Source organism: Betta splendens, chromosome 6 (genome assembly GCF_900634795.4).
Source record: "Betta splendens chromosome 6, fBetSpl5.4, whole genome shotgun sequence".
NCBI lineage: Eukaryota > Metazoa > Chordata > Actinopteri > Anabantiformes > Osphronemidae > Betta > Betta splendens.
Window position 1 is genome coordinate 43,672 of NC_040886.2, and position 60,948 is coordinate 104,619.

Genomic DNA, 60,948 nt, shown 5'->3' on the forward strand with positions numbered 1-60,948 from the left:
TCTCATGGACACGCTGCTGATCCAGATCCAGCAGCCTCCCAGGGAGTCTCAGCATCTGGCTTAGGAGAAGAGGATGTTTCAAAGCCAAACACGAGGTGTACAACTTTTAAGTTTGTTGTTTGTGACTGATGTTACAAGGAGCGATGCTGAGACAATCAAACCGTGATGTTAACAAGCTACTCCTGAAGCCTCCCATTGTTTCTTTGTAGTTATCAGGATCAGAGTGGGGAGCACAGTGAAGAGTATGAAACAGAAGAGCAGCTTCAAGCTCGCATCCTGACCTCTGCATTGGAGTTTGTGCCCCTGCATGGCTGGACCATGGAAGCAATTGCTGCTGGGGCTGAGGTGAGATGTAGAAGCTATGGAATAAACACTGCCAAAACTGGGGACTCCTAAAACCTTTAGTTCAATAGTTGTGGAAAATTTCTACTTATAATTTAGTGGAGGAATCGGAACAACACTCTGCAGTTAATGGAGAGCAGATTGATCTTTCTTGCTGTAAATGCAGAGAAATGTACCGGACATATTTTCCTTTAAATTAACTGTGCTGAGAGCAATAAAAAATTTAAATTTAAAATTTAACAGTCTGATAGAATTTGATAAAGCCTTGGTTACAGGCTCATCGACACTGTGTGGGACTTTGGGACTATTTCAAACTGGAAGTGTGATGTGGAGATTAGACAGAGCGCACCAGAATGTCCTTGATGGCTCATATGCTGTAATTTGACACATTCGCCTTTTGTCTCTGCTTGTTCCCCGTTCCCCTGACGCTGAAAGGAAGATCAGCGCAGTCTGCAAATGTTTGCTCAAAGACTGGTGGATCAACGAAGATTTGCTGTTTCAAGGCCTGTTTTTTTGCTGTTTGGCACACACCCAATTGTAATCTTGCATTGCCACATCAGTTTACTCTACCTGTGGCGAGACTGGAAGGCAAAGAGATGCATTGCATATCTACTGTACACCGACATGGATAAATCCACATGTGGAGGATACAAGTCCCTGTCCTGCTGATGGCTCACCCCTCGCTCCCATTATTCTTGTGGATTGTTTCTACTGGCTTGGGGCAGCTTTAAGCTGATGCTGACAACATTACCTCTGCCTTGTCACTTCCTCACTTACCTAAAAATGAGAAGCTATAAATAATGAATTTAAAGTGCTATTAAAATAAATGATGTCATTATGTTGAACGCAGAATTGTTTGGGGTTCTTATGGCACAGCGCCCCCTGTGCCAATACACTGGCCATGCAGGTTGAACAGAGGTCTCATCATAGATCATGTTTTTGTCGTTTGGGACCAGAAACTGGGTCTGTCCACTGCCTCCACTGGTATGTTCGACAACGGAGCTGGAGACTTGGTTCTACATTTCATCGCTCACTGCAACTCACGGCTGACAGAGATTCTGGCTGAGCAACACAAGCAGGTCCAGCTGGGCCAGGCTGAGTACGTATGCACATAAACGCACACATGCAACACTGTAAAGAAGAATTAACATCTGGCGTTTAAGAAGAGATCAATTTTATGTATTATTATTTGACTTGAATTGTTTAGACCACAGAAGACTGCTGACTTTCTAAGAGTTGCTATAGAGACCAGACTGAGGATGTACATCCCCTACATAGACACATGGCCCAAGGTACTGTGTTCACGACAATCAGAGTCACAGCAGGGGTCACAACTAAAATGAAGCCAGTTTGATCCTTGTCTTTGCATCTGTGTCCTCAGGCAATGAGTCTCCTCCTCCTTCCTCACAATATCCCAGACAGTCTGAAACACCTTTCCACCCTGGTAGACGACATTTGGTACTACGCTGGGGACCGGTCCACAGATGTGAGTGGATCCCATTACCTTTGCTCCCTTATTCCTTCTGCTCATACCTTTCTATTTCGCTTTAATCATGAACCCCACAATTTATGGTCATCCACTTCTCAACTTCCTACTAAACTGCACATGTCTCTGTCCTCATTAATATCATGATATATAAAATGATGTGTTGTTTGTCAAATTGTAAATACACTAATAAATAATAATAATAGTAATATAAGAACAGATTTTTATTATTATTATTATCTACTGGAGGAAGAATACATTTTTGAACAAATATCAATTAGTATTACAGTAAAACAGTTAGTACAACAGTAATCAATAATTCAATAAAGTGACCCCCTGCTGTGAACGAGCTTTATTTCGCTCAGATTCAGTAACATGTCACCACTGAGTACCTTGTTATTGTTTAGATTTGTTTTCTTTGCATGTTGTTTAATAAAATAAAGCACAGCAAGTGCACGTGAAATAAACTCTGGAGTAAAAATCAAATGGGCTTTGTGTTGCAGATGAACTGGTACACGAAACGTGCAGCTCTGATGGGCATTTATAACACCACAGAGCTGGTGATTCTTCAGGACTCATCTCCAGACTTCCAAGACACTTGGAACTTCCTTGACAATCGCATACAGGATGTAGTCAACATGGCCTCCACTGCTAAACAGGTAGAGCTCAGTACTTATATTAAAGAGCTGTGATTTTCAATGGACTGTCCAACTTTGCATTTCATTTGTTTTTGGGGACATGTAAAGTGTAAACAATGTAAAGTTTTAAGACATGTAATTTATGTGTTTTGCTGTGTAGGTGCAGTCAACAAGCGAAGCAGTGGTGCAGGGACTCATGGGAGCTGCTATAACAGTAAGTCTTTGCCTCTGTGACCCTAATTAGGCTTTACATTGCCTCACTCTAGTATATATTATGTTCACTCACACACACTTCACAGCAATAAGTATTTTTAATCTAACCATGCATGAAGATAGCAGTGTGGGGGATCTGCATTACAACATTTTAAATTGTTTTCCAGTTGAAGAACCTGACAGGAATGAACCAGAGACGATGATCACAGTCCCTGACTATACATCTAATTTATGTCACAAGCTGAAGACAACTACGCCAGACTGCAGTTCTTAGTGAAGCCACATCTTACTGACTACAATTTCACTGTCCTGCTCATAATTCTTCTCTTTGTATGAAGGACACACAAACTGAATTTTGTTGTTGAATCTATGAAGATTTAAATAAAGCAGAAATACAGCTTTTGTGTACGTCTTTTATATGCTATAATAGTTGGCTGTGCTAGTGACTGTGTTTTCGTTTTTGAAGGACTAAACCCCCATGAACTACTAGAAATCTGAAAAAAGAAGGTTCACTACTATACTGATAAGCCATCAATTCAATTTAATTTTTGTCTATTTAGCGCCAAATCACAGCAAACTTATCTCAAGGAAATTTACAAGGTAAGGCTTAAGATCATACACAAATAAACCCAAGAAATCCCACACACAGCAATCCTTTAATTGTATTTATCAGCAACAGTGGAGAGGAAAAACTCCCTGAGGAATAAATCTCCAGCAGAACCATGCTAAACATGGCCATCTACCTCAACCAGTTGGGGTAAGGGGCTAGAGAGAGAGGAGCGCAACAACAGAGCACAGGCAAGATGGTTGGACCAGGGACTGGACACAGGCAGAGGCAGATATATACATCCAACTTTGTCCCCGTCTCAGATGTTATGTTATTCCTATAATAATTATTATTCCCTAATAATGTCATGTCCTCATTTATTTTTTACCATATTATGTATCAAATTATGAAAAACTTGTGTGTGTGTATATAAAAAAAAGGCCCAAAAAATCCACTGCAACAACTTCAAGAGGCCTTCTAGCTAGGAAGGGTTTCATAGAGGCACGGATCTTTGGCTGTGACATGTTGGTAAGTACACACCTTTGACACTGTTTGACCTACTGCTCCACCTCTTCATACATACTAACCCAGAAACATCTCTGTCTCAACAGGTTCCGTGTACGCTCTATACCCTGATGCCCCATTAAGTCACACACACTCTTGAGTACAGCTTCTTTAAGACATGCTGATAACAGAAGTTGTTGACATTTGCCTACATGCATATCATCACAGACACAATAGAGTAACGCATCAATCTTCCCTACTGAACCTCAAAGTGAAATGGAGCTAGCTGGGCAACCCAGTTGTTCTGTTGCCCCTAGTTTTGCTGAACTCAGGTGAGCATTCCTGCTCACCTGAGGTTAAGCATTCCTTAACCTCCTGCTGGCATATGAAATAACAAAGTTTCTTGCCTCCCTGACACTGATAAAGAACTGCAACGAGCCCCAAACTGCTGGTATTCGTTTCAACAATAAATGGAAGAGTGAAATCGGCATAAACAGGAGCACTGGTAAGTCTCTCCTTCAGCTGGTTAAATGCCTCCTGACAGGATGGTGTCCACAGACTAGCAAACAGATTTTTAGGCTGTGCAAGACTGTTTTCTTTAGCGCAGTCATAGACCACCTGTGAGCTGTGAAAATCCCTGCATAAACCTTCTGTAGTACCTGCAGAATCCTAGGAATGATCTCAGATCTTTAGCGGAAGTTGGTACTGGCCACTGCTTCACTGCTGCTACTTTGTCCGGGTCTGTGCCTATGCCCTCTGCTGAGATCTGATGACCAAGGAAACGCACACTGGGTTGGAGAAAATGACATTTCTCCACATTGACCTTTAAACTTGTTTCTCTGAGTCTCTGCAACACTGTCTGCACTCGCACCAGATGGTCTTCAAAGGTTGGTGAGTAAACCAATATGTCATCCAGATACACAAACACTATCTGAAAGACTAAGTCACTTATGGTCGCATGCATTAATCTCTGGAAGGTGGCTGGCCCATTAAAAAACCCCGAAGGGCAGCCTTGTGTACTCAAAGAGGCCAAATGGGGTTGTGAAAGCTATCTTGTGTGTGTCTCTTTCATGAACGGCCACTTGATGGTACACTTGCAAGATCAATGGTTGAGAAAAACTTTGCACCATGCAAAGCGTCAAAGCACTCATCGAAGCGTGGCAGAGGAAAAGGATCATGTCCACACACAATCTCAAACTGTTGTCAGATTTCCTCACTAGTACAATGGGTGATGCATAGGCACTTGTACTCTCCTTAATCACCCCCTTTCTGAGAAGTTATGTTATGTTGTCCCTCGCCTCTCGGTACTGTGTTGGTGGTATCCGTCTGTAAGCCTGCGCGACAGGGACATCATCCTTGAAGGCAAAAACATCTGCATACTGAGCTAACAGTGCAGGCAACCTTGCCTGTTCATCGTGAGACCCGCCTCCACACACTAAACTACGCTGAGAACACCAAGTCTTGTTCTTGGTGCTAACCAAAGATCTTCCTGCTCGAGGTTTATTACTTGGACTGGATATACAGGTTTACTAACCTCCACCAGAGTGGGAACCACCACAAGACCACTGTGCAGTGGGCTCCAGTAGCATCATGGTTTGGTCACACTGTGGCCACAGAAGCAGCTGGGACAAGAATTCTATCTTTACCCACTATCCTGGCTGTATAAGTATTCCTGTCAATGTCACTGGTTTGTACTCCCTGAAATACTTCTCTCCACACTGTGCTTAGATCTCCTCCCAGGGCTGAGTCAAAACTAGCAATAGCCAACTCTCTACACGTCTTAATAACAGTCATCTCAAGGAGCACAGCCGGTATCTTTAGTGACTTGGGTTGTTCTGTTCTTCCTTGCTGTTCTGCGCCCATTTTTCCTTGTTTAGATCCTTCTAGCTCCTGGTCCCCTGAGCCTGGCTGTATTTGGCCTAAATCCCTAACCACTAAAAACCCACACTCAGGTATAGTTAACCCCATTGCCTGCACCTCCAACTCAATGTAACCTACAGTGAGTGAGAAGTTACATCCAGGTTTCCGGTGGGGTTCTGTATCATATAATCTTAAGATAGATTTCATGCTTTCGGATCTTTAATTGTACACTTGCGTCTAGAGCGAATAGGAGATTCAGGGATTTAACCAGAATGATGATGCATATTGTTGCTTGTGTTGTCTTTCATCTGTAGATGAAGGATAAAAACTAATTGTAGCAGTGACTAAAGTAATTGTGAGCAAATTAAACACCAAGTCAACTTCAGGATATTTAAACTCAGTGTTGTGAAATTTTCTCATACAAAAATAGTGTGTAAAGTTACAAGGAAACATCATATGATAAAGGCAATAATCAGAGTAACATAAAATGAAGTCTAACACAACAGTGTCACAATCGACGTCTCGATCTGTTTTGTCCTGTTAAACAGTAGCGTTAGATTGTTTCCAACCTGTGTGTTGACGCATTGACAGTATGTTGGAGTCCTTCAGGTTGTGATCAGCTGATCACAGAGACACTTGGGATTCGTTATCACCACCAGGTTTCCTCCCAATGTCGTCTGAGTCACTGTCACTCCCGTGATGTGAAGAGTCTACACGTCGTCGAGCGTCGGCAACTCAAGGCTGCTCGTGTGTGTGTTTTCTCAGAAACGTGTGTGTAGATGTATGGTCTGACAGTGTAATTTACCGACGCAGCTTCAGGCGGCGCTTGGCTCACACCTTTAGCTGAACGGTCAACGCAGCCTCGCCTCAGTGCGTGTGTGAACACAGCGAGGGTTGTCCTTCTCAAGTCTCCTCATTTCTGGTGGGTTTTTCGTGTGGTGTATATGGATGATCATCTGTCGGATGGAGTGGATCCAAGTCGCTCTCTTTGCGACCTTCACAGCTGTGTGGGTCGTCAGAAGGACCTGGAAGGGGCCTTGCCACCGTTTGGAGTTCCAGTGCTTCCTCCTGAACTCCTTCACGATCACCCAGTCCCCTGGTTGAATGGTGTGTAATGATCCTGTCGCTTGTTTGGTCAGGGCTGCTTTCATCTGCTGGGAGATTTGAGAAAGAACAGAGTTCTTACAGTACTGTAACATTGGGTCTTCGCATATTTCAGTAGGTGGTAAAATGCTAGTCTCACTCTCAGGGTGGAGTCCCATCATAGGAGGTCTACCAAACAAGATTTTGTACAGGCTAAGATTTGTTCTCGCCTTTCTTCTCATTCTCATGTACGAGAGTCCATTTAAGACCAGTTTCTGAGCAGCACTTAGCCAGTTTGTTTTTTAAAGTGCCATTCTCTCTCTCTCTATCGCCCCTCCACTCTGGGGGTGGAAAGAGCAGTGTCTTCTGATGTCGATGTCCAGAAATTTCCCTACTTCCTCTAGGGCTTGGTTTGCAAAATGTGAGCCATTGTCACTGCTGATTTTAGCTGGAATGCCCCACCTGGGAATTATCTCTGTCAAGAGCGATTTAGTAACTACATGGCTGTTAGCATGTTTAGCTGGGAAGGCCTACACCCATTTTGACCACTTATCAACAATCACTAAACAATACTTTTTACCTTCTGCTGGCATTAGTTTAATAAAATCCAACATTAAATGCTTGAACGCCTGTTCCGGAGGTAAGTGAGCTGCCAGTGGCTTGGCAACTGTCTTACATGGGTTGTGCTGAGCACATGTCATACATGATTCACAGTATTTTTGCTCATAAACTGAAAATCCCTTTGTGTACCAATGTTTTTTGAGAGCTTCAAACATCCCCCCTTTCAACACATGGTCTAGACCGTGCATCAGCTTCGCACTTCTTACCTTCGCAGGGAAGAAGTGTTGCGGGCCCATACCAAACACCATTGCTACTGGTGGCGCCATTCATCAGCCAGAGCCTGTGTTCCTGTGACGTGAGATGAGGGAGGAGAGGAAGGGAGGGAAGGGGAAGCCAAGAAGCTGCCTTTGCGGCCACGTCTGTGCTCGCGTTCCCAGCTGCAATGGGGTCAGACCCCCCCGTGTGTGCAGGGCACTTACAAACAGCAATAGCTGTAGGTAACAGAATAGCGTCCAGCAAATCAGCAACCTTATCATGATGTAAAATAGGTTTGCCATCAGACTTCAAAAACTTTCTTTGCTTCCACAGAGCACCAAAGTCATGTGTGATGCCAAAAGCATGTCTGGAGTCTGTGTAGATGGTAACAGACTTTCCTTCTGCTAGTTTAGAGGCTTGAGTCAATGTGATCAACTCTGCAGCCTGAGCAGAGTAGTGGCCTGGTAAAGCACCAGACTTCAAGACAGTGTAAGTGCAGACTGCATACCCAACCTGAGATTTCCCAGTACCAGGGTCCCTGGAGGCGGAGCCATCAACAAAAAGGACAAGATCAGAGTTAGGTATCGGCAGAGCTCTGAGTGGAGCTTCCAAGACGGCACAGTTAGGAATGAAATTCCTACAATAAGAACACCTGCCTAATAAGGACATCAGCTGTTAATGCATGCAAGGTTTAGGCAAGTTTTGAATCGCTTCAACTCTTGAAATGGATTTCCCTTCGGCGGTAATGACATGACCTAGGAAGGTAACTGTCAGGTTTTCGTTCTTGGTTTTATTTTGAAAGGACTCTTCTGTTTTTGATCCCAGTTTCCGGTTTTATTTTGTAAGCACTTCCGTTTCTCATCACACCACAGCAGTTCCCGCTTCACTCCCGGTCCTCATTACACTCACCTGTTTTGTATCAGTGATCTACTCCGTGTATTTAACCACCACCTGTCACATCAGTTCTCCGCCAGATCGTTGTTTACTGATTCATTGTTCTCACGTTCCAGCATTCGTCTAGTTCAGCTTACCCTGTAATCGACCCTGTTACGTTTGTGACCTTTGCTTCTCGTCTGATCCTGACCACTCTCGTAAGTCACTCTGTTACTGAACTCTGCTCGTTTCTGGACCTGTCTACGCCCGCCGATTCTGTTCCTGTGATCTGAGCCCTTTCTGGTTTTGACTCCCGCCTGTCCTCGGACCCGATTTTGCCTAAGCCCTGTGGTGTTGCTACTCTGTGAATGACCTGGACCGTTTTGTGACCTGGATTCTGTCATTAAAGACTTTCTTAACTATATCCACTGTCTACCGAGTCATCGCTGTGCATGTGGGTCCGATCCTTGCCGAAATCTGACAGAACGATCTGGCCAGACTTGGACCCAGCCAGCGCCCAGCCTTCACCCCGGTCAGCCGCTGCTGTCTCTTCTTTTTTCCCTCTCTGTTTGGCTCCGTGTACACGTCGCTCACCGGAGCAATGGATTTCGTTTGCCCAAGTCTACCGGAGGACATCCGTGGTGATCTCCAGGGCTTAGCCAGGAAATATGCGGAAGCGCCCAGCCCCCAGATTCGGCTCTCCATGGTAGAACTGGCCATCGAGATACTGGAGGACGAATACTGGTGGCGTGAGTACCCCGGAGTGCAAGCGTTTTTTGATGGACTCCGACTAACGCGGAGGGACTTGACACGCGCTCTGCGCGTATCGCCTGGCCGCGCCTCTGTCGCCGCTCCGGCGGCTCCCGTTCCTGACGCCGCTCCGGCGGTTCCCGTTCCTGACGCCGCGTCGGCGGTTCCCGTTCCTGTCGCCGCGCCTGCGGCTACAACCCAAGTTCCAGACGCCGCCGGCTCGGCTCACCACACGGACCCCGCTACAGAGACCCAGCCCCTGCCGCTCTCAGCGCCTCAGACGGCGGTCAGCCGCAGGCGCCCCAGACGACGTCGGCGAGGGCACGGGTCTGAGGTTCAGGGCCCAGAGATCTCGGTCGCAGTGCCCGAGCAGCTCTCCCCTCCCGCGGGGGTTCCCCTCGGTTCTCCCACTGACTGTGTTGTGTCGATTGCAGGCATCCCCGCTAGCGTCGCCCGACGGGTCCACCTCCTCTGCTCTCCTCCAGTTGCGTTTCTCTTTGCCCATCTCTTGAACACCGCCGATTCGGCAGCAGACCAGGGCACGAGAGAACAATTGTTCGAGGAAGCAGCCGCTCTCGTCCTGAGGGAACCTGTCCTGCGTGAGGTCCTGCAACTCCCGGGCCTGCAGCCAGCAGCCGCTTCATGTCCCACCTCTCAGTCAGGTCAGTCAAGCCATGCTCAGTTTCCAGCCCCAGCTCAGCCATGCTCAGTTCAGTCTCCAGTCCAGCCGAGCCCAGTTCAGTCTCCAGTCCAGCCGAGCCCAGTTCAGTCTCCAGTCCAGCCGAGCCCAGTTCAGTCTCCAGTCCAGTCGAGCCCAGTTCAGTCTCCAGTCCAGTCGAGCCCAGTTCAGTCTCCAGTCCAGTCGAGCCCAGTTCAATCGAGTCACGTTCCTGTCCCAGTCCAGTCCAGTCACGGTCCGGTCCCAGTCCAGTCCAGTCACGCGCAGGTCTGGTCCCAGTTCAGTCACGCGCAGGTCCGGTCCCAGTTCAGTCCAGAGGGCACCACCTGCCGTACAGGTGCTATGCACACCCGATCAGGCCCGACGTCTGCTCCGTCGAGCTCGGCAGCGGCAAGTAGCCATGCCAGCTCCAGAGGAGACGCCGTTTCAGTCCCTGCCGGCTCCTGTGACGGGCCTGAGAGCAGCGCCGCCGGCTCCTGTGAGGAGCCTGAGAGCAGCGCCGCCGGCTCTAGTGAAGCTGCCGTTCCTGTCGGCCAAGTAGCTGCCGTTCCTGTCGGCCAAGTAGCTGCCGTTCCTGTCGGCCAAGTAGCTGCCGTTCCTGTCGGCCAAGTAGATGCCGTTCCTGTCCCTGTCGGCCAAGTAGATGCCGTTCCTGTCCCTGTCGGCCAAGTAGATGCCGTTCCTGTCCCTGTCGGCCAAGTAGATGCCGTTCCTGTCCCTGTCGGCCAAGTAGATGCCGTTCCTGTCCCTGTCGGCCAAGTAGATGCCGCTCCTGTCCCTGTCGGCCAAGTAGATGCCGTTCCTGTCCCTGTCGGCCAAGTAGATGCCGTTCCTGTCCCTGTCGGCCAAGTAGATGCCGTTCCTGTCCCTGTCAGTCTTGGGGTGGCAGTCCCGGCGCACCTCCAGGAGGAGGTCGCGCCAGCTGCAGTCCCCGCGCACCTCCAGGAGGAGGTCGCGCCAGCTGCAGTCCCCGCGCACCTCCAGGGGAGGTCGCGCCAGCTGCAGTCCCCGCGCACCTCCAGGAGGAGGTCGCGCCAGCTGCAGTCCCCGCGCACCTCCAGGAGGAGGTCGCGCCAGCTGCAGTTCCCGCGCACCTCCAGGAGGAGGTCGCGCCAGCTGCAGTTCCGGATCCGGCCGCGCACCTCCAGGAGGAGGTCGCGCCAGCCGCAGTCCCCGCGCACCTCGAGGAGGGGGTCGCGCCCGTCGCAGTCCCGGCGGACCTCCAGGAGGGGGTCGCGCCCGTCGCAGCCCCGGCGGACCTCGAGGAGGGGGTCGCGCCCGTCGCAGTCCCGGCGGACCTCCAGGAGGGGGTCGCGCCCGTCGCAGTCCCGGCGGACCTCCAGGAGGGGGTCGCGCCCGTCGCAGTCCCGGCGGATCTCCAGGAGGGGGAGTAGATGCCGTTCCTGTCCCTGTCGGCCAAGTAGATGCCGTTCCTGTCCCTGTCGGCCAAGTAGATGCCGTTCCTGTCCCTGTCGGCCAAGTAGATGCCGCTCCTGTCCCTGTCGGCCAAGTAGATGCCGTTCCTGTCCCTGTCGGCCAAGTAGATGCCGTTCCTGTCCCTGTCGGCCAAGTAGATGCCGTTCCTGTCCCTGTCAGTCTTGGGGTGGCAGTCCCCGCGCACCTCCAGGAGGGGGTCGCGCCCGTCGCAGTCCCGGCGGACCTCCAGGAGGGGGTCGCGCCCGTCGCAGTCCCGGCGGACCTCGAGGAGGGGGTCGCGCCCGTCGCAGTCCCGGCGGACCTCGAGGAGGGGGTCGCGCCCGTCGCAGCCCCGGCGGACCTCCAGGAGGGGGTCGCGCCCGTCGCAGTCCCGGCGGACCTCCAGGAGGGGGTCGCGCCCGTCGCAGTCCCGGCGGACCTCCAGGAGGGGGTCGCGCCCGTCGCAGTCCCGGCGGATCTCCAGGAGGGGGAGTAGATGCCGTTCCTGTCCCTGTCGGCCAAGTAGATGCCGTTCCTGTCCCTGTCGGCCAAGTAGATGCCGTTCCTGTCCCTGTCGGCCAAGTAGATGCCGCTCCTGTCCCTGTCGGCCAAGTAGATGCCGTTCCTGTCCCTGTCGGCCAAGTAGATGCCGTTCCTGTCCCTGTCGGCCAAGTAGATGCCGTTCCTGTCCCTGTCGGCCAAGTAGATGCCGTTCCTGTCCCTGTCGGCCAAGTAGATGCCGTTCCTGTCCCTGTCAGTCTTGGGGTGGCAGTCCCGGCGCACCTCCAGGAGGAGGTCGCGCCAGCTGCAGTCCCCGCGCACCTCCAGGAGGAGGTCGCGCCAGCTGCAGTCCCCGCGCACCTCCAGGAGGAGGTCGCGCCAGCTGCAGTCCCCGCGCACCTCCAGGAGGAGGTCGCGCCAGCCGCAGTCCCCGCGCACCTCCAGGAGGAGGTCGCGCCAGCCGCAGTCCCCGCGCACCTCCAGGAGGAGGTCGCGCCAGCCGCAGTCCCCGCGCACCTCCAGGAGGGGGTCGCGCCAGCCGCAGTCCCGGCGGACCTCCAGGAGGGGGTCGCGCCCGCCGCAGTCCCGGCGGACCTCCAGGAGGGGGTCGCGCCCGCCGCAGTCCCGGCGGACCTCCAGGAGGGGGTCGCGCCCGCCGCAGTCCCGGCGGACCTCCAGGAGGGGGTCGCGCCCGTCGCAGTCCCGGCGGACCTCAAGGAGGGGGTCGCGCCCGTCGCAGTCCCGGCGGACCTCCAGGAGGGGGTCGCGCCCGTCGCAGTCCCGGCGGATCTCCAGGAGGGGGTCGCGCCCGTCTCGGCTCCGGCCGCACCTGCATCGGTTCCTGGCGGCCCGGCTCCGGCCGCACCTGCATCGGTTCCTGGCGGCCCGGCTCCGGCCGCACCTGCATCGGTTCCTGGCGGCCCGGCTCCGGCCGCACCTGCATCGGTTCCTGGCGGACCGGCTCCGGCCGCACCTGCATCGGTTCCTCGTCGCGGTGGTCCAAGGAGGACGCCGCTGGTTCCTGCCTCGTCCTGGTCTCGGCTGCCGGACTGGTGGCCTCGCCCTCGGCTTCTCCGGCTGCCTGGATGGCGCTGCCTCCTGCGGCGCCGTCCGCCTCGACCCCGCCACCGCCGCGGCCGTTCGCCTGGGGTGAGTCCCCTCTGGCCACAACGATGGCGGAGCCTCTGCCGCCGTCGCCCACCACGATCCTGGGACTCTCCTGCTTCCACCCTCGTTAGAGACCCCTGGACTCTGTTCTCCCGGTCATGGACTTTCGGTTTCGGTTCTGTGGACTCTTGTCTCGACCCTCCTCCGGTCCTCCCTCCACCCACCCTGCTTGTCTGCCTGGAAGGGGAGGGATTCGGTCCCTCCTCCTGTGTCCACCCTCCGCCCGCCCTACTTCGGGGGGGGGGCTTCCGTGGGCGCCGTGGAAGACGCCCTAGAGGGAGGGGTACTGTCAGGTTTTCGTTCTTGGTTTTATTTTGAAAGGACTCTTCTGTTTTTGATCCCAGTTTCCGGTTTTATTTTGTAAGCACTTCCGTTTCTCATCACACCACAGCAGTTCCCGCTTCACTCCCGGTCCTCATTACACTCACCTGTTTTGTATCAGTGATCTACTCCGTGTATTTAACCACCACCTGTCACATCAGTTCTCCGCCAGATCGTTGTTTACTGATTCATTGTTCTCACGTTCCAGCATTCGTCTAGTTCAGCTTACCCTGTTATCGACCCTGTTACGTTTGTGACCTTTGCTTCTCATCTGATTCTGACCACTCTCGTAAGTCACTCTGTTACTGAACTCTGCTCGTTTCTGGACCTGTCTACGCCCGCCGATTCTGTTCCTGTGATCTGAGCCCTTTCTGGTTTTGACTCCCGCCTGTCCTCGGACCCGATTTTGCCTAAGCCCTGTGGTGTTGCTACTCTGTGAATGACCTGGACCGTTTTGTGACCTGGATTCTGTCATTAAAGACTTTCTTAACTATATCCACTGTCTACCGAGTCATCGCTGTGCATGTGGGTCCGATCCTTGCCGAAATCTGACAGTAACCTTTGTTTGTACAAACTGTAATTTGGACAGGCTCGCTTTATGGCCTGCGGCATGCAAGTGTTTCATCAGCTTGATCGTGTCTGCCGTGCAAGTTTCCTGATCCTCACTGCAGATCATCAAGTCATCAACGTACTGCAGTAGGGCGGTGATGGGGACAAAACAAGATCATCCAAGCTGTCGTTTAGTGCCATATTGTAGATCGTGGGATTTTCTGAATATCCCTGACACAATCTTTTAAATGTGTACGATTTTCCATTGAATTCAAAGGCAAACCAGAATTGTCTGTTTTCATGAACTGGCTGTGTTTTAGTTTTTGTGTATGGGAGTGTTTTAGGTTGTTTTGTTCTTATTAAACATTTTGCAAAAGTTAGGAATGAAGTTTATACAATAAAAACAATTACCTAGAAATGACTTAAGCTGTTTATACATGCATGGTTTAGGCAGGTTTCAAATTGCTTCAACTCTTTTGAGTGAGATGGATTTACCATCAGCTGTAATTACAATAACCCAGAAAAAGAACCTAAGTCTGAACAAACTGTAATTAAGACAGGCTCTTTGTGGCCTGTAGCATTCAATGTTTCAGCAGCTTAGTGGTGTCTGCAGTAACGCCATCTATGGCTTCCTTTAAGAGGGTGTTGTTGTTTACATGGTCTGTGGTCAGATTTAGGTGTGATGACCACTGGTTCACATCCTCTGATCAAACCTTCATCAGATCTGTGTGTGAGCCACAGGGAAGCAGGGGTTTCCTGTAAGGCTGAGAGTGTTGGGTCAGAGCGTCCTCTGAAAAATAAAAATAAAAGCATGTAGTGTGTCATTAGAATGTGGAGGTACCAAGTTCACTGTTTGGTGCACATAACGGGAAGAATAAAAAAAGTTTTCTAAAAACATGTAAAGTAGGTGAATACGTCACATTAGTTCGGAAGTCGTTCACCAGTCTCCACCCCGTTGACATCTGTTCACAAAAGGATCTACGACCTGTCATCTGTCTCCATCATGTTTTCACAGAGGGACGTGTGGAACTGTAGAATAAAAATGAAAAATCTTTTTGTTCGTTAGTAAAAGAAATCGCAAGCGCAGACCTGTGTTCAAGTCGTCCACTTGTCTTTCAGATCCAATCCCAACCAGATTACTCAAAGAAGTTCTACCCTTAATCAGCTCATCCATATTAAATCAAATCAACCAATCTTTACATTTAGGCTATGTACCACAGGCTTTTAAGGTGGCTGTGGTCAAACCTCTATTGAAAAAACTAACCCTGGACCTTGGAGAACTAGCCAACTATAGGCCCATTTAAAATTTACCCTTTATTTCCAAGATTCTTGAAAAGTCAGTCAGTCAAGATTTAGAAAACATCATAGCACAGAAACAGCTCTGGTTAGAGTCACTAATGATCTTCTATTAGCTTCGGACAACGGTCTAGTTTCTGTCCTTGTCCTGTTAGATCTTAGTGCTGCATTTGATACAATTGATCATAACATTCTATTACAGACACTAGAACATATAATCGGAATTAAAGGAACAGCATTGGGATGGTTTAAATCCTATTTGTTGAACAGATTCCAGTTTGTTCATGTTATTGAAAAATTATCCACATGCACAAGGATTAGCTATGGAGTACCACAGGGTTCTGTGCTTGGTCCAATTCTGTTTAGCCTATACATGTCTCCTCTAGGTGAGATTATTAGAAAGCATTCTATTAATTTTCATTGTTACGCAGATTATACTCAGCTATATATGTCCTTGAAACCAAATGAAACAGATCAACTAGTCAAAATTCAGGGTTGTTTAAAAGACATCAAATCCTGGATGTCCCAAAACTTCCTTCAACTAAATTCAGATAAAACTGAAATTCTTATTGTTGGGCCTAAAAATCTGAGAGAGACACTACTGAGTCAGATAGCCACCCTGGATGGCATAACATTAGCTTCAGATTCTACTGTGAGGAACCTTGGTGTCATCTTTGACAAGGATCTCTCTTTTACATCATACATTAAACAAATCTCCAGAACCGCCTACTTCCATCTTAGAAATATATCTAAAATCAGAAGCATCCTCTCTCAGAGCGATGCAGAGAAACTGATCCATGCATTTGTTACCTCTAGGCTGGACTACTGTAACTGCTTACTCATAGGATGTCCTAACAGCTCCTTTTTATTCAAAATGCTGCAGCCAGAATTCTGACAGGAAGAGAGATCACATTTCTCCTACATTAGCTTCTCTGCATTGGCTGCCTGTAAAATGTAGGATAGAATTTAAAATTCTCCTACTCACCTACAAAGTACTCAATGATAAAGCTCCTTATCTTAAAGACCTCATAGTTCCTTATGCTCCCAGCCGAACGCTTCGTTCTCAGAGCGCTGGGCTACTTGTGGTTCCTAGAGTGTTTAAATGTAGAACGGGAGGCAGAGCTTTTAGCTACCAAGCTCCTCTCCTCTGGAACCAGCTCCCTCTTCAGGTTCGAGAAGCTGACACACTCTCCACCTTTAAGATTAGGCTTAAAACCTTCCTTTTTGATAAATCTCTCTCTCTCGAGCTGCGATCCAACCATCCTGCCTGTGTCCAGGCCCTGGTCCAACCGTCCTGTCTGTGCTCTGTTGCTGCTGTGCCTCTGCCTCTCTCTCTCTCTCCCTCACCCGCCAGATGGCCGCCCACATCCAGCCTGGTTCTGCTGGAGGTTTCTTCCTCGTTAGAGAGGGAGTTTTTCCTCTCCACTGTTGCTGTCAAAATAAATGCTTGGTGTATGTGGGATTTGTTGGGTTTAGTTGTGTGAGGTCTTAAACCTTACTTTGTAAAGTGCCTTGAAATAACTTTTGATTTGGCGCTATATAAATAAAATTGAATCCAAAAAGAGGGAAGTTGAGGTCAGTTGGTTAGTGTGTGTGTAAAGTATTACGATTTTATTACTGAATTTGTTGCAAATTAAAATAGTTTAAACCCATCAGACTGCAAAGTCATGCAGCAATTGTCATTTAGTTTATCATTTTAAAATTACTCTGTGGGATGTGGGATCATTTGAGCGAAGATTTGGCTCAATTGAACATGTATCAGCTGTAAGCATGTTCCTTCATTGCGTGCATGGAAATGTGTGTGTGTGTGTGTTTGTGGTACCGTCTTCTATGTCATTTGAAAAGGAACCGTCACCTTCCTCCTTCCCCAACCATCAGTCTGTTGTGAGCGCCAGTGGGTGGAGCCTGATGTAGATGGGACAGTTGTTCCTCGATGACAGACCTTTCCTGGATCCTCGCATGCAGCTCTATTGGGCCGATCACGTCTGAAGCCTCTCCTGTTGTTTCAACCAGTGTCTCTGTCAGAGCACGTCTTCTCCTTGTTTTCCTTTGCTGATTGTCATAAGCAGGTGTCTGTCAGACACACACGCTTGTAGTAGCTGGTTCATCTGATGAGCCCAGAACGTGATGGCTGCAGACGTTGTGGGGTCAGTGAGGCCTCCATGCTGTGGTCTGTGTCCTCCAGCTGCTGTGGTATCAGAGCTTCCACCCTGTTCTGGTTGTTGATCAGGCGCTTCTTCTCCTTTAGTTCTTCCGCTGACGGTGGGAAAGGAGTCCAGATCTGGATTTGCCCTCATCGCGCTCAGTTCTGCATTAGAATAGAGAGCAGAAACAATGGGAGCATTTGCTCTTGACATGTAATATGTGGGTGTGGTGATCCAGACAGGTGAGCAGACCTGCCAATTCTCAATGTCTGTAGAGGTTTGGAGGCTGAGCGACCCTAATCCTCAGGACTCTCTTCCTGGTCACACCGTCCAGGCGACCTGCAGCGGATCCTGTTTCTGTCACCCAAAATGTGGTGGAAATTTCCCATAAAGAGGCAGATGAGAGAGTTGTCTTTTGTGTGATTTATTATAAAAATTAGGAAAATAAAAATAATGGGGAAAGCAAATCAAAAACATAGATGTTGATCGTGCACAACAACAAACCAAAAACCAGCTGGGGAGATCAGTGCACACACCACGAAGGTGGAGTGGTTGTCTCTGCCTTTTAACCCCTTTCTCTGGCTCTGGTGGAATGTCTCTCTGCACCAATAGAATTGTTTGTGCCAACTTATCTTACCGTGTTATCAGAAAGGAAGGAACACCAAGCTTCAAAGACAAGATGCATTCGGTTATACGGCAATATCACGGATGATATTGAGGCAAGCACTGGAGTACGGTACAAAGGGATCAGGCAGTCTCAGGTCCAGGCAGGATTTATCAACATGCAGGCTCAGATAACAGTACAGTTCAGGGTAGTGATGGGTCTGGCAAGGAAGTCCTTCAAAATAAAACTAGAGACCAGAACCAAAACACGACAGACAGGAAGGACTTCAAAATAAAAACCGGAGCAGGACCAGAAACTGTGACATTCAGTAAGAGACAGACTGAGGAAAACATTGACAGCACAGGGAGTGCACTACAGCAGTAGGGCAATAGGGCACTAGTGTTGTGTTTGAGGGAATTACAATGCTTGGATAGAATTTAGGTAGGGTTTTTTGTTTGTTTTTTTGTTTGTTTGTTTATTTATTTTCCCTGATTGATCAACTCTGGTCCACGCTCCAGCATAGTAGGTGGCGGTAATGCACCTTTAAGTTGTGCATAGTCGCTATCGACCTCAAAGCGCAGAGAGATCCTGAATTTCTCCCATAGACTCTAATGATAATTTTCGGCAGACGTATGGGGAAAAAACAAGAAGAGACATATTTTGAAATTGCGACTGTGGCTACAAGCTTAGACGCTGATGAAAAGAGGGAAGTTGACAAAAAGTTAAACGATGATTCCTATAGACGACCATTATAAAAAAACGATGAAAAAAGTTGAATAGCATTAAAAGTTTAATAGGTGAAAACATAGTAAAACACAGTAATAGCCCACATCTCCTAAAGATGACACACGTTTAGAAAGTTGAATGACGATTCTACGATGAAGTGTTAAAAAGTAGATAGCAATCGAAAAAAGGGCGGAATAAGAAGAGTGCTGTTCCTGCTCTCCCCCTAAATATGAAGTGGGGGCAATTTCCAGACAATTCAACTTAGACTCTTGGGAAAGCCTGCTGGCAGCCTCCAAGAGTAACGAAAACAGTTATGTCAAATTTTGTAATTAACAGTTTTTATTTTTTACGCTTGGTGATGTGGTGCTGTGATTTTTGAAGCATGAATTAGTTTATATAGCCGGATAGACAAGAGTTAAAGTTTTCAAACTGCTTAAGATGTGGCTAGGTGATAAAATTGGACATACCATAATTCAGGCGTAGGGAGGTGAAAAGCGAGGACCATTGGTGGGCCCTGCATGCTATGTGTACAACCAAAATAAAGATTCTGTATTTTTATAATTGGTGTAAAATTATGGTATAAATTAAGTGAGGGCATAAAAATAGAAATAGAATTGAGTTGTTTAAACATAAATATAAATGCATGTGTCAAGTAAGATATAGGCAAGAACAAACTTGACTAATCAAACAGAACATTTTGGGTGTGGGGTATGAATGTTCATATTCTGTAATAATTCTTTATTATAATACTTTTTGATATATTAAAATAATACCCCATGCGTAGATATTGGCTGCAAATTAATGTTTGAAATATGATGTCATTGGGTAGGACTAGATAAATCTAATTCTTCCTACTCCATTCAAGTAAGAAAGTTGAGTAGCATTTTCTTGTATATGTATGAAATTATGTGTTGATATATCAACTGCTTTTACAAAAAAAATGTTGCTCTGTTTTGTAAGTGGATAATACTTTTTTATTATTCTTTCATGTTTAATAACTATATTTTTATCTCAACTTAAAATAAAAAGAGATTTAAACACACTCTAAATACACTGTCGTCTAATTTATCTTATAACCTTTAAAAGTTAAGTAAAAACGAGAAAAAGTGTGACAGAAAAGACAAGTTTAAATCGGAGGCCGGAAACGGAAGTCAAAACTTCAGCTTTGAGACCCGCCTTCGTTTCTTTTAAACCAATCGTTATAGGGCGTCCTACTCCCCGGCCATTGAGCAACTAGTAATACTTCGGTGCAGGCCTTCAGTCAGAATCAGGTAGTACAGTGCGTGCTCTATAGTGCGACGGTACATTAGGTCTTATTAAAACTAAACAATGCCATATGCTAATCAGCCGACGGTGAAAATCACGGAACTGACAGATGAAAATGTAAAGTTCGTCATAGAGAACACAGATTTGGCGTAAGTATTTATTTGTTCTTCTATTCAAATAGTGGCGGCCATTTTTCTTAGTACTTCAGTGAAATAAAAATATCTGCAATGAGTGAATGAATGGGTCGTCTTGTAACTATGAAAATGCCCGGTAACGTTTTAATGCTATGCAAAATTCCTTTTAAGATGCTGCTCTGTGCACAGAGCGAGTTTTGACTCTCAATAATTGTCGGTTGACGAAGGCAAGAAACTACATCAATGTTTCATAGTACCACTAGTTTGACGCTATACGAGTAAGAAACATTAATTTTCTTTCGAGCCAAAGTACGTTTTTCTTGCTAAAGCATCTCATTTTCCTTTTTACAGGGTCGCTAATTCCATCCGCCGTGTGTTTATGTCAGAGGTTCCAACAATTGGTAAAATAACTTTGATTCTTTGGACTTGACTACTACTCTGTTTGGTATTGAGATAAAAATACAGTTGTTGGTAAATACGCACAACTATTAAACTATGTGAATTAATTTCGCTCTACACTAGAAACTGACCATTGTTCAGTCCTAAATGAGACTCTATGCTAGCCTTGTCCAAAGACTGCGGTCAAGTGAGCCGTCATTCGTTCATCTGTTGTTCAGCCAGCAGCGCTTTTGAGCGCCTCGTCTTCTCCTACTTCAAAGACATCACAAACCGCCTGCTGGACCCCCTGCAGTTCGCTTACAGAGCCAAGAGATCTGTAGACGATGCTGTAAACATGGCCCTCAACTTCATCCTTTAGCATCTGGACTCTCCTATGCCAGCATCCTGTTTGTAGACATCAGCTCTGCCCTCAACACAATAGTTCCATCCTTGCACACTGACAAACTCTCCCTGCTGAATGTGCCTGACTCCATCTGCAGGTGGATCATAGACTTCCTCACCCACAGTATGTGAGGCTGGAGAAGCTTGTCTCTGATTCCCGGACCATTAGCATGGGATTCGCCCAAGGCTGTGTCCTTTCTCCCCTGTTCTTCTCCTTGTACACAAACGGCTGCAAATCTAGACATAAGTCTGTCAAACTTCTGTTTGCTGATGACACCACCCTCATTAACCTACAGGAGGGACATAGCCAGTCTGGTGTCATTGTGCAATGCTTACAACATGGAGTTCAATGCTCTGCAGACAGATGAGAGATGAGAGTGGACTTCAGAAAGGACCCAGCCCCCCTCCCCGCTGTCATCTTCTGGGGAGTCCTTCCAATTCCTGGGCATCAACATCAGCCAGGACCTCAAGTGGGAGCAGAACATCAGCTCCATCCCCACGAAGGCTCAGCAGAGGATGTACTTCCTGAGGCAGCTGAAGAAGTCCCACCTCCCTGCACAGATGTTAGTGAACATCTACACTGCCATTATTGAATCCATTCTCACAATCTCCATCACAGTCTGGTTAGCTGCGGCCAGAGACAAGGCCAAGCTGCAGCGTGTCATACACTCTGCGTGAAGGTGATTGGTTGCCACCTCCCGTCTCTCCAGGAGCTGCACATCTCCAGGATTGTAGCCAACCCCTCTCACCCAGAACATGAACACTTTCAGCCCCTACCCTCTGGCAAGAGGCTCCGATTCATCAGGACTAGGACCTAGGAAGAACAGCTTCTTCCCCACTGCAGTCAGCCTGTTGAACTGTGCCCCAGCACAGCATAAGTAAAAGCATAAGTGAGACCAGCTTGGAAGCATTACCGTCATTCTGCCGTGTATTAAAGATTAACATTTCACAAAACCTCTTAACTAACTAATTGAATGTTGCATTACTTTACTCTGCTGCAGCCATTGACTGGATCCAGATTGATGCAAATTCCTCAGTACTGCACGATGAATTCATTGCCCATAGAGTTGGTATGTATCAGAGCATGTGTAAGTAGCCTCTCCATATATTGTGGTGGTAGCAACTGGTTTTAACAAGGTTGCCAATGTGCCCTTTACCCTGATTCTTGTGTTGTCAGGTCTCATTCCTCTCACAAGTGATGACATTGTGGACAAAATGCAGTATTCCAGGGTAAGTGTAATCATCTGAGTGACCTGAGGGGATAGTAAAATAGTATTTGTTGGTTTGGTGCTCAGGCCTTAGCATTTTTATACGTATTTAACTGGCTTCTACTTCCTCCAGGACTGTACCTGTGATGATTTCTGTCCAGAATGTTCTGTGGAATTGACTTTGGATGTTCGATGCACTGAAGACCAGACACGTCACGTCACCTCGCGAGACCTTTTGTCCAACAACCCCAGAGTCATCCCAGTGAGTCCTGTCTTGATTTCTAAAAGTCTGTAAGTGGAAGCAGAGGAAAAGCTGATGTGCTTTATTTTGGCTTGCAGGTGACTTCCAGGAGTCGAGACAATGACCCCAATGACTATGTTGAACAAGATGGTGAGCAAAATACTTGGCTTATGTTGAAAGAACAACATTGGTTGTTGAAGTCCCTATCTTAAACCTGTTATTGGGTGTTTTCCATAATAGTGTCTGTTATTTATGTTTCCCTGTTAATCTTTGCTTCAATCTTTTGTCATTTACTGACCCAACACAGACATTTTGCTCGTGAAGCTTCGTAAAGGTCAGGAACTGCGGCTCAGGGCGTATGCCAAGAAAGGATTTGGGAAGGAGCACGCCAAGTGGAACCCGACAGCTGGGGTGTCATTTGAATACGACCCAGACAATGCACTGAGGCACACAGTTTATCCACGACCTGAGGAATGGTGCGGTATCTATAAGATCTAAATGTTTATCATAAAATCACATCTTATCACACCAGAGCATACTACTTGTACATATGCCCTGTGTAAAGTGAAGCCTCTCATGTGCAGGCCAAAGAGTGAGTACTCAGAGATTGAGGAGGATGAAATTCAGGCTCCCTATGACCCCAATGGCAAACCAGAAAGGTGAGGAATAAATAAAACAAAATTTATAATACTGTTCTGTCAGAGCTACAGACTGACTTCCCATTCTCTAAGGTTCTACTACAATGTGGAGTCCTGTGGTTCTCTGCGACCAGAAACAATTGTGATGTCAGCACTGGCTGTCCTGAAGAAGAAACTCAGTGACCTACAGACCCAACTGAGCCACGAAATCCAGAGCGATGTGCTCACTATCAACTGAGGATGTCGCATTAGCACATTAGGACTCACCTGCATATGGCTTTGTTATGATAGCAGGGCTGGGTTTAGAATTACCATCTGCATATTGCTTATCTTACAGTAGTTTAAAACCAAGCTATATGTGCTAAGTCAAGGTCAGTGTGTAGAAGAACGGTGCGTCCCAGAATGATACAAATGTAGATTTGCTGCTTTCTGTGTAAACTTACTTTGTTTATTTTACTTTTTATATAAATTTTTATTAAACATATTTGGCTCTGAAGTCTTCAATTACTGTAGTCCTTTGTTTGAGATGATAAATATTATTTATGTACTCTAGTGTGGCTATATAATGTAGTATATGTCTGCAAACAGGTATTAGTCATAATTACATTTAATTTCTCTATATATCAACATGTATATTTTGTGTTCATTATGTCCTAAAAACAGGAGGTTTGGATCATTATTTCTGCTTTAAGTATGTGATTCACTCTGTAGCTCAGAGAATTTACTCTCTAAACAGCAAAGTATGTTTAATTTAGCACAACACTGCATTAGTAGTTATGTCAGGTGTATATTTTGAGAATATAATTAATTTTATATAAAAACCTTTTGTTCTACCATCCATATTGATATTAGCATTTTCAGTAAGAAAAAAAACTGAAGCAATCAAAGTGTTGAAAGAGTTGTTGCGCTGTTTCATTTAGGACCCACAATCCTTAGTGCAGTTAAAAACACGTAAACGGTCACGTGGTATTTTCATTGAGTCGGAAATGAAAGTTCGCTAGCACCAGAAGTGGAGCTCAGCTGAACGGTATGGAAATGATTTGGTTTTACTCTGTGTCGTCAGTGTGTCAACACATATATGGTGCTGTGACATGAACTGTTGAACTGTCAATGTAGCTTTACTTGTGGACAGGTTATTAGATCAGGCTTTATCGTCATGGCCTATAATCTCACTACTAAACTCACACGCTAATAGTTAGCTTCTAAATAAGCGTACGCGGAACTTGCCGAATTAAACCGGATGTATGATGCCTTCACCTTCAAAATATCCACAGAAAAGACCATAGCGTGACAAAAGAAGTATGGCATTTTGTTAAACGCTGTCTAGAGCTATTTAATTGTTTTTTATTAAATAATAATTAGCTATGTGTACATTAGTCATAACAAATAGAAGGAAAGCTTAATTTGCTGGTAGACGTTTATTTTGAAAACAATGAAGATTCAATGCTTTCTTTGTTTAGCTTGGTAGTAAATCACACAATACCTGGACCATCTTCCGTGTTTAGGTTTCATGCGAAACAGTCAAGGGTATTTAAAAACGAGGACAATGGAGCTATTTTGCAGGCGACAATTCAACCTTTATGTTAAGTTTGATAAGCAAAACTAGTCGGCCACCGTCGGTTAAGCGTAGGGTCACTGAAGGATGCGACGCGCGTTTGTTGTGGCAATTTTAGCGTTTATTAGCAGGTCACAGCACCGTTAGATTAACAAAAATCCTAATATATGGTGGCAGATTGTGTTCAGGCCAGATGGCCAGGTCATCGCCGTCTCGTCTCAGGCTGTCACAACAGTCACCTTGGTGCTGCAGCAGGAAATGTCACACTGCTAGTGGTGCTGAGATGAAGCTTCATGTGGGTGTCGAAGCACTGAAAGGCTTAATCTCCTGAAGCCTCGTTTAAGAGCTGATTTCACTCTACATCTAGTAGGAAGACTTTGCTTAGCCGTGTTTCACAGAGTGACTGTTACAAAGCAGCAGAGGCTGGTGCTGGGACTAATGACCTTTATTAGTGATGTTACAAATTAACATTACTTTGTTTCAATACAGAAACATGTGGCAGTTAATGTGTGATTGATGAGGGAATTCTGCTGTAACAAGTCTTACAGCCACTGTTGTAATTAATACTAAGGAAGATGAGATAAAGTTTATTCCTCCCTCCAGTGGGGAAATTCAGTAATGAAGGATGGGCTTTTACTTACTGTCTGATTTTCATTCTCATGAACTATGTGGTTGTACTGTAATGTGGATGAGATCTTCTTGCTGTATGTCATTGCGATGAGGCATAGTCAGCACGTCACCTCAGCAAAAGGAAAGAACACATGGCAATGAAAAACAAAATAAACTTATCCTCTATAGTGTAGTAAGTCATTAGATTAGAAACTTATTGGCAGAAATAAGTTAAAGGGGACCCATCATGCAAAATTCACTTTTTAGACCATCTGGAGTGTTCCTATGACTCTATGGGCCACATTTACACACACTGAGCACAGTAGAAGTGCATTTCCTCCTTTTCCATATTTTGCAGTTTTCTCCAAGCAAGGGGTCAAAGCAAGTCCAGTTCTAAAACCTCCTCTCCCCAACGTGACGTTACATGAGGGGAGACTCCTCCCGGGAATTCCTAAACCACTACCCCCACGATAATACGGAACCAAAACTGGACTTCCGCCATTATTCCCCCACTCACGTTAAGTCCAGCTCCGTTCTTGGGTGTCCCACAGCAAAACTTAGTCAGTCTACTAACATATCAACACGTGAGGACATTTGTATGTATGTGGACTTTCATCTTAGACTGTTTCGACAACGAGGGTGCTACAATGCTGGGTTTGCTTCACGGCTCTTGTTGAAGAAAGAATCTTTTCCTACAGTCCATCATCCACACACTGTGGTAAGTACATGCTTGATACTTATTATGTCTTAATATATTAGTTTGTCTGTTTCAAAATGTATTAACCCACATATGTGAGGAAAGTTTGCTAACGTCTACAGCCAGAGAGCGGTCAGTGTTGAAATGTGCTGCTGTGGGTTGCTGCAATCACACACACCTGGTGGGGAACATCTAATAGCTATCTGCCTTCGAGCGGCTACAGGCAGGGAGCAGTGGATCGAGCTTTTGTCCTATTGAAATGTGCTGCTGTGAGTTCCTGTAACTACACACATGTGCGGGGAAAGCTAGTGGCATGCTAATGGATACAAACAAAGGATGGTCACCCAGACCGCCTGATCGGTCTGGGTCTCACTAGCTGTAATCGTGTTTCACTCCTATATTTTCTATAGCTGTTAGCCCTTAGTGCGCCATTAGCTCGCCGTTATCAGCTACACAGACAACTAATTGTGCTAATGTCGTGTTGCAGTTACTGCTAACAACTGCAGCCACACAGAGAGCGAAGCCGCAAGGTTACCCACAGATTTCACCCAGGTGAAATTGTGTGATATAAGGCAGCTTCACTGCTGCTCGTATTTGTGTTGCGTTAGCTGTTAGCGCGCAGTTAGCTCTGAACTCCAGAGCTAACAGCTGGGTGATCAGTACAATAGGAAATTTTAGATGAACTGTCTGAATGTCTGTTATTACCTTGTGATTTGTCACAGACTAAATTGACTTGTGATTTGGGGTTATGTCATTGTTATATCAAATTCTAACATGTATGGTAACTGTGTTGTGTTCCAAGATTAATTGCTGATTAGTAACATCTCAATAAGTGCTGCCTATCTGGTCAGTTACCTATAGCTTGTGTAACATAGCCAATTTTTTTGTAGGACCATAACAATAATACAATTTAATGTAACATTGTCTTTTCCTATACTGTAGGGGGGGGCACATCCCAGTTACCCACAGGCAAGGAGGTTGTCAGACAGAGCAATCACTGCAGACTGTTGGTACACAGACATCTGCTGCCCAGCTCAGGAGTGAAGGTATGTACGTATGTATCTATGTATCTATGTTACCAACAGTAAGATCATTTCTTAGGCAATAGAAGATTCTAATTTTAATTGGTATAGACTGTTTAGATTTTATATTTTAATTGTTACAACTATGTTTATATGTTTTACATTTCACTAATCTACAATTCTGATTGCAGTACCTTTGTTTTGATGAGGTGATGGTGAGGACAGCCACAGCCTCCATCTGGTAGAGGACTGCTTCTGCTCAGTCTTCCAAATAGTGATGAGAACAAGAATCACCACATCTCCCTGGTCATCTGTCTACAACTACACCTGTCCTGCTGCAGAAACAAATCTCCAACATAACTAAGTTTTCCACCTACCCAGGATATGGTCTGTTTACCCTACTTCTATCCAGCAAAGCACTTCCACTGAAAGGCCCTGCAAACGCTTCTGTCCTCAACCCCCCAGGCTTCTCAATTCACTCGGTAACCTATACAGTGGATGATAGAAGATAACAGTTTCTTGCATTTACTGGTTGAAATAAAGTTGGCTTTGGCCATTACACATTTCACTAAACTCTGTTTTTATGAGGGTAGAATACTTTTATTCATGAAAACATAGTATTAACGTAACATGTTTTTCTCTTTCTCATATGATAAGCTATAAAGGTGAACCAACAATAAGAAAAATAGCATGTGTACATATAAATAAACATTCTTAATGAGTATTGCACAGACAAAAACACATTTCTACTAAAATGGTAAATGAGTTATTCCACAGGTGGTCTAAATCCCACGTACAGTGTTTTATCCATGAAACTCTGCCCTAATCTACACACCACGCATGAAGAAATGACAACTCAGATTCTTCACTCCAGTAATCCTCAGCACCAGCTCACTAGCCTCTATAAACTAGATACCTGTAACAACTTCAGATACAGAGACATATTACTGTCAGGTTTATCAAGAATGATCAAAAGAAACATTTCTATTAGTTATATAGTAGTACTTGGCTCCTAAAATCGACACAAATTGACTCATCATATTGGATATATCAATCATTACTAAAAGCAGTAAAAACACATTTGGTCAACATAGAATTTTAACTAATGCTGTGTTTGTTCCCAGGTATGTCATGCAGTGATTATTCTGAATATTAAAGCAATTTTTAATTTTAGAGCAGCAGCGCAAGCAAGACAAAAAGCGTGAAATGTATTTCAGCTGTGCTCCCAAATGTTTTTATTTGTATAATGTAGGCTAAAGCAGTGTTTTCTATTAACAAGAGTTTTCCAGGTAAGTCCCGTTATAAATATTTAGGCTGCATAGCATAGGCCATTTAGCATAAGTGTTAGCATTAGCAACCGCTAGTCGCTTTGAAAATTATGTAAATCTAATGATGTGACATTACCATTGAGACACATCCACCCAGTCGAAGTGTAATGGCTTTAACATCCTCCTCTCTTCCAGCTTCAGGGTCAGGTTTAGGATCAAACAAATGTGCTTGGACTCTACTATGGAAAGAACTGAACGCTATTAATGCTCTCCAGAGTGCTCTCCAGTCCGTGGTGTTGTCTTCTTCTTTGGAGAATAACGGTAGCTTACATGCTTAATGTTGCACTATCGCCACCAATCGTATCCTAACCCCGTGAGGGCTAAAAAAAGGCATTTGCACAGAGGTGTGGTGAGCAGCATCACTTGTGACACGCCCCTAAAAACAACTCGTTCGAGGGTGAATGAAAACCACACATTAACAGAGGCTGTGTGGATGATCTACAGGGTTTTATAGAATGAAAACTTACTCTTTATGGAGATATTGAAGTCCAATATTCTTTAGTGTCAAGCCATTGGAAATGACTCGGTGAGATTCCAGAGAAAATTAGGTCTCATTTTCCATTAGTCCTATGATACTTACAGTAGGGTAACAACACAAGCTCTGAACTCGGGCATGCACATGTACACAATCCTCAAAGCTTTAGTGTCATAGTAACATCACCACACACTACTGTACGTGTTGGGGTCTTGTACATCTTTTGTTGGTATCGAGATGTGGTTGAGCAGGTTGCTTAAAATGTTCTGCTCTTCTGATAATGCATTGCATGCATTGTAACACTGTGTGTCTGTCATTATGTGTTAGAGCTGTGATGTCATGGCAGCTGCCAGTTTAAGCAGACCTGGCGGTGCCCACAACACTGACAAGTCTCAGTTGATCTTAAAAGGTAATTTTTTTTTCTTTAGACAACTCTTTAACAAATCTGACAGAATGTGAGAGGTCCAACCTTAAACACTCGCTTTCAGTCTTTAGTTATGACTGAGAACTAACAGTTAGGGTTGATTTATTCCTGGCAATCGTTGGCTACATATAGAAAACAAACACTCTAATGCTACTTCAGACCAAATGCTGTGTTCTTAGTGTAAATCCTGCTCTAACAGCCCTTTAGATTTTGTGCAGGTTTAAAAGAGTCTCTACTCAACATAATGTGTAAAGTAAGGTAAAGTAAATGCTGGGAACTATCTTTTCCACTGTACTGTGGGATGCTAGCATTCTGTACAGCATTAATGGTCGTAAGCTCAGGTTTCTGTATTTCAGTGATGGGTTTCTAATCATCTTTTGAGAGCAGAGCTCTATGGCACAGACAAACGAGTGAAACATGTTCAGTTTTAATAGACATCATGGTTTAGATGCACATTGTTTCTGCGTCTCCTTCAAGCCTTGTATCTTCCATCTTCCTCCTACACACACACACCAGTCACACATGTTCTGCCTTTTTTATTTTGATTCTGATTTGACTTCTCCTAGTTCTCCTGTTAAAAAGTCAACTGTATAAGTTGACATTCTTCCTTCACCATTTCTGCACCTGATTAGTCATATTTGTTGCCATGTCTTTGAATTCAGAGGTCATTAGCCTGTCTCAGAAGAATCCTGTGAAATGGTGCTTCAGGGCAAACACAATAGCTTCTATAATTGACACATGTTCTAAAAATGATTTATTGCTGACTTGTTCAAGGCTTCGCCAAATAAGCTCAAACAGTGGAGTGGGTACTAATACTGTTTTCACACTAACATTAAGAAGCCAGAGACTATGAAGAAGTTTAATGAAGCTGGCTTATATGACATTGACTTATTGTCAGCACTTGCACACCATGACTCATTGAGGAAATTAATGTTCAATTGCTAGAATAAGCAGATTTACAATAGAAGCTGTGTGGTGTAGGGACTGAAGGTCTTGGATTTATAACATCCATGATTGACCCCCATATGGCTGCAGATGTGATTGTTTCTACTTCCACTAGAGGGTGATGTTTATTTGTCTGTTCTTGGCCTTTTATAACTACATCCCCCAATATACTTATTCCAAGCTCATGTCCAGTTTATTTTTGTGTCCATTTATATGCTACACACCTTCTAATTAAGTAGTTCTTCTGATTTTTTTCTACAGTGTATATTAACACTGAAGACATAAAAAACAACACACAAAATTGACTTAATGATCTTTCATAAACGAGGACCCTACTTGATGATCAGATAGCACTATGTATGCTCAAATGTGATGAGAAGGTGGTTTGTTGCTGCACAATCTTGAAGTACTGTAGGCATAATTAAGTGTTCTTCTTTATCTGTCTTCTTTTTTTTTACATTAAAAGTGTTTGATTTAATCATTCTGTTCAGCCGTGTAATGTGAAGTATTGTGAGGCTCAACTGCTATCTGTAAACCATCCTTGGTGGTAAAGATGTCACCATATGTCTGCAATGGTGTAAACAGGGGCTACTTTAAGGAAAAAAGGTCAAAGTAAAAAACTCACTTTTTGCCTGACCATGTTGATTAGATAAGGTCAAATGAATTACCTTCTGTTTGCAGATGGCCTTATTAGCAGATTGCATTCACTGCAACACTTACGTCATGGTCAAAACAACCAGTGTCTCGTTCTGTCCCTCTTCACTTGCACATTCTATTGTATTTAGTTACATTTTTGTGTGTTTGTGTGTGCACCTGCACAGTGGTTTCGGCCAAGCCCCAGTCGCCCAAGCTGCAAAACCGTCACTTTCGGCTCAGCTCCTTCGTTGAGGTGACTGCAGACGGCCTCACCAGTGAAACCAAAAAGACAGGCAAACGCAGTGGACATCTCGAGCTGCAGTGGAATGAAGACCTAACCCTGTGAGAACTGACTCTGTTGTTTATTGTTCTATTGTAAATGACTCAACTAGTAATCTAATATTGATGCTAAATAAAATCACACATTATTTTACCAATACCTTACAGTAAAGTAAGCAGGGCTCCCAAGTTGAATGTAGTCGTGCAAACCTTACTGTGTCTGTGTGGCTTCTGCTGTTTTTGCGTTATTGATGTTTCTTTGTGTTTTACAGTAATGTGACGCCTCAGAGTCGACTGGATCTGAAGCTGTGGAGCTGCCACACTCTGAGGAAGGAGCTCCTGGGCAGCGCCACCATAGACCTGTTGGACACACTGCGCACATGTGATGGGAAAAGTGAGGACAGAATAAAACATTTTAATGTACATTCTCCCCCACAGCATTTAGTAGCGCATAGGTTAATTTAAGTTTAACACCCAAGAAATTACAGTGGGAAAACCAAACTGTGTCATCTGCATAGCAATAAAAATTTATAGTGTTTCAAATTAACCTAGTAAAGTAAAGTAGTAGAGTAAATTTGAATTAAAGTCAATTATTTAAGAATATAAAATTCACTCACAAATGTCTAATTTAAAACATGGAACATTTCTTGCTGGTGTAGTACCAATACATTTATTCTGAAATAAATATATATGCTCTTGCGTATGTATTCTTAATAAAGTCTGTATTCCTAATTTAAATCTAAATTCAAAAATTAGAAAAAAAAACCAATAAAGTGACCTGATAAACAAAAGGAGAGGTGACCAGAAAGACTGTTTTTATGTGTAGGGTTGCAGTTTGTAGTTGTAAATAATGTAAAATACTGTACTGTAATCGTGACCTCAGATTTACGTGGCACATCACAATGTAATTTAATTTGGGGGCTCATATAAGAAAACTGTTTTCATAACAGACAAGTATTACTGTAGGACTAATTCTGGGGTATATACCGCTCTACCCCACTCTGCTACGCTAAATGCTGCAAAATTCATTAAGCACTGCTTTTTACTGCAGCAAATAAATAAAAAAACATATTGTGAAATCAACCAGAGTTTCTCAAGACACTTATTGTGTCATTCTTTAGTGGACAGTCACACATCTGTTCACTCCCTGAAAGGTTTCTCTGTGTGTGTATAAAGAAATGTCTATGTATAATACTGTAGAACCAGTGGCCCAGAGACTCTCCTGCTTCTGAGGCTACTAGAAGGTAAAACATTGCAGTTTGACGTCTTCTATGGTTTCAGCTACTCATCCTCTGTCCGTCTCTCTGTCACCCCTCCTTCCCCTCTAGTGGAGAATGTACAGCTGAGTTTGGCGTTGCAGACGGAGAACAAAGGCACTGTTGTAGCAGGAGGCGAGCTCAACGTCTGTCTGGACGGCATGGTTGTTGATCTGGGCTCGCTGCCCAACAGCAACACGGCAGTAGAGAGTGAGTTCCTCCTTCACAGCACACACGTGTGCAGACAGTGTCAGTGCCGAAGGCAGTCACACATGAATGTACGGAGGAAGCGTGTGCACTACAGCTATCACTCCCTCACTAAGGAAAAAACAGGGACACTAAGACCCCAGAGGTTAAAAGGGAGAAAAGAACAAAGAACAGGACGAGTGTGGGGTCAGAACAAGTCACTTCTCATAACTTTACTCACAACATTTTGGAATACTCTGCGTTCTTCCCATAGGCTCTGGTCATCAGCTTTTAAGGTTAATATAAAAGATGCCGATTTCAATAACCAGTAACTCAAAGAAACTGAGAGAGACGTGCAGACATACACAGACATTCACTGTGTTCAGTCAGAATGTCCGGCACAGACAAAAGGGTCACATTGCTCATTGCTCCTGTAATGATCTCCCCTTTCATCTAGTTGCACCTGGAGACTGTAGTTCTGAAATTGAGCAGCACAAGCAGAATGATGGTTACACAGTGTGTGTGTGTGTGTGTGTGTGTGTATATGTATGTATATATATATATACATACATATATGGCTTTAAGGAATGTTATGAATGAACTGAGGTTCTGATGCACCTTGTTCACGCTAGATCGCTAGATCGGTTATATTTTTTTCTTAAAAACTGTTTCATATTTAGAATATTTAAAAATGGGGAAAGGAGACATTTTCTCAGCTTCCCCACAACAATGACTAAATGTATGACTTTTTCTTGCCTAGTACCTGCATGATGTGAAATGTCACATACAAACTTTCTTGCACTGTTTGAGCCTCATTCGCTGCTCATTTTCTGACCTTTTGCCTCCTAGTCATAGTGTTGACAATTTTATTCCATTGCAAAAACTTTTCTTTAATGCTTCCCTATTCAAGTCTTAAAGCTAGGGTGAATTTATCAGAGATTTAAGCCTTGTAACTGAAGTCATGTCAGTGCATCTATCCCATGTACTGCGTACACACAAAATCAAAAAAGGCTTTTGATAGAGTGTTACAGAGCCTACAGTGTGTTCTGAGTACAGAGCCACCAGTAAGAGTCGAGACTTGACAGCACAGCCTGTATAAACCTGGCTCTTTGTACTGTGACGATTTAAAGGCAGGTTAAGAGGTTGTGTGTGAGCATGCTGATGTGCCACATAGGACAGAACATTCCTTTAAAAGCAATAGGGAGGTAGAGGATGAATACCTAAACCCAACCTTACTGTACCCGAGCCCCTGAGTCTGGTTTGCAAAGGAACTTGGAGATTGTGTTTAGGTTTTTGATACAGATTAGAGTACATCTAATTTATGGGAAGAATGGAGAATTAAACATCTACTATTTGAACGGTGATGCGACCTGTAGATGTTCCTCTGAGTTGAGCAAGAAGGAGTTTGGCTGTGACAGTTTTGGGCTGTGGGGCTGATTCTGCTTTAGGAGGTTGCAACTCTGAGTTTTGGCTGGTCCTCACTTCTTTGAAGGCCTGTTTGAGGGTTAAGATGTAATTTTAGGGATTAAGGGTTAGACGTATGCCTTTAGTTGTGATGGTTAGGGTTAGGGCAAGGGGCTAGGGAAGGCATTATGTCAGTGGAGGTCCTGACTTTGATGGAAGTACAAAGGTGTGTGTGTGTGTGCGTGTGTGTGTGAGCTTTAAATGAAAAGAAAAGAGGTTGGTGAACACAGGAGTTAATTGTGCTCAATTGCAATTGTGCTTTGAAGTCTAGGTACATCAACTTAATATTTGAGGTCTTTGTGTGAGTTTTAGGGTTTCATGATTTGACCTAATTGTGTGTTTTTGTGCCTGAGTGGATGTGTTTTGAAATCTGCGTGTGTGTGTGTGTGTGTGTGTGTGTGTGTGTGTGTGTGTGTGTGTGTGTGTGTGTGTGTGTGTGTGTGTGTGTGTGTGTGTGTGTTACTACATGTGTATTGCCTGAATGTGAGAAGTCTCTAAAGGTGGACGTGTGGTTGCCTGTGGTGCTTTTAAGGTGCTCTGTGTTCTGCTGGAAGCACACCCCTGTCAGGAGGTTTTACTCATTTCCACTCCAGCTTTTCCTAAGACACACACACAAACAGCTGCTCACACACTCAATGGGTTTCATTCACCAGCACCCTAACATTTGAAGTGATACTGACTATAAACACTTTAAAAATATATATATTTCATAAAAAAATTATGTTCTAAAGACACCTGACGGTTTCTGTCCATCTATAGCAACTGCTAAACTATATCATGGTTTTTAGTGAAATTAATTTTAAATTTTTTAATAAGGCTGTCTCTGCTCTGGAAGTTTAATTGTATACATCTATTGTACCAGAGCATAATAATGAAGAGGGAGCAGTTGATGAACTCAACGACAGGCTACGACGCAATGGCTTCTCCTCAGGATGTCTGTTTACATTTCTGTATATTTAGTGGGTCCTTCACAAGAAGCCTTTTCATGGCCACAGAGCAGCATTCTGTGTCTGAGAGACCGCTTGTTTGCTTTACTTTAGATAGACATAACTGAGTGTAAATATCGATACCTTTACTAGTCATGGCTCCACATAGTAAGGTGCTGCCTTTGTGCCCATTTATAGGAGAAAGTAGTTTATTTTATTTTTTATGAAAAGCTTGGTACAGGCTTGTGGTTCAGAATGAGCATATAGTCACACATTCCCCTACTCCGCCAAGTCGGCATACCACCCCACACTCAACACGATGAATGAATGGTCTCTATTAAACCAACCACACGCTTGTCTGCAACCATGAGCCGAAGCATGTTTCATTTCCTACTCATTTTCTAGAAATCAGAACCAGTAACCCTCCTTAACATTATGGGAGATGGCTTAAAAAGAGGGTCACACATTATTAAAGCATCTTTCTAGAAATGTCCCATATCAGATTTACTGTAAATTCAAATATGAATCATATGTTCCTTTTGTTCAGAGCACATAAGCACAGCACACGAATATGTTTATCTCAGTTGGTTTCTGGCCCAACCTCCTCGCCACCTGTGTTTGAAAGTTGGTTATCTATTTATATACAATCTTAATGTTGTGTTTTTTCAGAAATCCTTCAGTCTGACAGACCCAACCTAAGGCGAACGCAGAGTGAGGAAGCTCCTAGTACAGCAGGATCTCACAGCAGGTCGATACACGCCAAGTGACACTGTTTAAATGATACTGACCAGTGATGCTGCAGTACGATGAACACCGTCTTTAATCCAGGATCTGTCTGTTTCATGTCTTTCTACTTCATTTCTGAATGATTAAATTGTTGTTGTTTGTTTTTTAGTGGAACGCTCGCCATGATAATGTCACCAATATGTTTCGCTGATGGGATAATGATCTGATACAAATTGTGTTTTTTTTTTTTAAACAAATTTACCCTTGAACTGATTGAATTATTCCACTGACAAGCAAATACACATGTACTATACATGCCCAGTTCAGTCTCAGCTGATTTAAATTTTCTTTATTCAATTTTAAGTATAAGCATTATTGCACAATAACTTTTTTAAAGTGCTATTTGCAAACATCTCTATGTGAAAATCAAACCCAGAGGCATAATTGTAACCAAAATGAATGAAACAGGGAAAGGAAAGAACTGAGTGAAGGAAGCTTAGTCAGCATGGTTGACTAAAGCACTTGTGTTATTCCCACTAGAGTGTGGTCTCAGATGTAGCTCTCATTGGCTACAATGCCGGTGGTATAAAAAGTAGGAGAACAGAGCCCTTCAGCAGGGTTGCAAGGGGTCAGATGTTATTTCCCTCCAAACATGGCTGGCACAGCATTAATACATTTCAGCCACAACCTAAACCCCCGTGAAGCAGTCAGCATCTCCATCTCCAGTTGTGTTTGAACTGATGCCACAGACAAAAAGAGGAGTCTGTGGACAACACTTACACATTTATAGGATGCAACTACTGTACATGCATACACCCGCCTGTCAGTGTCATGTGTTTCTTTCTTCCTCTACCGCCCCAAGTCTGCTCTTCTGTTGCTCATCCAAGCTTGGCTTCAGTATTCCTCAGTCCTAGGAGCCAAGCCAACACACTTTACCTTGTGAAAGGTTCTAATCAGAAAAGCAAAGTTATATTTTGTTTGTGGGAAATATGAGAGTCAGAATACTTTTCTTGTGGGATGGTTTTGCTCGTGTGTTCCCACAGAGGAGCAGCAGGTCTAAGCTGTACACTGATAGTATTTTGATGTTCTACCCCCCCCCCACCTTTTCACCTTATCGCCTTTACTTTCACTTTGTGCCGTCATGTGCTCCACATCCCATTCTCCCTGCCTGCAGGAATAATCGGCACTCGACAGGAGGTTCACAGGGCAGCTCGCCAGCATGCTCTAGAGGTTTCCTGACTAACAGGGATCTGACTGAAGAGATGGGCTCATCTGAACACTCTCTGTCCTTCAAGAGTCATGGAAGCCCAGTAAGCCATGCAGGTACACAAGAACTGCTCTCCTCCTGAACACAGTCTGACTCACAGTCCTGTCTTTTATATGACCTAGAGGTTTGTGTTGCTACACTAAATGAGGCCTGACTGGTGTGTTTACTAGAGCTGATTGTGATAACTGGAAGATTGCTACACTGGGAAAAATAACTGCATTATAGTGTCTTTGCTCCATATATTAGCATATGCATATGGAGTCAAGATATATTTTCCTATTACAGTAGCTCACAGTCTGCTGGGTTTGTTTTCACAGCTCACTAGCATGTAACCGTGTTTAGCAGCCAGCTTAGAAGGACCGACGTCAGACTTTGTCAGTGGTACAAGAACTGGAATTATTATGGCTGAGACATGAACAGTGGAGAAAACTATTGATCCTTAGTTGCTGGTTTGTCTATTTTGAGGTAACCCAGATATTAGCCAGAGCTGGAGAACCACGTTTGCTTCATGGTTTATCTCCGATGACCAATCCATACATTACTTATTCATCATGATATCCAGGAGGTATATTTTTTCAGGTCAAGGTCAGAATAGACTCTTAGATAGGAGCAGCACAGACTAACAGTTTGTGATCAGTACAGCAACTGTATATCTTGGAAATGTAAAGTGTCTTAAATACAGATTAAAAAAAGACCCCAGAATAAACAACCCTCCTGGACAGAAAGCCACAGAGCAGAGCTACTATTTGAGTTGATGGAACTGGGCCAGGTGGGCTCAAACCAACCCAAGTCAGCTCAAATACATATAGATTCACAAACAACAAGCAACAGATTTAGCTAATTTTTCATATTTTAGTGCTAAACCAATAATACCAATTTTGATATTCATTTATTTTTTGGTTTGCACTCAATACTTTGTAGCACCCGAACGGACCATCAGGCTGGAATGCTCACATCTCTTATCGCAATACTCTTCTATTGTATCTCACACTAAGAGTTCCCATCTAACGAGCTGGAGAGCAGTCACGGGAGTGTGACTCGTCACATGCCGCCTCCATCCTCACAGTCTGGCCGTTCCCCAGCCTCCAGCATCAGCGGCAGCAGCACCTCTCCTGGTCAGGATGCTCTGGATCCGGCCACACCAGTGGAGCCCAACCCCAGCGCCACCTCTGGGACAGAACAGACCACTAGTGACACTACAGCAGAGACCAGCACAGAGTCGCTCCCAGCAGGGTAAGTGAAACAGAAGGGTGAGTAGAGGAACAAATGTGTTTAGAACAGATTAGTTTTGGTGTTAGTCTCAGTACTTGTTTTTCTCCCTCTGTTTGTTAAGCTGGGAACAACGGGTGTTACCTCAAGGGCGTGTGTATTACGTTGACCACAATACCAAAACCACAACCTGGGAGAGACCACTGCCACCAGGGTAGGCGTGTTTATCTTTATACATTGTTCTTCAGCTGACTGTTACAACGTGCAGGTGTCTGATGGTATGGAAGTTGATGACTGCTCACATGGTTTATTTGTAATAATAATAATTTTATTTACCTTTTTGCCTTGTGACATACAGCTGGTACCAATAATCTTTGCGCTTAACAAACTGTGTATATAAAGCACTTAAGTGACTAAACACATCTTAAAAGTTCAATAATCTGAATTATATCGGAATCTCAGACCCTTTTTGAGGGTTGAGATGCAGGAGGATCCAATGTAAACATCTTCTAATTAATTTCAGACTTCCATTTTTCAGTAGTTTAAAACACATATAATAATAATAATAATAATAATAATAATGACAATAATAATTAATGAACAATTATGAACATGTAGTGAGTTTGGTTAATGTTTTGTATAGATTAGCAAGAAGACAAGACAAGCTGTAGAAAATATCAGTATACTGTTTTACTGCGTTGTTCTTGTTTTATGGATTTTAGTCTTAATCTACAGTGTAGACATTTATAGGTTTTGCTACCGTGTCTAAGAAAATAGACAGATACCGATACATTTACCAGTTTTCTGGATTATGTTCATTTGTTTCTGTCTCTAGATGTTTACTTTGAACAAATGTTGCATAACATGAAGACAAGAATTCTTGCTTTTTATTGGTTTGTTTTTTATTCTTCATGCACAGCATTACAAAGTAGTCAGCTGTGCCAGCCCAAGCCTTTTACAGGGTGGGTGGCCTGATATTTTGAGAGAAAGGTCCCCCACTTCTCCCCAAACTCTCCACCCTCAGCAACGAGAGCACAAGAACAAAAGTCTTTTCTCAGTGCCACATGTACTTCCATCCAGCACCGTGCTGGCTGCTGTGGCCCTTCAGAGGATCAATTAGCAGGCTAATACTTGGGTAGCATTCCAGAAGTACACACCAGAAACTGCTTTGAGGTTGGGAGGAAACTGAAATAATGAAAACCATCCAGAGCCTAACGGGATGGCTGAGTCACTCTGCTCTTTGTCAAATACAATGCAAAGTTTGTAAGTAGCGATGCTTCTTGTGCAAACAGTCTTTTGTTTGTTTTAAGTTGTAGCACATGTCCCTGTCATTTTCAGACTAAGTGTTGTATTTTGTCAGCACCCACTGTTTACTTTCCATTTAAATCACAGCAAAAACTTGTAAAATACGTACGTTTTAACCTTTTTCTTTCTAATGGTTTGTTTTGCTTTTACACAAAATGTGATCAGTGCTCAGGTAAATTTAATATAAGCAGAAACCTTTTCATAGGATGATCAGTTGGTCTTTACAAAATGAAGTTAACCCAGAATATGAATCTTTCCTCTGTTCTACTCTGTAGAAGGTGATCAGATCCTTTCCTCCATGAGTCCATTACAGACTTTTTTTCTTTTTTAAATGACAGTTGTGTAATAAAGTTTGTCACAGAACAGTGAGCTGCAACCTTTCTTTGCTTGCAGTGGCTGAGACTTTGAATGTTTCACACTGTCTAATAGAGAAACATAAAGATGGGCTGTATATGCTGCGGATGGGTCATAGTCATACACTTATTTTCAAGAAATAAATGGTAAGGAGTTAATGACATGACCAGTACAAAGAGTTAAAGTCAAATAGCAGAACTCAAGTGTAAGTTGACTGGTAGATAATCAGAAATTAGTTATACATCTGATAGCTTTAAGCTGTTTTAAAGCAGTTCTTCTCAAGTATTGTGGGCAGGTCCCTGGGGGGGCTCGGTGTGATGCCACGGGGATGCGTTTAACAGATTTCACATGTGATAAAAAGAAAGGCGGAAGTGTATGCAGCGCTTGGCTTCACTGTGACTATGGTAGGAAAGACCTTTTTTACTGTGTTTACTGTGTGTAAAAATGTTGGCAATGGACAGCATGAAGCCAAATAAATGAAGGTGTCACTTAAGGACATTACACCCCAATCACACTGAAAAGCTGCTTGAGTTTTAATGAATAAAGAATAATTATGTCAGTAATAATGAAAAAACAATATTAATAAAGTTATTCTATGTTTCTTTTTTTGTTATGCAGAGGTGTACTTATAACAATTTTATAGACAAATTATACCAGTTAGAGTTGCAGCGGAGAGTGGGGCAGGGGGACTGCATGAAATAATTACTAGGGGAGGCGTAAATGACTTAAAGACACAATGAACAAACCAAAGAGAGGTGTGTGTGTGTGCGCGCGCGTGCGCGTGCGCGCTTTTAGCATCTGTATCTCAAACCACCTCCAGACACCATGTCTCAAAGGACGGACACAGATGTCTGAGTAATGGCAGCCACATGCTTGTTGTCACTGGCATTATTGTGTTTTCTTGTTGTTGTAAAGAAAAGCAGGAATTGTCTTCAATAACATGTAGAAAAGTCCAAAACTATATCCGGAGTCTTTATCTCACAGGGTGTGAATGAAAAAGAAGATGAGTGCTTCCCAGTGTCTTCACATCTTCCTTCTTACTTGTTCCCACTCAGTCTCGCTCCTCTTCTTGTTTTCTTTTTCTTTTTCTCGTCTTTGTTTCTTTACTCCCAGTAGTGGACAGTAGCGTTTTAGTTCAGCCCCCCTCTTGATATGTCTAGTAGAGATGTTGTTGAAAGGCACAGCCTATTTTAACCCCAGTGTTTGTCTTGCATCAAGCTGGGAAAAACGAGTGGACCAGCGGGGCCGATTCTACTACGTGGACCATAACACCAGGACCACAACATGGCAAAGACCTACTGCAGAGTCAGTGCGGAACTACCAGCAGTGGCAGACCCAGCGTAGCCAGCTACAGGGGGCCATGCACCAGTTCAGCCAGCGTTTCCTTTACAAGGTAACTTCACTGGACAGGTTCAATGGTGTTGTTTCTGTTTTAAAGGCTAAGCTTAACAGTATCATGCCTTGACTCAAACAAAGGATCTGCCCAGGTGCCCTGGAGTCCAGACATAATTTTGTTTAGTGGTTACTGCAGCCGAATTCTCAGCTGTCACCCCTGTCCAGGTTGCCAGTCTACACGCACAGACCACAAGTCAAACACAAGAATAATTCTTGAAGCTGTTTTATCTTTATATCTGACTTAAACTGAGCTAATAATCTTTACTCAGTGGGACAGAGGCATAGAGGGTTGGTGTGAGCTGGTAACTTTCCCCCTCTGTGTTTGTGTGGGAAAAGCCAATAGGCAGGTCTGCCCTGCATGTTGATCGGACGCTGCTCAGTCTTGGAATGCCCACAGCCCTGATAGCAGCGACTAATTATAGCCCAGTGCCTGTGAACCAGGAAACACACACACGAACCAGCTCATGGTTTAAATGTGAATGCATACTCTAGCATCCCACCATCTGACTGAGTGTACATTCACTATAAAAAGTAGTGATATCAAAATATGTTAGAAATCATACGCCATCATCCTCTTTCTCTTTCATCCATCTATCTTTGACTGCTGATCTGCGACGGGGAACAACAGCAGTGTTTATTACAGTCACTTTATACTTCATATAAATTCACTTAATAGGTTAAGGTTTGACACACCATTGTCTGCAGTAGAAGTGTTAAAATACACATTGTCTTAACCAATAATCAAGAGTTGCTTTCGAGCTTCTCTTCATGCCTGCATGTTTTTGTTTGAGCAGATGTGGTCACAAGGTAACGTTTATGTAATGTCGAGGTCGGGTGCCACATTTTCTTTTGTAGCATAGAAGAAGAGGGTCAATAGGTCAGTTGTTGTCTTAAATGAAACAAACACACACTTAAACCAACAAAAACACATGGTCAACATCTGGTGTTGTATTAATCACAAACTGTCTAGCATACATGACACATCCACTAATGCGATTCAGTTACTATAAAAAAATATTGAGTTAGTTCTACAAAGCCAATGAGCAACAGTGGTTGAAAGTTAACCCGTATACTTTGACAAGGTACAGCAGAACGTCTAAGGAGGAGGTGTTACTGCTGTTTCTGGCCATCCACCCACTTTTTACTTCATCAGTACTAGTCTTTTGGGGTTTTTTTTTGTACATACTGTATCACCACCCCATCCATGTTCAGTATTGTCCTCCACTTTATGCATCTTGTGTCTTGCATCCATTCGTTTTTATTTAAAAAAAAACACCTCTCATCCACCTCTTCACTTCAAATCCTGAGCCCTTTCCTTTCACCTTCCCTCAATTGCTTCGTTATTCTTGCCTCACCCCTTCCCCCATTCATCGTCTGACCTGGTCCGTTCTCGCTGGAACAAGGACTCTTAACAACGCTACCTGAATCAGCCCTGTGTTTTATCACTCACAGCCCTGGGCAGAAAACACACACATCCACATGGGCCAGTCGTGTTTACACAAGGCCGTCAGTCACTGTGTTTCCAAGTGCTTTACTCAATGAAAGAACATAAGATAACATGAGTGCACTGATGCTGCTTCTGATAACTTTTTGCTATGATGAAAAGAAAACGTCTTCCAAAGCATAAGAGTGATTTATGTTTATTAAACAACAACCCAGTGTTTGTATTGTCAGTCCGTTTAAGCCTATTGTTCATGACACACAGTTCAAGGCGTCTTGTTATGCAGAGTGGAGGTTTGACATTGCCTATAGGTGTGACTGTCAAAAATGGATCACTTACAGTAGTTCAGATGAATGTGGAATGAAGGGCATGAAGAAATGGGACAGAAGAATTGGTTATGTTAGTAAACCTAAATCCTGACCTGGAGGTTTCAGGACTTTACATTTGGCTCCCTGTCGACGGGAGAAGCAAAGTCTGTGTAAAGATATACACGTGTGTCTCCAGCTGAAAAGGCCATTCTCACCTATGGTGCTTGGCCTTCGTGGCATACAACTTGTAGATCCGTAACACCGGAAATTTATTTCACTAGCTCCTGCCCAAATGCTGTTTTTCCCTCTTTTCCTCACTGGTTTTCTCAGCCTCTCTTTCCTTTTTCTCTCCCTCCGGCCTGCGGTGAAGCTGCTGAAAGAGCCGAGGAGGAGCTGAATGGTGAAAGCCAAGATGAAGTCATCATGTCTTTATATCATTATATTCCTTTTTACCTTTTTTAGTCACAGAAGCCCCATTAGGGTGGGGTTCGGGCGCATTGATTGGCTGTCACACACTAACACACCCTTTAACCCTGTTGTGTGCCCACTCTCGCTTCTCCATCAGGCCTGCTCCTTTCCTCTCTTTCAGAGTTTCCATGACAGAGCCGCATGAAATGGCCACAGTCACTACTTTTAGGAAAATGTAATGTAAAGTGTTGTTGACGTGCGCTGGATAATGCTCTGCTTTGTGACTCTTCTCTGGAAATAATTGTCATTTTGCTGCTGAGGAAAAAAAACACTTAAAGGCCAGGGCCTTCATCTACAAAATGAAAAACGATTTTGAATTAGTTCTTTGCATTGGAGAATGAAATTTGTTAAACCTGCTTTTAATCATGTAAAAGCGTATTGTGTGGCATAAGAACACAGCCTAAACCTACGGAAAAGCAAAATGACTGCGACTAACACAGCTTCAAAGCAGCACTGTCTAGAACAATAACCTAGTTGTTGTTGGTTACCTCTGTAGTGTTCTCTAAACTAACATGGACTCATCTCAAATTTTGTGACATAAACACGTAAACATGTTATTGGCAATAAACCAAACGTCAAATGCAAATTCTAAAGTATCTTTTCAGTTTCTTTTCCACTCAAGGTGTGTGTGTTGACTTTCTGCCATGGACAAACTTTCCACACAGTTTTTTTTTAGCGTGTGCAGGCTGAGTAAACCCTGCACCAGTTTCCAGGCTCGCGGTGGATAAAGGTGGCTTTTGTCAGGGCCGGGTTGGGGGGTGACGGGTGATGAGGTGTGGTGGGTGGGGCAGTGGAGTGGAGGTGGGGAAGCGTCCAGTCTGGAACAAGCATGAATGTTCCCTCAGTTCCCTCAGACATCACATCTTCCTGTCTACTTTCACAGCAGCACAAGAAGAGGGCGAGAAAAGGGAGGCGCATTAGGGTGGAGAGGGAGGAGTGGGTTGGGGGGTTTAAGCGGGAAGCCGGGTAGGGGGTGGTTCTAGCGTCCAGCCAGTGAGCTCATTGGAACAGCATTGTTGTTTTATCCTCCTACCGAGCGTGTAGCTTTTGGAAGGCATACGAGCGGTCGGCTGGCCAGCTCCCTTAGTTGCCCCCTACCACTGCAGCAGCGAGGAGCCACCGTCACAGGTCTCACCCACAGTTGCCATCCTGGCTTCAGAACATTTATTTAGGTTGAGATTCGAGCTCTGCTGTTCCACAGTCGTAAGAAGCGTCAGAATCTTTCAGCGTTTGGCAGCAAGGAATCGGTGAGAGACTAAAGCTACACATAGGGAAAAGAGAAAGGTGTCCATAACTGGGATTTGTTTTGTCTCTGCTCTCCTCAGCCATCGGGTTCTCTGGTTGAAAATGACCCGCTGGGCCCTCTGCCTTCTGGATGGGGTAAGTTAGCCACACACACACACACACACACACACACACACACACACACACACACACACACACACACACACACACACACACACACACACACACACACACACACACACAGGCATCATGAAATGGTTTCCTTGATGCTGGGTTTCTGTCATCAGTCCTCTATATCGAAAAGGAGTTTTTGTTTTGTTTTATTTTTTTTCATTTTTGGAATAAATCTGCTCAGTCAGCTGGATTCTTTAGTGTGACCTGCCTGTCACAAGTCTTGTGTAGACCTTTTTAAAATCTCTTGTCTGCAGCCAACATAGATCCTGTGGCTTCTCATTTTGTCCAGTGAATTCAAACCGTAAATGTTCTGCAACTGAATGGCGTCTAAAAGGGATTGATACGTACTGAAAACGGTTTGTTCATGTGATTTTCTGTTTAGTGGTACTAGCTCCTACTGTCCAGTTACTGACCAGTTGGGTTTTATTCAGTCATAGTCATAAATTGGTGCTATACATTACTATACTAGATCATCACTGTGCGTAGTCTTATTACCCTCAAACACTGCAGAACCTCAAAATATTTATCATCATATAAGACATAATTGCTTAACAAGTAACATTTTGCCAACAACACAACTTAAATGTCCAATTTTAACTTTTTTTCACACATTTTCTTTCTATTACTAGATACAAACTCATTGCTAAAGCATTTTTTTATATTTTCATCCATAAGCTAAAAATTGAATTTTTCTGTTTCTCCCACCACATTTTGCATCACCTCGCACTAGCTTACAACGGAAGAGAGGAAAAAATAGCAAATGAAAGAAACTGGAAGTAAAATGATAGTGGGCCTGGAGAGTTAGACAGAGTGAGGGTGTAAAACCAGGCTGGACTTAATTGAGACAAGTTGCAATGTGAGCCCCACTGTTCCTGGGCCCTCCACACAGTTCTGTTAATGGGAAAAAGATGTGAGAGCGATGGAGGATGGGGCACCATGTACTCTCCGCCACACACACACACACACACACACACACACACACACACACACACACACACACACACACACACGCACACACACACACACACAAATCTGAAATGATTCAATGTTCTTAACCCCTTAGCTATTGACCTGTTTTATTTTAATTCAATATTTGTGATCAGTTCAACGCTGTACCCCCCCCCAACTGCGCTCATACACATACACCCAAGTATTCCCTGGTGCAGTATTCATGATCAAGCCATAGTGAAATACCACACAGACTTGTTGGGTCTCTGTCACATTAGTGTGATTCATTTTTCATCCAAAGGGTGAGTCACTCTCTGCTGATTTACCCCCCACCCCTGGTTATTTAGTATTTTCTGTGTCCACAGAGAAGCGTCAGGACAATGGCAGAGTGTACTACGTCAACCACAACACACGGACTACGCAGTGGGATGATCCACGGACCCAAGGGTGAGACTGTTGGTGTGCTATAGCCTGAGGTCCCCCTCCCTCCTGCAGGAACCAGGCTCACAACCCCTCTCTCTGTTGCAGGATGATCAAGGAACATCCTTTGCCCCCAGGCTGGGAGATGAAATACACTGCTGAGGGAGTCCGCTACTTCGTAGACCACAACTCGCGCACCACCACTTTTAAAGACCCGCGACCTGGGTTTGAGTCAGGGTAATTAACCTCTGCCCTTGCATCCTAACCTAGACTCAACAGTGTAATTCAGGAAATAATATCAAGACCAAAGACATAAATAAAGTGAACTAAAGCAGCTGAGTTAGTCATTTTCTACTCATTAAATTATACTTCAAATTGAACTTTATAGTTATTAAAGACCTTTTACCTGTTGTTAAATATTTTAAACCTCTACAATTTCACAGATGTGTAAGAGTGACACAAAGTTCCATTGTGTTTATGCTCACATGCCCTTGAAGTAGCATCAAATCTCTCCAAGGCCGAGACTTGGGTGTGTGTTTGTTTGTGTAGTCACTACTGTACTATGTGTGTAGTGGTTTTGTGCTGCTCTTTCAGATTCCTGCTAATGTTTGAACATGTTTTTTTCATTTTAGAGCCAGTAGTTATGGAGTCTGAAAGAGTTGTCACTGTATTTTCTGGAATGCATGTGTGTTTGCTCGTGGCCGGGGCTCTGCTTCTGCGGTCTCTATTTCGGATGCCAGGAGCTTGGCGAGTGCAAGCGCACAAGGCTCCGCTTTCCTCCTCTTTGCTTCACTCTGTCCTTCTATTATCTGAGTTTTGTCTTCTTTCATGTCACCCTCTGCACTGCTGACAAGGCACATGTGCTGTGTATGTGAAGTAGGTTGTTGGAGCTTATACTAACACAGCTGCAGGCCCAGAGTCATTTCTTCAGCTTCTAAAAGAAGCAGTTGTTTTGTATGTAGAGCAGGTGATCTGTCAGAGCCAAAAACACAAAGATGTCAAAGTCAGTTTAAACTCTTAAAAATGACAATGATAATATCTAAAGGCTAATAAACTGTTTGTTTCCCCCCGTGTGTGCGTGCATGTGCGTGTGTGCTTGTGCTCGCTCAGATCACGGCAGGGTGGCTCACCTGGCGCCTACGACCGCAGCTTCAGGTGGAAATACCACCAGTTCCGTTTCCTGTGCCATGTAAGTGATGGTTGTACAGCTGTACGTTGGATTGAGCTACTTTGGATCTCGTCAGCCAAGTTGTGCAAAAGCATTCTTACACTTGTTGCTGTGGTGTCCAGCACCTCAACAAAAGGATATAAAGCTACTGTAACAGGGAACTTTTAGTAAGTCATTCAAAATTAAACCTGTGGCACTGAGGATTATTTGCCATAATTGGAATCATAAGAAATAGTAGTAGTAGTAGTAGTAGTAGTAGTAGTAGTAGTAGTAGTAGTAACAATATACTGAACTATTCGGATCACAATATCTGTAAACTGTTCATAACACAGGATCAGAGCTGAGTTCTCTTAAGGTCAAGTTTAACGTCTGGAGACTGATTCTTTCCTCTCTGTCCAGTCCAATGCTCTGCCCAGCCACGTCAAGATCTCCGTGTCCAGACAAACGCTGTTTGAGGACTCATTTCAGCAGGTCAGAGAGTATAGAAGGCAGTTTCTTTTCGTTGTTAAAAATAAATATCACCTGGTGAATTAGTTACTGACAAACGCACGCTTTGTCATCAGATCATGAATGTGAAGCCGTACGACCTTCGGCGCAGACTCTACATCATTATGAGAGGAGAGGAGGGGCTGGACTACGGCGGCATCGCCAGGTGAGAGCAGCCAAATGAGCTCAGCTCTCTGTCCTCCTGGTTGTGTCTTGTTTTGTGTTGGTTTACAGGTTTTATTTAATTCCCTTGTTTTGTTTTTACTGTGGGTGACAGTATTGCTTCTTGTACTTGTTCTGTTCTTGCCACTTGTGGATCTCTACACCTATAGTATGGTGTTAATGGCATTTCAAGGCAGGATTGAAACATTTTTATAGGCTATAAAGATACTCAAAACTTTTCATAGGGTTGATTGGTGTGTCTGAGGTAAATATTAGTTAATTAATATATAGTATGTGTATGAATGTCTGGATTGTTTAATGCTTGTACATGTTGCCTTCTTAAACCAAAAAACACCTCTTTACCGTCCAGCAGCATTTCTGTCATCCCATTCTGTTCGTTCATTCACCGACACATGTCTCCATCCTGCCCTGTGTGTTCGCTGTGTTTTAGGTCTCTGTCTCCGTTTAAATGTTGTTGTTTTGCTTTTTGGCTGTGTTTTCATTTTCATTTTTCTTTTTGGGTTTTGCATTGTGTCTGTCTCCAGTGTCACGTCAGTGGTTTTACCCTATGGTAGGTGACATCATGCTGTTCTACCACAGGGTAGAACCACGGACGGGATGTTGGGAAGTGTCTGCATCTGTTCGTCCGTCTATTCACAACCCTCCCATAGACGGCAGGGCTTGGGGAGCACTTGGTTCTGGTGCTGCATCTGGTTGTGGTGTTGCTGTTGGTGGGGCCTCAGTTTCCTAACCGTGTCTTCAAATTCTAGCCTGTTGTTTTTGTCCTCACTGTTATATGTTTTGTCTCACATAATTTGTGTCTAAGTTGCAGTGTGATGTGTGCAAACATATGAGGTGTTTATATAATATCCAGAGTAAATAAACTCAATTTTTTTCAGTGTTGTTCTTTTTTAAATAAAATAAAATTGAATAAAAATTAACATCTCGAACCCATCAAAAAGTTAGTCTAGCTCTTGACATTAGGTAAAATACTATTATTCAGTACATAAAGTAAACTTACCATGGAACAATTTCTGCTCTGGAGCAGTCCAGTAAAATGTTTGTATATCTCTACATTTGTGTCCTGGATTCAACAGAACAAGAAAAGAGGTAGTATTCTGTTTTTTTGATAGAAAATCGTATGTGACATATATCTTTTCCTTCAACCTGACTTAGAATGTAGAATTTATCAATTCAGTGTTTATATGAATTAAGGGTGTGCAATTGATGAAATTCTTGGTCAAAGCTAATTCTTCACGGGTGATACTAAAGCTATAATTTAATTTTCATTTTTTTCATTTTAATGTACTGTTTGTTTTGTTTTACATCCTTTTCTATAAATTGTTTGTACTGTGATTATGCAGATGTGTAGTCCGTTATATTTTCCTTTTTTAAGCTTCATCAGGTTTGCTGCTGCCATGTTTGCTCACAGCAATGAAATTATTCTCCTCATTTCCTACACTAAACCAGTGAATGATCATTCTGATATGTTGAATCACCCAGCGTTTTATTTGTTATAGAGAAAGTCATAGCGCCGTATCTGTTGTCATCTGTCAGCCTCTCAGGTCTTGGTAACGCTTACGTCTTTGTTTTCTTCGTCTTCAGGGAGTGGTTCTTCCTGCTGTCCCACGAGGTTCTTAACCCCATGTACTGCCTCTTTGAATACGCGGGGAAGAACAACTACTGTCTGCAAATCAACCCAGCTTCTTCTATCAACCCTGACCACCTCTTATACTTTCGCTTCATTGGCCGCTTCATTGCTATGGTGAGCTTTACTTTTGAAGTCATTTTATTAATTATTCCTTTTCTTCAGATTTCTGATTATTTATGATCTTTTTTCTTTTTGTTTGTTGGCGCTAATATTAAAATCTAAACTATCAACACCATTTCTGGTCTCTGGATTACAAATGTTGATTGAGAGGAATACTTCTTCTCTTTTATAAAGTGTCCCCTATTACCTGCAAGTATAAGATGCGTCATCAACCACCTATGGTAAAAAGAATATCTCAGCTGAAATAAAGCAGATAACTTGACAAGCTTCTTCATGATGACCCAGCAGATGTTCAGCATCTCCAGGCTAAGTAGTTGAACTGTACAGTACCTTTATATAGCTAAACCGTTTGCACTCACATTAGCTGCAGCTTCGTGTTGTTACATACAAATACAGATAAATGAGCACAGCTATATAGTACTGTGGTTAGCTCCTCTGGGTCCTGGTTTCAAGTTCAGGGCCTTTCTGTGCACGGTTTGCATGTTTTTTTATAGTTTGCATGTTCTCCTGCACAACACATCTTACGTAGAAAGTCAAGAATGTATAGAAGAGATACAAATAAAACTCCAAACACATGCAGAACAACATCTGTACATCAAATGTTCTTAAACCTTCTTCATACAATGTTTCAGAACCAATATTTATAAAAAAAAAAAAACAAAGCTCTTGCCTGGCGTTGGATCAAGTTGGAATTCACAAGGGCTGTGTTGTTCTTTTAATAATTGAAAATAATTGCAGGGCACCGCTCAGTTTCTATGAACCAATAATGTATTGGAAAAATTTATAAAATGTAATAAAGGTCTAAATTAATTACAATTGTTGAAATGAACTACCATATCCAAGAAGAAGTTGCTGAGGTTTATAAGGAAGGTGTGTATGTGTGAGGACCTCGTCCAAATTCTAGACCAGTATTCCAGTTTGAATTTCTCTTAATACCTAGTAGACATCGACATCATGAGCCAGTTCCTTTATGTAGATCTGCCCAAAGGTTCCGAATCCTCTGCATATCTGTATATACTTGAAATATACAATGTCAACTGTGAAATCCTCTGTAAGGCATGAATTCCAGAACTCATTAGGTCCCAAAGCCGCCATCCTCCAGTCGACCACACCATGACCTCACTGTCACACAGCAGCAGCGACCCAAGCCTTTATCTCCACCAACTCTTACTTGTGTTTTTCCTTCCCTCCTCATTTTAACCATCTTTTTTCCTTGGCATCTTTACTCCATCTGCGTGTGAGACAGACACATGGTTAGGCAGGATGCAGCAGGACAGAACAGACCGTCAGTGAGACGGCCATTAAGCGTCTGTGTTGTTTTTGGCTCATTGCATCTTTTTTTTTTAAACTGTTCGGTCTGGTCTGCTGAATTTATTCCCTCTATCTGTGAACACACACAGAGGAAAGAATCTGACTTAGTGTGTGTACTGAATCACTTCCATATCCTTGTTTATATACAATCAGTGGATGTGAAGTTTTGTAAGATTCCGGAAATAAATAACTGACTGGGTGTATAGCATTACAATTTCTCCAGAAGGAAGGAAGAACACGTTCCCATCAAATTGTGGCCTGTGATGAATAAGATTCAACTCGTCTTTTACTTTGCAGGCTTTATACCACGGAAAGTTCATTGACACTGGCTTTACACTGCCGTTCTACAAGCAAATGCTGGACAAGAAACCGACTCTCAAAGACCTAGAATCAATAGATCCTGAGTTCTATAACTCCATCATGTGGGTCAAGTAAGTAACGCATGTATTTTGTCTCTAACTGTGTGAGCTTGTCTGGTCAAATATGTAAGAGTTGGAGGAACAAGTACACCTGCAATTTATTAAAGGCTAAAGAAATGCTGTATATGCTTTAACACTGGACAGATTAGTGTGTGAGGCATTAACATCTTTCTTTCCTGTGTGTGCAGAGAAAACAACCTGGAGGAGTGTGGTGTGGAGCTGTACTTTGCACAGGACATGGAAATCCTCGGGAGGGTTTCCACTCACCAGCTGAAGGATGACGGAGAGAACGAGCTGGTTACCGAGGACAACAAGGAGGAGTATATCAGGTAAAGTTAGCATCTGATGTAGCATTAATGACTTCTAAAATATAGCAGAATCCTTCAAATGCGACACCTGCTCCTCAGCCTGCTGACAGACTGGAGGATTACCCGAGGTGTGGGGGAGCAGACCAAAGCCTTCCTGGATGGCTTCAATGAGGTGGTTCCTCTGGAGTGGCTTCGCTACTTTGATGAAAAGGAGCTGGAGGTGAGATCTGTACTGGGTATAAATAATTTAGAGCGGTGGTCCCCAACCTTTTTGCGCCACTGACTGTCACAATATTTTCCTGGACCGGTCTTTATGGTGGGGCGGAAATATATTCCTAACAAACTAAAATGTTACAATCGGCATGAAAACTGGTATTTTCTACTTATAATAATAAACGTGCATCCACCATGTGTGCAGCTTTTTTAGCAGCATCCTCGTAACATCACCTAACCAGTAGAATGCTTGATCTCCAAGTGATAAAGCAGCTTGAAGGCTTGATTGCCTTGTTAGAACCAGTCGTTGCACTTAAGCAGAGTGGACTTGGAACAACCAGTCGTAATAAGTCCATGTTTCAGGTAGGACTCCTGGTGTTGTCTGTTAAATGTCTCTTTCTTTTTATTTGTAGTCATTGGCTCTTCTGCCGCACTGGCTCTTTTACGCTGCGCAAAGAAACGTGTTCACTAGCTTGGGGGTTTTAATTTAGCTGTAATGTGTTAGATGTTACTGACCGGAGCAGCCCGTAAGACACGTGACCGAGACAAGCGCCTTAACATGTGTCAAGACCAAGTCCTAGGCGGATTTAGCCAAGAGATTCCAGTAATTTTCCAAAATAACATTGTTCAGAATCACACAATAAATAAACGGGAACAATTTGAGATTGCTTTCGCGGCCCGGTACTCACTGATCGGTACTGGTCCGCGGCCTGGGGGTTGCGGATCACTGGTTTAGAGCAGTTCTAGAGGTGTAGTTACAAATTTTCCCAGTTGGATGCTGTGACCTGTCCGCTGTGTTTAGGTGTGCTGAATAACAAATCGAGCAGCACTCACTGGATTTTTTATGTCTATGTTGCAGCTGATGCTGTGTGGGATGCAGGAGATCGACTTGGCCGACTGGCAGAAAAACACCATCTACAGACATTACACCAAAAACAGCAAGCAAATTCACTGGTTTTGGCAGGTACGGAGTCACAAGCCACCGATGTTAAACGTGGTCTTAACACAATGTCCAGAGACTATGTAGTTGTGTTTGTGCAGGTGGTGAAAGAGATGGACAATGAGAAGAGAATCCGCCTTCTTCAATTTGTGACAGGAACCTGTCGCCTTCCGGTTGGAGGGTTCTCTGAACTCATAGGTACGTACAGTACACACAGTCTCACAGATGAATATTTCTTTCAAATCTTTAGATTTGTGAATCCAATCCAGTACAATCTCATACACATACATACTGTATATACATACAGTATAGTGTGATGGAATGTACAGCTTATTAGGAAATCAGCTAACTACTACTGTAGTTTTTTATCGATAACGATATATATAGATATAAAATGCATCAAGCTGACTTTTACTTTTTTTAAATTAACAATGTTTTTTGTCTGCAGGAAGCAATGGTCCGCAGAAGTTCTGCATAGACAAGGTGGGGAAGGAGACTTGGCTTCCAAGAAGCCACACATGGTAAGATGTTAGTGGTTGCCTCATCTTTATTTTATGTTGATGTATAGTTAGTGGTGGTTGGGAAAAGGCTCATTGCACTGAAAAGGAAGGGCTGCTCACACTTTTTCTTTATGGTGTTAAGTTCTGGTTGTAATGGTTAAAGTTATTTGCCACATTCACATTTCATGATATAAGACATGAACCTATATTTGGACATATTCTGATAGTGTGTTAATTAGTGGGACAGCTGGCAACAGCTCTCACACTAATGAGATCCTGTTTTTTCTTTATTATTATTATTACAGTGAATGCTTCCAGCAATTTTTTCTCGTCGGCCATCTTTCTTTATTATTTTTCTTCCGTCCATTTTTCGGTGCAATACCTAGTCCCGCTTAAAATATTTAAGCTACAGAAACCATTAAAAATGGCAAAATATTCAACTTTTTGAGGGGACTACTGCTACTATTTTTCTCATTCATATCTTTCATATTTTTTAAGTTATTAGGTTTTTTACAACTTTTTTTCCATTAAAATGAAGACAAAACCTCCGTCTTTAACTCGTCACTACAGCCACAATTATCATTCCATCCATCTATCCATCCATCCATCCATTTTCCAAGCCGCTTATTCCCTAATGCGGGGTCGCGGGGGTGCTGGAGCCTATCCCAGCTGGCTATGGGCGAGAGGCAGGGTACACCCTGGACGGGTCGCCAGTCCATCGCAGGGCAATTATTATTCTATCAACATAATTTTTTCACTAAATCATAGTCTTCTTTCTAATAATGTGTTTGGATAAGCCATCAGATCTACTGTATACTTTAGTCGCTTTCGGCCTCAAAGCGCAGAGAGATCCTGTCTATGTCTATTGCAGCTTAACTAAGAAATGGTTCTGTGACTAACAATCATTGCCAGTGACCTCAACAATCTCTAACTATAAGCTTTATCAAAAAGGAAGGTTTTATAAGCCTGATCTTAAAGGTGGAGAGTGTGTCAGCTTCTTGAACCTGAACAGGGAGCTGGTTCCACAGGAGAGGAGCTTGGTAGCTAAAAGCTCTGCCTCCCGTTCTATATTAAAAGACTCTAGGAACCACAAGTAGCCCAGCACTCTGAGAATGAAGTGTTCTGCTGGGAGCATAAGGAACTATGAGGTCTTTAAGATAAGAAAGATTTTCTCACCTACTTTGTAGGTGAGAAGGAGAATTTAAGATTCTACCCTACATTTTACAGGCAGCCAGTGCAAAGAAGCTAATGTAGGAGAAATGTGATCTCTCTTTCTAAGTCCTGTCAGAACTCTGGCTGCAGCATTTTGAATTAGCTGTAGGCTTTTTAAAGAGCTGTTAGGACATCCTATGAGTAAGCAGTTACAGTAGTCCAGCCTAGAGGTAACAAATGCATTCATCAGTTTCTCTGCATAGCTCTGAGAGAGGATGGTTCTTATTTTAGTTATATTTCTAAGAAGGCGATTCTGGAGATTTGTTTAATGTATGATGTAAAAGAGAGATCCTGGTCAAAGATGACACCAAGGTTCCTCACAGTAAAATCTTAAGCCAATGTTATGCTATCCAGGGTGGCTATCTGACTTAATAGTGTCTCTCTCAGATTTTAGGCCCAACGATAAGAACTTCAGTTTTATCTGAAATTAGTTGAAGGAAGTTTTGGGACATCCATGGAGAACCGAAACCGCCATAATCAAATATAAAGAAAAAAGGAAATAAATGTACACATTTTTAAATTATGAATATACAAATATATAAAACTTAGGAAAAAGAAATATATAAATGCTTATATTTCCAGTAAAACACTTATTAATGTTCACAATAATAATTTATTTATTTTTCTATTTTTTTAAAGAAGATTTATGCATTTAGCTTTTCCTTTTCTTAAGCCGTTTTTCTTTTTCTTTTTCGCAAAGTGTAGGCAAATGAACCAGTCGTGTCTTAATTCACTGTGCACTGTCACTGCACAGTCATTGCTTGCAGAACTTTGTTCGTCCTCGAGGCTCAGCAACTGGGATGCTTCATCCAGTAGGTTAAAAACTACTATGGGTATTTCTCTGCCTGCATTGTCAGACAAACTGAACAAGTTTTCCCGAATCAAATCAATTTGAAACACCATGAAGTCTGGTGTAAAACTTTCTGAATTGTCAGCAAGATGCCTTAAGTTGGCTTCTATCTGCCGAAGAAGATAAGAAAAAACTTTAATAGTCCAGCAGTGGGGAAATTACTTCTCACAACAGCAGTACAGATAAGCAATAAATCCATTGCTAATGCTAACTATTGCTACAGCAATGATGCATTGCTGTAGCATTCACCCAGGGTCCACACGAGAGGAATTGATCAGGAAACGCTTCACAAATTGACCAATGACTGTGCAGTGACACGCCTGGCTCATTTGCCTACCCTTTGCAAAAAGGAAAACGGCTTGAGAAAAGGAAAAGCTAAATGTATAAATCTTTCTTTAAAAAAATAGAAAAACATATAAATGTGAACATCACTAAGTGTTTTACTGGAAATATGAGCATTTATACATTTCTTTTTCCAAAGTTGTATATATTTGTATATTCATAATTTAAAGATGTGTACATCTATTTCCTTTTTCCTTTATATTTGATCATGGCAGTTTCGGTTCTCCATAGCGGATCAGCTCTCCCACATAATTTCTTGCAAAATTACTTTTTTAGTCACAGTGAATGCTGCAAAGCTAGAGTGCGTGATGTCACAGTTAGAGTGCGTGATGTCACAGCTAGAGTGCGTGATGTCACAGCTAGAGTGCGTGATGTCACAGCTAGAGTGCGAGATGTCACAGTTAGAGTGTGTGATGTCACAGCTAGAGTGTAAAGGCATGTTCGTTAAAAATAAAACTTCTGTCTTTAACTCGTCACTACAGACACAATTTTAACTCTACAAACATATTTTTTTCACTTTTTCGTAGTCATACTTGTCTTCTTTCTAATGATGTGTCTGCTTAAGCCCTCAGACATATACTTTAGCCTGTAGCTGCTTCAAAGCTCAGAGAGTTCCAGAATTCTTCCCATAGAGTCTAATGCATTCGTCTGGGAGACTTTTTAGGAGAAACGCAGAAGTTCTACATTGACTGTGGCCACAATGTTTAGTCTTCAAGCATAAAACTGATACCAGTAGCTGATTAAAGCCTTGGCATTTATAAAGTAAAGTTAATTTTTGATACCTGAAGTATCTTATGGTTTTGCTATAACAAGCCTGTTTAGCAGGAGTGCAACTCTGCATTCACAGCGCAGAATGGAGCTTATTTTCCAGCCTTTCATCTCCATGACAACGGCGCAGCTGCAGCTTTGACTGACAAGACAAAATCCTGATGCTCAGTGTAGCAGCTCTATGCATATTACTGATTAGTTCATCACACTGCTTGATTGTTTAGTAATTGATCAGACACTTCTTCTGAATTCTGAGCACCAATCCAATTTTTTAGCTTTTTTTTAGCCTTTCCTTTTTTGAATGGGTAATTGTTACTAGTTAATGAGTATTTTACACTCAGCTCCCCCACATCCATTCAAAATAAAAGCACCAAACCTGATCTTTAGCTAAAGATAGCAATATTTATGCTTTTAACAGGTTTATTATGACTAGTTAATTAGACTAATATATTGTTTAATACCTGCACCGGCCTTTTCCATATCCTTTCAAAATGAAAGAACCAATCCAAGTCTTTAGCGTAAATAGCACTTTTTCTGCTATTTGCTAGATAATTATGATTACTTAATGAGCCTTTTTTATTGTTCAGCATTTACTTGTGCATGCTTACTCCAATGCTCCAACGTTTTTCAATTTAAAATTCAACTACTTTTTCTGCAACTACTCTCAGCTGTTTTACATGTTTCAACTATTCTTTCAGCTCTTGAATTCTGTTTGGCTGTTTTGATACATTCAGTTATGTTTCATGTTCAGCAAAAATTTAAAAACTTTCTTGATTTTCAGCATTTCTTCAATTTCAACAAGTCTTTTTCAAGTTCCTCAATTTGAACTCTGTTTAAACAATCCTAAATTTCTTCAGATACATTCATCTATGCTTCCTCCTTCCTTTGTGTACATTCAGGTTTCAACCACCTCTTCAGATATATACAGCTCTACATTCAATTCAGCGTTCACTGCATTACTTTTCTAATCTTTATGGTTTATTATTTTTCTTCCGTACGTTTTTTGGCACCTAACTAGTCCTACATGCTTTGAGCTATAGATGCCATTTGAATTTAAAAATATTCAGCTACTTCAGGAATAGTGCGAATAGTTTTAGATTTGTGAGCGTTTAAATATCAGGTGTTTTTTGTTAAATATTCAGCTTTTCCATTAGTGTGTATTGCGTGAGCTAGAGTGCGTGATGTCACAGCTAGAGTGCAAGGGCTAATTTTTTTAAGACCAGCCACAATTTTCATTCTATCAATGTAGTGTTTTCACTAAGTCATAGTAATACTTGTCCTCTTTCTATTGATGTGTCTGCCTAAGCCATCAGAACTAAACTTTAGTTGCTATCGACATCTAAGCGCAGAGAAATCCTGAATTTTTCCCAATGACTCTAATTTTTGGCAGAAGTTTGGGAGGAACGCAGAAGGAGACACACTTAGAAATCGCGATTGTGGCCATAGTCTTTGCTCCTCAAACATAGAATTTATACTAGCTGCTCATTAAAGCCTGTTTATAAAGTGTTATAAGGGGTGAAACTCAGCTTTAACAGAGCAGAGTTAGCATGATTTTCTCACCTTCATCTCCATTACAATGGCGCAGCTGCAGTAGATAAGGGCCTGACCTTATCTACCAGTTTGATTGACAGGTCAAACTCCTGATACTCAATGTCCACAGCAGTTCCAGACTTCTTACTGATCAGTCAATTACGCTACTGGATTGTGTATTAATTAAGCGCACACTTCCTGTAATTCCTTTTAAAATAAAAAAGCACCAAGACAAATAATTAGCTTTAATGGCAATATTGCAGCTTTCGACTTGTTGATTATGACTATTTAAAGACTAATCAGCAGTTACGTAATTACCCACACATGCTTCCTTGCAATCCTTTCAAAATAAAAGCACCAATTAAATTTATTAGCTTAATAGCACAGTTTTTGCCTTTGAATGGTTACTTATGACTATCAAGACTAATTGACAGTTACATAAGTAGCCACACACGCTTCCTCTAAATTTTTTTAAAATAAAAGCAACAATATGATTAATTAGCTTTAATAGCATTATTTGTGCTGTTGAATGGTTAATTATGACTAAAACTAATTGACAATTAAGTAAATACTCACTACTTCCTTCAATCCTTTTAAATTAGTTTTTTCATGATCGTTAACGCTGCACCTTGGTCACCTATTTAACCTGACACCTTTTTACGTTGGTGAGCTTTTTTAATCTTTCTCATCTTATTAATCTTTGTCGTCTTATTACCTTGGTCATCTTTTTAATCGTTATCATTTTTTACCTTGGTCAGCGATTTAATCGTTGTTATCTTTTTAATCTTTGTTGTAGTTTTGTAGTAGTCAACATCTTGACGCCAGCAACTTATCCGCGTTTAGCATCTTTTCAGCAACAGAACAGCTGTCCCACGTAATTTCTTGGAGAAATTACTTTTTCTAGTTTTTTGATTGGTTTCATCGTCTCAACGCTTCATCGTAGAATCATTGTTCAACTTTCTAAATGTGTGTCGTTGCGAGGAGATGGAGGCTATTACTTTTCAGGTTTTTAGCTTTTCAACTTTACAATATTATTCAACTTTTTTCAATGTTTTTTTTATAATGATCATCTACTGTATGGGAATCATCGTTCGACTTTTTTATTAACTTGCCTCTTTTGATCAGCGTCTGTCATCGCTATACTTTGGTTGCAGTCATTTAAACTTCAAAAGCGTCTATCATCTTTATCTGTGTAAATCAGCATCCTTGTATCTTATGTAGTTTTCAATGTGTGAGCATTTAAACATCAGCTGGTTTTCAGCTTTTCCATGAGTATGTATAGCGCGAGCTCGTCACTACAGCCACAATTTTTACTCTATCAATGGAATCTTTTCACTAAATCGTAGTCATATATGTCTTCTTTCTAATAACATATCTGGCTAAGCCATCAGTTCTACACTTTAGTTGCTATTGGCCTCAAAGTACAGAGACATCCTGAATTTCCCCCATAGACTCTAATGATAATTTTCAACACACGTCTGTGAGAAACACAGAGAGAGACACATTTTGAAATTACGACTGTGGCGACAATCTTTAGTCCTCAAACATAAAGTTCACACCATTTGTTCATTGAAGCCTTGGGATTCGTAAAATTAAGTTTTTTTGTGATAACTATTATGGTTTAGCTTTTTATGAGGGGTGAAACTCTCGTTTCACAGAGCAGAATGAGCCTGACTTTCCCGCCTTTCGTCTCCACAACATCACTTGAAACAGTTTGATTGACAGGTCAAGCTCATGATACAAAGTGTGTGTTTTTGCATGTTCTTTTACATAGACGTCTTACCTGTTTCATTTGTAAGATTAGTCTTTTTTTATCAGCTGATTTTGAAAAACAATGTATTTTTCCATTTACCCATGAGACGGAGATATTGTTGTTTGTTGTTCATGTGTCTATATGAACACTGTTGCCAGTAATGTCAGGGTGTAATCAAAACAACCACAGAGGCTCACAGCAGCCTAAGCCACAGATTTTTTCCTCTTCCACTTTGTGAATCCGTGAAACAAAAATCTGACTCCTGTGTCTCATTCTTGCAGCTTCAATCGTCTTGATTTGCCGCCCTACAGAAGCCTGGAGCAGCTCAGAGAGAAGCTCTTGTTTGCCATTGAGGAGACAGAAGGGTTTGGACAGGAGTGATGCTGGAAACTTAAGATGACTAAAGATTTGTTTTCTTTTTTATCATTATTCTTTAGCATTTGTTTAATTACAGGCCTCCGAAATCACCTATCCACTAAAGTCCCTCGCCTTCAGGAGGGTTGTGTTGTTTATTCTGTCATGAGATTAAGTCTGGAGGATAAGGAGGAGTGTGCATGTGTGGCTGCTCCCTTAATGAAACAATGCATATATAAATGGTGTGTATGTATATGTGGGCTTGACAGGAAGGCAAATACACCTCATCTACCCACTTGCTTAGAAATACGCCAAAACCAGACAGCAGGATAGTTCTAATAGCAGCAGTGACTCACCACAACAGCACAGCTACGCATGAATGAAGCAGAACATATCGAGCAAAATGAAAGACGTTTCTAAAGGTTTTGAAGTGACGGGAGATAGAGTATGTGAGAGATAGACGTCTAGCATGCGTGTCTGAACTGAGACAAAGCTGTTATCCTAAACTAGAGCAGAGAGAGATGAGATGTGATTTACTTTTTTATTTTTCTGTCAATTGTGAGTATTCCCTCTGTACATAACTAAAATAAACGAGATTTTCAAACTTGAGCTCTTCTTTTTTATGTGCTTCAATAGGACATTCAGTTCAAAACACCACAACAGAAATATAACTACAGGTTAACAGAATGCAGTTCTAGTTAATATCAGCCCCATTCATTCCTTATGTCTTAACAGGAAAACCTTAGAAACAACATCACGACTATTTTATAAAAGATATTATAAATGTGCAATATATATAAATACTGTATTGTTACAACTAAATGGAAAAATAAAACTCAAAAAGTCATATCTGCTAAGAAAGTTTTATTCGTATTGATGGATTACCACAAATACATTTTGCTTTGTGTTGTGCCTGTTAACCGTAATTACTACATCTAATTGTGACAAGGCGGTGTAGGCCCGTCGGAAAGAGAAGATCACCAGGGGTCAGGAAATTTAAAAGAAAAAGGTGATTTA

General features: G+C 42.9%; 4 protein-coding genes and 1 long non-coding RNA gene across 10 annotated transcripts in view; 3 read left to right on the forward strand and 2 right to left on the reverse strand.

Annotated features, from left to right (window-relative positions):
* The window catches only part of coq9 (coenzyme Q9 homolog (S. cerevisiae)), a 4,115-nt gene extending 1,038 nt beyond the window's left edge, over positions 1-3,077 (forward strand). The window contains exons 2-9 of the mRNA XM_029153770.3: positions 1-95; positions 210-345; positions 1,299-1,441; positions 1,550-1,634; positions 1,724-1,828; positions 2,332-2,487; positions 2,627-2,680; positions 2,847-3,077. The exon at positions 1-95 is cut by the window's left edge and continues 110 nt beyond it. Of these exons, the coding sequence (XP_029009603.1) occupies positions 1-95; positions 210-345; positions 1,299-1,441; positions 1,550-1,634; positions 1,724-1,828; positions 2,332-2,487; positions 2,627-2,680; positions 2,847-2,882 (810 nt within the window). The 3' untranslated portion in view covers positions 2,883-3,077. The remainder of the gene's footprint in view (positions 96-209; positions 346-1,298; positions 1,442-1,549; positions 1,635-1,723; positions 1,829-2,331; positions 2,488-2,626; positions 2,681-2,846) is intronic.
* Positions 2,035-10,739, reverse strand: LOC121202324 (uncharacterized). 2 transcript variants are annotated; one of them, XM_041071333.2, is made up of 2 exons: positions 7,501-10,739; positions 2,035-6,741 (listed from the first exon to the last, which is right to left on the reverse strand). In XM_041071333.2, the coding sequence occupies exons 1-2, from the start codon at positions 8,156-8,158 to the stop codon at positions 6,494-6,496; spliced, it is 906 nt and encodes a 301-aa protein (XP_040927267.2). In that variant the 5' UTR covers positions 8,159-10,739; the 3' UTR covers positions 2,035-6,493. The 2 variants fall into 2 exon arrangements, with proteins under 2 accessions (XP_040927267.2, XP_040927266.2); XM_041071332.2 differs by having other exon boundaries at positions 2,035-6,744; positions 7,501-10,727.
* A 2,332-nt stretch (positions 10,740-13,071) lies between these two features.
* LOC129604220 (uncharacterized) lies at positions 13,072-16,396 on the reverse strand. The gene is made up of 3 exons (XR_008694916.1): positions 16,027-16,396; positions 14,666-14,774; positions 13,072-14,535 (listed from the first exon to the last, which is right to left on the reverse strand). It is a non-coding gene; the product is annotated as an uncharacterized LOC129604220 (long non-coding RNA).
* Positions 16,397-19,733: 3,337 nt separating this feature from the next.
* On the forward strand, positions 19,734-23,278 carry polr2c (RNA polymerase II subunit C). The gene is made up of 9 exons (XM_029154664.3): positions 19,734-19,930; positions 20,267-20,316; positions 21,697-21,765; positions 21,873-21,925; positions 22,037-22,165; positions 22,243-22,294; positions 22,452-22,620; positions 22,729-22,803; positions 22,876-23,278. Exons 1-9 carry the CDS (start codon positions 19,845-19,847, stop codon positions 23,018-23,020), a joined length of 828 nt encoding a protein of 275 aa, XP_029010497.1. The 5' UTR covers positions 19,734-19,844; the 3' UTR covers positions 23,021-23,278.
* A 449-nt stretch (positions 23,279-23,727) lies between these two features.
* On the forward strand, positions 23,728-60,540 carry wwp2 (WW domain containing E3 ubiquitin protein ligase 2). Of its 5 annotated transcripts, none has more exons than XM_055509589.1 (27): positions 23,728-23,809; positions 25,305-25,664; positions 26,586-26,689; positions 26,857-27,147; positions 28,796-28,877; positions 30,659-30,815; positions 31,025-31,146; positions 32,081-32,218; positions 35,254-35,332; positions 36,485-36,633; positions 37,573-37,810; positions 37,911-38,000; positions 40,664-40,838; positions 44,383-44,437; positions 45,790-45,871; positions 45,953-46,081; positions 46,955-47,033; positions 47,412-47,483; positions 47,576-47,664; positions 49,266-49,425; positions 51,040-51,173; positions 51,350-51,490; positions 51,569-51,689; positions 52,542-52,646; positions 52,724-52,820; positions 53,071-53,143; positions 59,859-60,540. In XM_055509589.1, exons 5-27 carry the CDS (start codon positions 28,808-28,810, stop codon positions 59,956-59,958), a joined length of 2,655 nt encoding a protein of 884 aa, XP_055365564.1. In that variant the 5' UTR covers positions 23,728-23,809; positions 25,305-25,664; positions 26,586-26,689; positions 26,857-27,147; positions 28,796-28,807; the 3' UTR covers positions 59,959-60,540. The 5 variants fall into 5 exon arrangements, with proteins under 5 accessions (XP_055365564.1, XP_029008939.1, XP_055365565.1 ...); XM_055509590.1 differs by having other exon boundaries at positions 23,792-23,809; positions 25,568-25,664; XM_029153106.2 differs by lacking the exons at positions 25,305-25,664; positions 26,586-26,689; positions 26,857-27,147 and having other exon boundaries at positions 23,733-23,809.
* The last annotated feature ends 408 nt before the right edge of the window (positions 60,541-60,948 follow it).

Excerpts from the sequence above, each read along its gene's own strand:
- LOC121202324 (XM_041071332.2), bottom strand. The coding sequence starts at position 8,158 with ATGTCCTTATTAGGCAGGTGTTCTTATTGTAGGAATTTCATTCCTAAC. Across the intron at positions 6,745-7,500 it reads AACACTTCTTCCCTGCGAAG|CAGATGAAAGCAGCCCTGAC; the intron begins GTAAGAAGTGCG and ends CAAATCTCCCAG.
- polr2c (XM_029154664.3), top strand. The coding sequence starts at position 19,845 with ATGCCATATGCTAATCAGCCGACGGTGAAAATCACGGAACTGACAGAT. Across the intron at positions 21,926-22,036 it reads ACAAAATGCAGTATTCCAGG|GACTGTACCTGTGATGATTT; the intron begins GTAAGTGTAATC and ends TACTTCCTCCAG. Across the intron at positions 22,621-22,728 it reads TATCCACGACCTGAGGAATG|GCCAAAGAGTGAGTACTCAG; the intron begins GTGCGGTATCTA and ends TCTCATGTGCAG.
- wwp2 (XM_055509589.1), top strand. The coding sequence starts at position 28,808 with ATGGCAGCTGCCAGTTTAAGCAGACCTGGCGGTGCCCACAACACTGAC. Across the intron at positions 51,174-51,349 it reads AACTCCATCATGTGGGTCAA|AGAAAACAACCTGGAGGAGT; the intron begins GTAAGTAACGCA and ends CTGTGTGTGCAG. Across the intron at positions 52,647-52,723 it reads AAATTCACTGGTTTTGGCAG|GTGGTGAAAGAGATGGACAA; the intron begins GTACGGAGTCAC and ends GTGTTTGTGCAG.